This window comes from Pelecanus crispus, chromosome 3 (genome assembly GCF_030463565.1).
Source record: "Pelecanus crispus isolate bPelCri1 chromosome 3, bPelCri1.pri, whole genome shotgun sequence".
Classification (NCBI taxonomy): Eukaryota; Metazoa; Chordata; class Aves; order Pelecaniformes; family Pelecanidae; genus Pelecanus; species Pelecanus crispus.
In genome coordinates, this window is record NC_134645.1 from 81,988,908 (window position 1) to 82,060,996 (window position 72,089).

The window sequence follows — 72,089 nt, forward strand, 5'->3', positions numbered from 1 at the left end:
TGCACTACTGGACACAAGCACTGAGGTAATTGTTGTTCAACAACTTTGCAATGCCCTTTTCTTCTTTAATTAAATTAACCACAAAATGTACAAACACAAATACTGAGAAAAATCTGAGTCGTACAGGAAGGAAGGAAGGAAGGTATGTGCCAGGAAAGGACTTTGTTCCCCACTTCTACCCAGGCAAAGTGGGAGAGGAAAATACAAGTAAAACTGAACCCCTTCTTCCTCAGGGAATCTGACCATCTTTTTTTTTTTTTTATCCCCAGAAGGCTCTGGCCACAGAAGAGAGGAGAAAAAAAAGATAAGAAAGATGTCTGCCAAAAACCTCCTGTTAGGCAGAATATTAAGAATATTTGTGTGTTTGCTTTTAAACTGCTTTTGGAAACAAAAGAATGTAAGTAAGTGAGATTTTATTTTGGAAGAGCCACTTTGAGCTGATGCATTCCTTTGGTCGTAAAGTTACGTGACAATGCGTGGGGCTATAGCTGTTTTCTAAAAACCTGTGGTCTTGTCCACGGCAGGTAGGTGTTTGCTGTGCCACATCTGTTCCGGGTAGAGCTGCAGTGGAAGAATCTCTCTCCTGTCCTCAGAGAGGCAGGGGTAGCAGTTTCTTCCCTGCTTGCTGCTACTCTGGGTTTTTTTTTTTTTCCTTTTCAATTCCCAGTGGGGTGATTTGCACATAGAAGTACACAGCATTTTTTTCAAACCAACGGATCTAGGATTCTGTATGTCAAATGTCCAACTCTGGCAGTACGAAAAACCGCATTTGTTTAAAAGACACTGGTACAGAGAACACAGTTACTGAAACCCCAATCTTAGGTTCTTAGAACAGATGTGCAGAAAAAATATCTACAAAGGATAGCCATGAAACAAAAAATAAAAACATTTAAAGTAAAAATTACAATGAATTTTCCAGTCATTGTAAACATTTTCCTAATTATTGCTTTTAGAATGATTAATTGCATAATAAATTATGAAGTACTATCATTGAAAAAATAATTATGGATAGATGATTGTCTTTTAGTAACTGGCGAGGCAATGCACAGTCCTTTGCCTCTTTTTATGCCCTGAGAAAACAGTAACTTTGGAGTTCCTTCTTTCAGCTGGAAAGCGTAGGGAAACTACTGTAAGCCAAGATTGCTTTGCAGCATTGAAACTATGTACAAGCAACTGCTACAGGCACCCTGACTTGCCAAGTCATAAATAAAAAAAAAAAAAATCACTTTGCCAAAAAGTCTTAAGGGTCCATTGGTTCAACTGTTTCTTGCTTGACCTTTACAGGTAACAGAGGTAGTGGGTGACTGTGAGGCAACTTCATAATTGACATATCTGACGACTCGTAAAGGTTGCATCCTGAGGAGATAAGTCCATTTCCCAGGTTCCTCTGTAGAGATACTTTCAGGTTAGCTCCTTCCATTTCCCTCCTGAGCATGGTCAGTATATCCTTCTCCACGATCGATGTTAAGTCGATATTGTCCTCCACTTCTTCCAACTTGTCGGCATTGTCACTGATGTCGAACTTCTCGATCTCCTCGTTGATTCGATTCAGGTCCTCCATGGAGAGGCCGGAGGCAGGGGCCACGGGGCAGTTGCCCTTCAGGTGGACCTGGAGGCTGCAGAGGTGAATGTAGCTCTTGTGGCAGTGGATGCATTTATGGGGACGTTCCCGGGTGTGGAGGCGCTTGTGCAGCTTCAGGTGCACAAACTGGGTGAATTTGGCCGGGCAGAGCTTGCACTGGTAAGGCTTCTCCCCAGAGTGGAGCCGCAGGTGGGTTTTGAGATTGCTGGTGCTGCTGAACCGCTTGTGACAAACCTGATGTGGGGGGTGGCAGAGAAACAGTGCATGAGTGGGAGGGGATTTTATGGTTTAAATCACAGACACCTAGGAGGAGACAGCAGGATGAAGCAGCAGCTTTTTATATCTTCGCACTTTCTCACAAGGGGAAAAAAATCCCCACCTTTTTTATTTAAATATCGCTGAATAGCATTTTGAGTATGGCCGATGGCAAAAACTGTATCAGGCAGATGTTGCTCTAGCAGACTAAAGGTAACCCTGCTGTCTCACAGACGCTGCTGTACCAGGGCTGGGAACGGCTGTGATATGGACTCCAGCCCTGAGCAGCCAAGGGTTTGTCGCACGGCCCTCCCCGCACGCCGTACGGGGTGTGCATGGGCCCTGCCGTCCCTTCGGCCTCCAAGGGAAATTGTGTCTGCGGTGTGTTACGTACCTGACACTCGTGGGGTTTTTCTCCCGTGTGTACCAGATAGTGCTTCTGGAGGTGAGCCAGCTGCGTGAAGCCTTTATTGCAAGTCTGGCATTTAAATGGTCTCTCTCCGCTGTGTACTCGGAGGTGCACCTAGGGAGAAACAAAGCGATTAACAATTTGCAGTTTCCAGTACTGTAACAAAAGTACTTTCAGATGTTCCCTAAAGTTAGCGGAAGACTCCCATTGCCAAAGTACAATGTTATCTAGTTAATTAGGTGGTGTCAGTTTTAAAACACTATCTTTACAACCATGCTTTCTTGCTGGGGGGTGCCATATTAAGCCCAAACTGTTAAAGAGCCTAACAGGCAAGGGAGGCCTGCCCCTACTTTTCCTAGCTAACCTACAGGGAAAAACCAGAGCCTTCCAAGAAGGCTCATGTCTTACTCCCCACTGCCTACCTTCAGATTGGAGAGCTGGCCAAAGGTCTTGGAGCAAACATTGCATTCGTACTTGATCTTCCCATTCTGCTTCTTCAGTGGGTATGGGAGGGTTTTGTAACCGGTCACATTCCTCTTACTTTTAATGAGATTCATGGCTTCTTCACCGCCGGTGGCAGCCAACACCACTGAGGTAGGTTTAGGTTGCATTATGTGTTCTGAACTGGCTGCTGTACCAGCTGTGGGAGACCCGCTGGTGGGGCTGCATGGCTTGTCCTTCATGCTGGCAGCAGCGCCCGTGATAGAGAAGGCACTGTTAGGTGCTGGTATGAGAAAGTCTCTCGGATGATCGGACTGCAGCAATCGACGGCCTCCTTCACTGGGCAATGAGCTGGGGAGCGTGGTGGGGTTCAACATGTGGTGGGAAAGGCTGCCTCCGTTGAGCAGATTGCCATACAGAGGATACACCCTTGGGAAGAGATTGAAATTGTTGATGCCATTGATATTGTTCAAAGCGCTCAGGTTATTACAGCTCATATTGAATGGAGGTAACAGGAATTTGGGGTAGTGGGGGTTATAGGACGGTAGAAAGGCAGGTGGGAGGTGGCCAGGGGGTGCATATCCAGGATAAGACCCCAGTCCTTCGGAGCCATACGATCCGTTCAAGTAAGGGTACGGCTCTCTGTGCTCTTGGGAAGTAGGTGCCAGAGGCGAAACCGTGACCCCTGGACTGCTGTGAGGGCTTGAACTTTTTAAACTTTGGTCTGGGCTGCTTCTCCCAGAAGGACTTGGCGTAGTAGACGTCTGGATGGGTGAGTGAGTAATGTAGCTGGGTCTGTCCATCCCGTATGCTAAGGAAGCTTTCAGATAGTCTTCTGGAATGTGAGGTCGGATCGGGTAGACAACTCGAGGGAAGAAACACCTCTCCGGGCTATAGTTCTTACGCAAATCATCCAAGTCTTTTTCTGGAGTAACTGGTGAAATGTTGGTCTGGAAGAAGTCTTTTCCTTTTGGAGGATTGGATTCCATTTTCAGGATTTCTTTCACACTGTGCTCCTTCTTTGGGATGCTTTTCTGATAGAGTTCATCTTTATCAGCACTGTGCTGCTTTGGATTAACGTGAGTTTGTGCTGAAATACAAAGACAAGGTAATGATTATTTAGATATGCCACTGTCATTACCTCTTTTCAAAATACAATCTAACTCCTACAAGATGAGTGGGAAGGAAGGGCCACTCTCGGAGATAAGCAATCATTTAACTCTCCAAAAAACTGATTTCTGTGTCAAGAAATGCCTGCTGGTATTAAGTGTTAATATAAAGCACTGTTATCTAAGGGACGCCAGCTAGTACATACAGATCTGGATGGTGATTCATTTGCAGAGTGCTAGTCTCCACTTTGCAAACTAACTCCACCTTTCTTTCCCCTTAAATTTGACTAGCTTTGGTGTTGGAATGTCTATTTAAGCAGTAATTCCAACAAATGTCGTAACAAGCATTTGTTCACAATACAGGTTTAACAGAAGGACTCTGCAGAACGCAAGCTCCCAGAAATGTTCCTCTGTAAAACAAGAAGGCATGACAAATCAGCTTTTGCCAAACCGCAGCAGTCACTTCACCAGCCAGTTCAATTACTTACAGTACCAAAAACCCCATGGCTGGCTAGGATGAAAGCCTTCTTCAAAGAGAAGGTATTCTCCATCAGTAAACAGATCATTACTCATTAAATATACTGCTTAGGAACATCTACAACAAAGCAGACTATTTACTGCAGATTTCTGTGGCATTCGGTCTATGCAAAACTCCTCTGCTTACAGCTGTACTTTATAAAAAAAATGCTGAAGCAAAGCAAAAGAAAAACTAGAGCCAACCAGTCTTGCTAAGTTGAAATGTACTTTAAAAAAAAAAAAAAGGCAAAAGAAATATGCATTTCGAAGGAAATAGAAGCTAGCATCCATTCGGCTCAGTTCAGCACATGCACTGTTTATTTGTATTCAAAGACTCTACCTTGTTACCAGGACATAATATAGTATAAACAGTACACTGGAAGATGTCTTCAGTAGAAAAAGAAGTCTGCTTTTGTCTAATCTCCCAAAGTTAATAGTTATATAATCTCGAAATGATGACTTGTAAGATGTTTTCTTACAGGGGAAAAACTACAAGAAGGTTTCATATTCATGGTTAGTTATGCGCAAGGTTTTCCATCAGGAGGTACCAGTCAACACCGATAGGTATGTGACTTGAAAGTATCGCAGCCCTTTAACCAAATTTCTACTTTTGTGACGTGACTGTTCTTACTTCACTAACTGGGGTGAGGAACAGTTATTTCTGATTTTTGGAGGACCATCTGAACCCAGTGAAGAAGATGGGAACAGGCCACGTTCAACACAGATTCTTTCCTTCACTATTCACTACTCTGACGGAATCTATCATTTGGCAACATCACCCTATAAGGCAACAAAACAGCCATTTATTAAATGTATCCAAGAAAACAGCTGTTTTCAAAGCATGCTCCTACTCACAGCAACCCACTTTTACAGTAGCATCCTTTTTCAAATGGCATTAGACTAGTGGCAAGCAAATTTAGTTTGAGGTATGTGGGCCGCTCGTGGATTTTCAAGTTGCAATGAAATGCAATTGAACACAGTTAAGTTCAATTAAAGTATTTATGATAAAACATAGGGCGTGTTGCACAGCAAGCACATACACACATAAGCGTGCAGACAGCTTCCCAATTACTTCTCTCGATGCTGAAGTTTAATGCAGAGCTGTTTCAAAAATAAATTAATAGTGTGTTGCGTGGTCTGCCATTAAAAATCATCTGTTTTCTTTTGTAATTTTGTCTGTACTCATGGACCAGTAACTCATTTTCTAAATGTCCACCCAGATGTTTGGGTATAACATAGAGGTCCTACTAGGTTCAAGAACCTCCACAATGGCACTGTGGATAATATTATCTGCATCTTCTTATCAGCTGCCTGTCACCACACCAGCGCCTCAGAGCAAACATTCCCGGTGACGCTATCAGCAGCGGGAAGTATCGAGACCGGGAAGTATTGAAAGCTGGGCGGGGGGCGGGAGGAGGAAGCGAGATTTGTGAAGCCTCGCAGCAGAAAACATAAATAAATACCACCTTATCAGGCCCGTATCAGTTTCTCAGTGGGGTCTGTCGAGCAGGAAGTTCAAATTGACACTTTTCTCTTTTAAAGAAAAAAAAAATCCAGGGGAAGGGAAAGAGGAAAGAGAAGTGCTGGCGCTGCTGGAAAAGTAATAGAGAAACTGGGGCCACTTCAGCTGGCAGAATGGCTCCTACTGTCACAACGTTAAACATCAGGGTGGGGACGTACGTGCCTTATGCACCGGAGCAAGCTCGTGAGTGACAGAAAGGAAGCTCACACCAAGAATGTAACTTTCTTTGTGCAACATGCCCATGTCCCCACTTGACAGACTAAAGATAATCATTCTTTCCTTCCCTTCAAAGTTCCGGGTAAAGCCTCCCCTCCTACTAATTTCCATATGTAGACAGAAGTCGCAATATTTAAAGATTATTAACTGTGACAGCTCTCTTTAGTTTGCAAGCTATCTTTGGTCCATAAATCCCCTCTTGGCTTTTTGCCCTATTACCTGAGCACAGGGGACACTTGGGAACACCAGAGAGATCAAAACATAAACAAGTGTGTCAGCACCATGTAAAATAAGAGAAGGGGCCAAGGAGAGGTTCTTATGTTTTATACTGAATGTGGATTTAAACCAGGGCTGAAAGTGATTGAGAGGTTTACAACCTTTCTTGTTGCTCTTAAAGGAGCCATACTTCAAAGTTAGAGAGATCCGTTTCTTATACTTTTTTTTTTAAACTTCTGATTTTATATTTAAGTTCTTACTGATCACAATGTCTCCCTCTCGCTCTTGAAATGCATTTCTCTCTCCCACCCCCATATACATATATATACTAAATATAGGCACATACTCTTCCAAGATCTGTCTAGTTTCTGTGGTCAGAGACACACACAGAAAAGAGGTTCATGACAAAACAAGAACAGTGCAGCTTCATTTGTAAGTTACTGATCTGGGGTGGAGGGAGGAGTGTGAGGGGGTGGGGAGGGGGGAGAAAAAAACCCAGACGTGCCTCTTTAGGAGCTTGATCCACTTCTCACCGAGGTCAACAGATTATTTGCTCAGATCTGAGACTAGTGAGCATGTGCAAGAGGAAAAGGGACAAAACTCCTGTTACTTTTAAGTATTAATAAAACTTGAGCAGAGGGGCTGCCTTAAGTCACTCCAATGTGGGTGTTCCAGCTACAGACTGCTGCATAGCCGTAGGCTTTGCTCTCATTTCTTGAGGTCCCATCTGTAGCCTGAGAAAGACTTCATAAAAACAATGACCTGTTTTTTCTAAAAACTTGAAAAACGGTTGTAGGCAGACAGAAATTTCAATAGTAATTTCAGGAGTGAGATGGTACTGAACACTTTGAGTGGTGGAGCTTAATTATGCCGATTCACATTTTCGATCTAAATTAAGCACCTCTTCTGCTAGTAGAAAGAGAACCTCGAAGTTGTGAAGCAGGCAAAACAAAGAGTGTTTCCACTCAAAATGAGAATGGAGACTAACATTTAGAAGTATATAATTTGATCATCTGTTTTCTAAATGTGTCCATGGCAGGGTGACATGCCCTTGAAAATATTTTGCTCAGAGAAGGTCTCTAAGGGAGCCTCCAAATAATCCTCTAGATTACGTCAACTTTAGCCCCCAAATTCTGGTTTTGTGAAGACAACCTTTCATATAATTTCAAAATCATTTTCCTGAGCTCTTTTGAAGATTCCAGGCGGCATTTTTTTTAAGCAAGTGCAGATGTTTCCTCTCAACCCAAACAGAAAAGCTTCAAAACCAGAAAGTGAAACTGCCCATAAACAAAAGGGAAAGCGAGCAGCAGGGCTTAGCTAACGGCCAGCGTGTCAGGGCCAGCAGGAAGAAAAGAATAAATCACATTTAAGAAACAGCATTAAAAAGTTAATCTTCATAGAATCCGCAATATTTTAAATAATACCTTCTTAAACCTGTTAATGAAACAAGAGGACTACCAAATGTTTCATAAATTCACAAATTGTCTTCTCCCTCAACTCAAAACTTTTTTTCCTGAAGCTTGACCAAAAGATGTCACCTGCCCGTACTTGACTGAGGAGACAAACACGGACACGAGCAGCAGGAAGTTGCATCATATGATTGCAATACACGAACATTATTATCAGGTAGTCATGTCCTGAGTCAATGCAATTGTTTCAGGGCTTTTTTTTTTAAAAAAAAAAAAAAAAAAACGTGTTACACTCTCCACCCTCCATCCCAAAATAACGCTCCTACGATGAGGTAGGAATTAAATGCTAAACTATGTGGGACTCCCAAAGCAAATTTCCTCAGTCTGTTTGCTGGTCCAAAAATAAAATATCACAGACTAAAAGGCAATCTGAAGGCCCAGGTGGATGAGGTTAAGCACATTTAACAAATTACCAAAAATTGACTTTTTGGCCGGTGAAATATAGAAATCTTGTGCCATCGCACTTAAAACCATTTACTGGACAACGGCACCATCTGAAGGTAACGTATCTCAAATCTTGATAAAAAATAACATCAATGGCCTCAAAACAGGCAGGAAGGAGAAGGGGATTGTCTGAAACAAGACTTGAGTTTCCACTGCTGGGATAACGTGGAGTCTTGCCTCTACCACTGTTGTGCAATTCCTTGCAGGCACTTCAACATCCACTCAAAGTTACGTAGCTGCACTCAGAGCTAATCATGGCTGTGAAGGTAGGTGTGCGCTTCAGCGTCTGAAAGACTGGGTCAAAGGCCCCAATTCAAGAAAGCACAGAGGACAGGGTTAAACCCATAACTAAGTACATGCCTAATTGCTGTCTTGAATCTGAATGCCTTCCTTCTACGGCACAAATGAACTAACGCTGGAGAAGTTGCCTTTAATTTGAAAGTTTGCTGTTACAGAGGCAAGTAGATGTTATATGTGGACATGTAAATATATTTATGCTCTAAAGTGGTGGTTCTCTCATTTTTGAGGCCACTAATTACAGGAAATAAAGCCAGAGAAATTCTCTGATACATTTTTCCCCAGAGGCCCATCCCGCTCAGGTGCTTAAGAGGAACTGAGGTGCTAAACTTCAAGACCGTGATCCCCAAACCCCTGAGGCACCTAAAGCAGCTGCCTATATTTTAAGCTGGCAAGACTGAGGCCACACTGGAAGCTCTCCATAGGTGTGTGTCCCAGGTGGCATCTCCTGTGCCAGGCCGGGCAACCAGCCAAGGCATGGCTCTTCCAAAGCCTCCTGCGGGCACCCGCATGCTCTGCACACCCAAGACACGGTGGAGGGAGGGAGCTGGGTGCAACACACAACGGCCATGGGCTGACAGTGCTGCAGCCCTGCGCTCACACAGGCGCCTGTCCCAGCGGGAGGGAGTCCTGACTTCAGCTGTGGCGGGACCTGGACCCCGGCTTTCTTTCCCTCTTCCTCAGAGGGTGCCAAAACCAACAGCAAGGAGCTGGGAGAGGTGGCGATGCTCGCCCACTCCTCTGAGAGAAGCCGTGCCACTTTGAACACCGAATTATTAGCGATCTGTTTGGCTGGAGAGGGCTTTCCTGACTTTTTAGCAGATGAAGGAGGTGACCAGTGGGGGGTCCCCCCCAAGCAAGACTGTGTTAAGATGTTTTGATGAGGCAAAGCCCCACATCTGCAGCAGGCGCAGGATGCTAGCTATCTGGGGACAAGCCTTCTGCACTTTATTCACAGATGAAGGCAGTGTGAGGGCACCTTAGCCAGGCTTGCGCTAGAAAGAGAGGCTGGAGAGGCAGCGGGATGTTTGCTAATTTTAGATTTAACTAGAAGAAGTGGCCTGGGAGGAAGGGGAAGAAGAAAACTGAACAGTGCTGACATTCACTTTAAACTCATCTAGTTCCCGTACTAATGCTGGAAAAACCATCCCTGCTTGCACTGTTGCTACAGGGCCTTCAGCAAGTAAGCATCTTTGGGAAACCTCTGGATTTTTTTCCATACTTTTCAAGAAAGGGCACCAAAACTTCAGAAAACTTTAATCCTTATGGTACCTGTAGGGTTTCTGGCCTAACTGCAGGCCTTAGGCTTGCGTGTGTTTGCCACAAAGATGAGGGGAAAAAATAAAAAAAGTGAGAACTTTTTCTCATTTTTCTGAGCTGCTATTTTTTTCAGGTGGAGGGAGCTAACATAAAATTTCTAAATGGCTGAAACAGAATTATCTTTAAAAAGAAGAAGGGATATTTCAATCTCAGCATCTGGAAAGACTGTGCTTTTGAATGTTAAGGCTGAACTACACAATTGTTGCTCCAGATCCCACCTCCTTTTACTAAAATGGATTATTCTGCACACGTCCAGACACCCCCAGTTTTGACCTGAATAAGAGTAACCAGATAATTAGCTGACACTTTACAAATACATTCCTCGCTACTTCTGCAAGGCAACCTAAGGTGCCAGCAGATACAGGAAACTGAGGCTGTGTTTGCGTATCCTCCTAGCTAGTGGCCAAATGTGTCTGGCTGGATCTTTGCAAACTCCTAATCCACAGGAACCCTTAATGCTGTTGTCTCGTCCCACCTGCAGGTCTCACTGAAAAGCCAACAGTTCATCATATCAGGAAATAAAACTGCACAGCGTGTGGCAAAATGACATATGTGCAAAGATGACTGAGTTTTTTTGACTAGGGAATACAGCAGCGTAGGGCATCCCTTCCCTCTCTTCCCTCTGCCATTAAGAAAAAGCAAATTTTCTTCTACAATTTGTTACATTTAGTAGAGAAAGACCAAAAACTGGTGAAAGGACGACATCCATGGAGGATAGATGTACTTTTGATTAATCTGAATGTGTGACATCATTTTCATGATGCGGGGTTACATTTTAGCCCCAAAGTAACACTGATGTTTTATAGCCCATTATTTGTTGCCAAATAACAGCAAATAGTCCTTTTTATAAGAAAACCTGCTTGCAGTTTTTCCTTCAAATTTCAGTGCAGGCGCTGGCAGAAGGACAAAAGAATGCTCTGCTCTATCTCAGAGCAGCTAGCAGGGGGGAAGGCAGCCTAAGAGTCAAATGAGAAGAAGTCAGCAAGAATCGGTCCCTCTCTTCAAGGGCCTCTGGGTGAGGTGCTGTGCAGTGATTAAGCTATGAATAAAGTGCTGAGGCTGGAAATGGTCAGAAACCACGGAGGAACACATAGACAAACTCCTGGAAATATCTCTTCCCCCCGCTACCAGTGCTATTATTTTTGAACAGAAAATGAAAGCTGCGATATACAGCCAAGAAATGGGGACAAAATACACTGAGCTTAAAGAACAAGTAACCAGATCAGAAGACGACAGGAGGTTTGCTCCCGTAAGATAAGTAAGCATAGATGCAAGGCCCAAAGAGCATTATGCAGTCAACACGTATTTTGTCAGACACCTAGACAGCATCATGGCATATGGCCACTTCCTTGTACAGTGAGGGCAGCCCTTTGGGAGCATGACTGGACAGCCTTTAGTATATGCTATCAAAGCAGACTTTTGCTCAATGCACTACGAGATCTGGACTTGGAAAGTCTGAGAGTGAACCAATATCTATGGTTCTGAAGGCAGAGGATATATTCAGGTGGTTTGTCCAGAATGTCATCAGGTAAGACTCAGATTGTAAACCAGTAACTGTCCAGATTTTTTATAACCTGTTTACATTTGAACGGGCACGGGGAACTCATTCTGTTGTGTTGGTTTTTTTAATTCCCCTTCTCTACTCCGAGCTACCTACTGTGACACAACAGATGATGCAGCTGTGTAATTACACAACTTATTATTAGATCATATAGGCAGAAGAGACATTACTAGCATTCCTTGTTTATACTGTAATCCACTTACTGAGGTTCATCATTGTCAGCTCTCTGGAGGAGGGATAGTGCAGCCTCTCTGCAAAGTCTCGGCAATACCACACAAGCAGCTCTTGGTTGGCAGGGATGGGCTTGATGGTGTAGAAGTAGATGTTCATTCCATTCTGACAAGCAGCCAAGTTCTGTTCCTGAACAGAGTAGCCAGGGTTTACATAACGCATCCAGTTGCTCTTGTCCTCGTTAAATCCGTCAATGAAGTGGTGAAGCTCACCACTTGAATAGATCTGCAATAGAGAGGAAGTGCCTATGAATATATATATGCACAATACGCAACATGTGCGCGCAGAGTCCAGAGGGGAAAAATGATAAGCTTTTTTTTAAAAAAAAAAAAAACGAGGAGATATCACTGAAAGAAGAATTCAAGCTGGGTCCGCCCCTTTCCAACTATGATATCCTCTGTGTTACGAAAAGAGATGCTTATTCAAAGGTAAGTCCACAGTCACCTTTTCCATTTCTGCTTAGCCTCTGTGGCTAAGTATGCGCTAGTATGGACAAATCAGACCCAAAATCTGAAATGCAGAGTACTCTCCCTGCGTGAACAGTCTACCTTAGAGTCCTTTTCCTGGTGCTATGATCAACAAGTGGGTGATGCTAATGACTGCTGGTCTGAGTGCATGCTTGCATTAATGCTTTGAGTCACCTGTGTATAAGACTGACTGGCTGTGCTACGTCAGAGTCTTTCTCGCCTTTCTCTATGGCCTCTGTACTTGCAGTTTCCTACCACCTCCGCCCAAAGGTTTAAACTATGCAAACATCCTCCACCCCCCCAGAGTCCTAAAGCAACACTTGCTCATAGGTGGACTGTAGCCCTTTTGTAGACAGGCTGGGCGAGGCAAAGATGAACTTCACCTGCCGTAACTTAACGAAGACCTGGAGAGGGGCCAGCCGATGAGAAGTCACTTTTCCTATCGAGGGACACGTTCTGGCTTGTCCACAGAGGGGAAAGAAGACATGAATCTAAATGTTGCTCAGCGGCTTGCGGGGAAAGAAGCCCCAATCACTGAGAGAAGTTACTGTTTCTTGAAGTGGTAAGAATAAGAGAATTATTTAAAAAAAAAAAAAAAAAAAAATCAAGAAAAATCCAGGAGACACACTTGTTAAAGACACATCCCTTACTCCCAGTGGGAACCAGCTCTGCACTGGATGAAATGGGGTTCCTGGGTTTCACAAAACAGATGACCGGGCAAAAGCCAGACCTTGAAGCGGGAGCAGCTTGCACCAGCGACGCACCTCGCTGAGCAGGAAATGCCTTTCCGAAGGCGAGACAGAGCTTATCTCAGGGGAAAAACAGTCCATGGCGTGTTCCTGCCTTTGTGTTCACATCACTGTCTTTCGCGCCTACCTGGCCAGGCAGTGCACCCCGCAAGCGCCTGCCGGACAGAGGGAACCTCTCCTCTTCTCCCCAGAGAGCCACCGGCAGAGAAGGGCAAGGCAGTCTGGCCCTTTAACGCGGGCCGTAAACACCAGAATCACTTTCTTTAAGAGTAACTTCCTGTAAACTGAGAAGGGGGAAATATATGTGGCCTCATCAAAGCGGCTTGCGAGAGATTTTGCGGTGTGTTTGTTATGAGAAAATGGAAGGGAGCCGGGTGAGTTGTGCTGCATCAAGAGGAGCCTTCGGGTTTCTCTGCTCACCCTGGCTTGCAAACTTCCAGGAACGCAGGGCTCCAGCACTCGATGCCCACAGCCGCTTCCCAAACCAGCCCTCCACAGGTCCCACAGCAGGGCCAGGGATGCTGCCCGTCACCGTGCTCCGGCTCCGGGGTGAAGGCACCCCACTGGGGTCACCGTGCTCCAGCTCCGGGGCGAAGACACCCCACCGGGCTCCCACCTATTCTGCGGTAGGCGAGACCAGATGTGCTGAGTCACGGCACGGTTCCCAGAAATGACATCAGCCCTGGGCGGCCCCGCTCCCCTCGTGTGGGCAAGGCGCAGGCAGCGTCCCCCCGCGCGCGCAGCAGATGTTCCTGATCCTGCCAGCAAGCCCAGGATGCCTTTAATAACATGTGGGAAGTTATCTCCCACAATTTCCTTTGCATATGCAAGCCTGTTTCAGACCCCTAGGAAGGAATTAATTTTCAGTGCAGCAGCGTGTCTTGAACGAATCAAGAGATTATATCAGGGAATTTAATGATGCTTAGATGGCTCCTAGGATATTATTTCCGAGGATCCCTCCGCAGTAAGGCTTAAAATCACATCATGAGAATGATGTCATCTTTCTCGCTGCAATATATGAATAAGTCCTGCAAGATGGTTAGCAGCCCCTCTTCCCAGTGTTTGCCATCTTATTAGCAGCCCACAGGGCTAGGGCCGGCATACCAGTCTCTTCCTATGCTGGACACAAGCTCCCAAAAAATTTGGCTAAAAGAAACATTCCATAGGCTTATGAATGTGAAAACAGTCGCCTGCTTTGTAAAAACACTCATGCAAATAATTGCCTGTGCAATGCTATATTACATCGCACAAAGACAATCTGAGAAAACCAAAATGATGCAATTAGGTAGGAAGAAAGGGCTGTGGGGAATGCTGGTGCTTGCCCTGGGTTTCACCTGGATATGAGGTTGGGATATTGCTAAGGCAGGCAGGCACCTGGGCACAGAGGCTTGGATATACTCCCAAATCCACCGATTTAGACACAACCTAAATGGCTAGAAGGCAGCAAAACAAATCCATGGAAGGAGATGGGGCTGAAGGAATGTTCTCTAACAATTAATAATGGGTCTGTAAAGGAGACCGAGGATTATGTCAACTGATAAACTGGAAGCATATTCCCCAGCACAGACTTCCCAAGCCAGAACAAATTGGCTGGTGCTCCCTTCCAGCTTATACTACAGAGTACATAGTGGGCATCACCTCTAGTGTCTGCCTGCCATTAATGGATTTTTCTCTTCCCTAAGATCTGTGGGCTGCTCTTTTAACGCCTTCTGAAGTGGACTAGAAAAGCTTATGACTTGAATGATATACGCTGAAGACCACCACCACCGTGTTATAGTAGTTCTATTCAAAACTCAGGTAAAAATGTCACAAAATGTATCGTAATTCCAAAGTAAAAGATGATGCAGTACTTTCACAGCTTCTTCACAGCTGGAAAAATCAAGGATACGTGACATTTGCATAAACAAGAATGACTTTCCACTGTGAAGAAATGCAAAATAACCTGCCCCTACAGCAAGCAGCAGAACTACTTCTTTACACAATCAAGCGCCAATCCATTTAAGCAGTCAGAGCCAGGAAGGGCTGCGCATCTCCCCTGCTCTCTCCACCCACAGAGTCCCTACATCCAAGACAGCCAGGCTTTTACTTGGCTTAGTTCACCCCACTGGCTCTGTTTGTGCCTGGCAGGGTACAGAAGTTGCCCCCTGCATTCACACAGGTCTGAAGCAGGAAGTGACCCAGCTTCTCAGCTGCACTCATTTAGTGATCTGCTTACTGTAACAACATGGTGCTGTTTTTTCCTGCTTACCCGCCAAAAGTATTTTCTGTTCGCATTCTTGGGAACCGTATCGCTGGTATAGATCTCTCCTACCAGGGGTCCAAAGCGCGTTCCTTTTGGGATGTACTCTTTGCTTATAACTCCAGTGACCTACAAGAAGAGCAGCACAGGATCAGTCCATCGCCAGTAGAAATCGAAAAGTCTGCCTTCCTCTTCCCTGTCCCCCGAACTTAACAAGGTAGAGCAACCAATGCAAGAAATTTTTAGTGACAGGTCAGCAAAACAGAAATAAGTTTACAATCGTGTTGGTTATGGTATGACCAGCTTTGTTAGATATCACCATCTTACCGAGACATACAGAAGCCAAAGATGAACACCGCCTGAAAAATGTGTTTTGTTGAAATACATTTACAAGAAGAAACAGTAAGCGAGATGTACAGAGACTGTCAAACGTCTTCACAAGTTATTTCTCCTATCAAAGGCAACTCCAAAAGTCTAGTTCCAGCAAACAAAACTATTCAATAGCTATCAATCACTTCACTGCTACAGAGCTCGCTTTTCTAATAAGTTAGGAACTGGAATGACTGCTCCTCCAGATCAAAATGAAACCTCCCCCCCACCCCCACCTTCTTTGCTCTATACCCGTCCTGATAGCTAAAAGGAGAACAAAAAAGAAAGACGACCTACAATTCTCTCACCAGCATACAGTGGCATACAAAACAGAGTATGAAATGGCTTTAGGACATGTACTCACAGATCACCCTCTTTTATATAAAGGAGGCAGCAGTTCCGGTAACATATGTCAAGTGGGTTTGGTCAAAAAGGCGTTAAGGGTTTTGATGAAAATGCTCCACTATGCTAGGTCTAAGAAATGTACTCTAGTTGTTCAGCTTCCTTCTTGACAGTAATTATACCAAAAAAAGTCACTGACCACAAATCAGGAAGCAATTCATCATTATTCAGAAGAACGTGCCTTGGAGTAACCCTTTGCAAAACACTGCTGAGTTATTGGTTTTGTCTCTCTCTGTTCCTCAACAATCTTCTTAAATTTAATGTATCCAAACAATGTTAGAAAACCAACAATTTTGTAAACCAAAACCCCCAAGCCTTTGCAAGATTGATCCTGCTGCTCAGACAGTGGGGAAAAAAGGAAGGTAAAAAGCCCACTAATTTCGTATTATAACCAAACTTTCACGGCAAAATGTATTAATCGTATCGCTTTCGCACATCTCGCCACTTGCCTTTTTGCTCACCAGGATTTCAGAACAAGACAGGAACAGCAGAAGTGTTCAGAAGAACACTGAGAGTTGGGATCACTGCTGTCTGTACCCCACAAGGAATCAGCGTTCTTACCAAAGCAGATTAGCACTCATCAGACCCTGCAGATAGCTCACTTCAGTGAGCATTTCACTTTCTTCCTAACAGCCCTTCACAGCAAAGGACAGTAAAAACCCTGGACTGTAGACAGCACTTCACAAATTAGCTAAGCCTTGTGATTTTCTCATGCAACATTTTCTTCTGTTCTATCACCCTTGGTGTGAGAGAGGCAGACAGACAAATACTTGCCTGTGTACTGATCAAGATTAAAAATCCCAGTGAACAACTAACGCCTAGCATAATTTCACGTTAAATGTCAAAATAAAGGGGACAAATAACAGCCATGGAATCAAGGAGATAATCCACCCGGAAACAGATTGCTGGGTGTACGTGGTGGCTGTTTGCGCTTGTCTGTGTTTCAACATGTGTTTCAGCACACTACAAAAAAAATTAAACATCAACAGTAGAGGTAGCTAAATGCTCCATTGATCTGTGCATCTGGACTGAAGAGAGAGAAAAGGGACTTCCAGAAATTTTCCTACACCTACCACAAGCTGAAACAAGCTCAGTGGCTCAGTTTTATTTTTGTCTTGCTTGTACATTTCTCACAGAGAGCTGAAAAAGGCAGATGTTCTTCTCATCTTCCCCATATATCTTCATTTACATCCATCTGCCCTCTCAAGAAAAGTTCACAACCAACCTACAGCACACCCTACCAGTTTTACTGCGTGGCAGCTCTAGTTTTTTCATGGTTTTAAAATATCTTGGCCTTAATTAAAATGACTTTAATGAAATTCTCAGAATCTCTAGAAATCACTCCTCGAACTAGTCAACTTGAAACACTCACTGCACTGGTGTCTCTGACACAGCAGATACTTTTTGATATCCACCTTACAGGCAGTGCTTGCTTCTCGCTTGGTGCAGCTGAACACGAAGACGATTTGTCACCCTGTACCCATCAGGTTATTTTGGCAGAGGATGTTCTGCACACCCCTGTGTGCCAACACTGAAGTTTTGCTAAACCAGATTAAAGCTGTCCAGACGACTTTTAACCGAGGGTGGCTTTCTGGTCGGCAACTCTTGGCCTCCGTTGTGCCCCCACGAGCTCAGCTGCTGTGGTCATGGAGAGGTACCCTCTGGAGAGGGGTGCCGGCAGTGCCACGACACGCTGGCTCCAGGCTGCCAGCAGCACCCCTGCTGCAGCCAAAAGGGGCTCCTGCCCTGCTGCAGCTTAGGCGGGGCGGCTTATCAAGAGGCCGCTTAGTACAGAGCTGCTGAGGGCTCGCAGGCAAAACAGCGAAGAACTCCACGTCCAGAGCTGAGGGTGCTGAGGGGAAGCCGTCTCCGAGCTGCCGAAAAGCTGTCGCAGAGCGGCATTTCAGACTTGTGTCCACCAGGTGTCCTTCAGCACATTGCTGCCTCTCGGCGAGGAGACCTTCGAAACAGTCTCATGGCAGGGAACCACAGGGGAGCATGACCTGAGCTCGCTCCCCACAAATAAAAACCTACTGCCCTTGTGCAGCCTTCTGGGTCTAAACCATGCCGTAAGGGAGCAACGCGCTATTTTCAGAGCAATTTCCTCTCTACAGACGCTTACCCCCTCTCCCTTCAAAGCTCCAACTTTCAACACTCTTGCAAGCGGGCCGCTACCACATTTCTCCTCTCAGTAAAACAGCATTTCCAGCACGAAGATGCAGTCAAAAGTTAGCCTGAAGCTGCAAGGCCGGTTCCCGGCGCCGCGGGGCAGCTGCGGCTCCTGCCGAGGCCGGGCTGAGCCGAGCTGAGCCGAGCTGAGCCGAGCCGCTCTCCCCTCCGTCCGAGCGGGACGGGATGCGCCGAGAGGAGCCGGCTGGCGAGCGGGGCCCGGCTGCGACCCGCAGGCGCTGCAGCGGCGGCGCCCGGCCGGGCTGGCGGGGAGAGCCCGGCCGCCTTCGGGCCGGCCCGGCGGGGGCAGCCCGGGGCCGGGGCCGGGGCCGGGGCCGGGAGCAGCCCCGGGCGGCGGCGGCGGCCCTGGAACTGACCAGGGTCCTAATGCGGCGCCGGGGGCCGGGCGGCGGGCAGGGCTGGGGCCCGCCAGGCCCGGTCAGCAGGCCGGGAGGCAGAGCACAGCCCGCCCTGCCCGCAGCCCCCGGGCAAGAGACGGATGGGCTCCGCTTCCAAATTTGCTATTAACAGGCGCTTTGAAAGACCAACCCTCCTGCATCTTTGCAAACAGGGAAGGCCATCGTGTCCTGGAATAACACTGCCTTTTTTTTTTTTTTTCCCCCCCTTAAAAAAAACCCTACTAGTTCTACGGTCACATAAGCCCGCATAACTTTCACCTCTTCGTTCAGACCAGTCTTCTAAAAGAGAAGCCATGAAATAAAATGCTTTCAGACCGCTTCCTCCATGATCACACATTGAAGAAATAAAATAAAAGCAACAGGGGGAGAGCAAGTGTCTGAGGTCAGCGAGGCATACTTCGTAACAGCTCAAAATCACTGCTTTCATCAAAATCACTGATTCAGGGTCTGTCTCTAAGGAACGGCCTTATCAGAGAAAGGCAGTAAGTAATGGGTTTGCTGAGATATGTTTCTCTCTGTCAAGCTCACAGAGGAGGATGAGGCACTAGTAATACTCAAGACAGCAGAATAACTGGCACTTTATATCAAGAAGGGTTGTTCAGGCTTTAAGGACTGAGACCAAAGGGAAAAATTATTGAAAAAAAAAAAAAGTTTTTAAATGTCTGCACGAAAAGGATTGTTCGCACATGGCCTTCCAGAGCGTGATTTTGGCACTGCGTTGAATCATTTTTTGTCAACTGCTAAAACTGGGGGAAAGGATAAATAATTCACACATAGAAAAATAAATGACTTCATGTAAATCTAGCAGCCTAAAATGTTACGGGCAGTAGTAATTCATTTTTCAAAATGTTGACATATACTGTGAACTCATAATGAAAAATGTGTCCTTCAGAAAAATCCCCGATCAAGATCCAAGAATAAACAAGAGTATGACATGCCATGGACTCCCTTGCAAATTAAATAAACCTTTAAAGAGGAGCTACTTGCTTCACAAAGCATGCACGGAAGAGAAACACAAAAAGAAACCCTCCCCAAACAACAGCGGTTGTACTTCCTCCCTCCTAAGCAGGCACGTAGTACTTTTCCTATTCCAAGTGGAGATATAATACTAATCGTGACAGCATAGGATTTCATGATCTAATCATGACAGTATTAGCATTTCACAAGTGATGAATTATACGTGTTTTTGTCAATAAACTGACTCAGCATTTAAAACTCTCAACCAGATGAAGCCACAGCTCTCCCCAAAGTTAACAATGAAGACAGCTCACATCTGAAACCCACTGGCAAACACGCACGCATGCATCCCCCGAAGTCTTACCTCATCCTTTCGCAAATGAAAAAAACCCACCCTATCGAGCTGTCAGGACTCCAGTGGTTTTCCATGAGGCCAAAACCAGAATCAGGCTCCCTCGCTGACCCCAGAAACATTGATGTGCAAGAGCAACACACTCAGTCCTGACCCCACTGAACAAAATCAAACTTGGAAGGCAGACAGAAAAAAATAATGTTTCACGTCAGAAGTTGCTACAACCCAACTGGATTATGCCATTTGCAACTATTTCACCCTGCAGACAAGTAGCAAACAAGTGACCTGTCCGTACATTCACAGGACTGTAGCTTTCACTGAAGGGGGGGGGGAAGGATCAGATCAGCCCTTTCTTTCAGAGCTACCTTAGAAACTGAGCCAGGGTTCCAAAGTTCCTATTGCTCCTTATGGTAGGTGCTATTCAGTGCAAATAAAAGACCGGGGGGAACTCTGGAGAACAAAAGGAGGATGTCCTATATTCAGACTCCCACTAGCAGGGAGCTGCACGGGTCACATTTTACAAGGAAGAACCAAGAATCTTTCAACGACTTCTCTCTCCCCCCAGCACTTATACAGAGATGGCAGCAATCCTCCTACCCCGATTCACTGACCTGAGCTATAGCTTAAGGAAATTACACCCTGGTATTTCTAAGCACAGCACTGGGAATTTTGAAAGCTTCTCGGACGTCTCCTGCCACAGCAGCAGGACTAAACGGGGGCAGAGAGAGCAGGCAGCCTGAGCAATCAGACACCAGCCGGCTGCCGAGGATCTGCCCGAGCTGTCGCGCTGCAAGCTCACCCTTCAACCAAGAAATCCTCCCGTACCACACAGCAGAGTTGCAGCTTTATCTTCCCCCCACCGCCGCCAAAGTAAGACCTATCTAACAATGCAGTAACATAAAGCAAGGTTTCGCACTTTTTTTCTGGAGCATGTCCTTTCTCTGCCAAAGTTCTGCAGGGCAGGGCAGGGCAGATGGGAAGAGAAGAGTGATTTTACAGGAGAATTTGGCTTTAACCTCTTACAAACCTACGAGGCACTGTATTAGGCACTGCCAAGCTAAATTCCATGGTGCCAATACCCTCCAGCTGGGGGTCCGGCCCTATTTCTGTATGCAGGATTAAACAAGTACCTGCTTTGGAAGGAAATATTTGATAGGCATGGATGAGTGTACCTCTTCTTTTCAGCTCTGTGGTCAGTGTGTTTAGCCAAAGTAGAAGCACAGGTAATAGCTGCTATACCACAAGTCTCAGCGCAAGGAGAAATGAAGGGTTATCCCTTGGGTTATTACCCCGCCGAACATCACACCTAGCTATAATAGCTACTCTATATGAAGGAGTAAACACAAAACCAAATTGCTCATCCGGACTCATTTCTTTCCAGCCCTTCTGAAACAACAACAAAGAATGTACCCACTCCAGGGACAAGGATAGGACAGACTCGCACGGCTAGCTAGCAGTGAAGATACTGTCCCAGATAAACAAAAGTTAATTTAAGCTACGGCCACCCTTCTGCCAAGCTTGCTACAGTTCTACCATCATTTCCTTAACCGATATGCCGGAGTTTTTAAGAATTAAGGAAGTCGGGAACACGGCAAGCTCACAAAAAGAATAAAGCAATTCCACAACCAAAGGGAAAACAAAAAGAAATAATTAAACACATTTCCAGGAATTTGTTCTTTTTTTCCCCTCTACTTTTTTTTAAAGCTATTTATTGGACAACTGAGGCACTTTAATCTCTGAGCCAGAGGCAATGAATGGTCCTGGCAAACAGCAGTCTAGAAATTGGCACAGAGAACTACCCTACAGTTTAAATATGCTTATTCAGATGCTGTTCAAATTGTGTGAAAATTTAACTGTTTGCGAATTGGTACAGAACCAGTTTCAGGGATAGGCTGGCTGTGATTTCTAGTGAAAATACTACATGACAGATGACCAACTCGCAGTTTCTTAAAAGACTTATTAGGGTCCCATCTTAAAGCCAGCGGGCAGCAGTTGCTGATGGGTGGGTAGGGGGTGTGGGGGTGTGTGTGTGTGTGTGTGTGTTAAAGAATGGAAGTCAGGGTGAGCACGCACTTTCCAAAGCGCTGTGATTTGGCTTGTCTGACTCCAACCTTCCCCAGAGCATTGCCACTTACCTCTTTGCAGTTAGATGCGTATTTGAAAGTCAAGTTCCTTGGCAAGGAAGCCTCTGCCTGAGTTAGGGTGCCTCCATCGGCACTGGGATCCAGCGGGTGATCATTTACAATGTACGTGCACTTCTCTTCAAAATCGGCTTCCGTCCACAGAGTCATGTCAGCATCCTCCATGTCCATTTTCATTGTCCACTCTCTCCCTTTCACCAGATTCTTCAAACTCACAGCGTCCGAGCTACACTGTGTAGCAGCCTGGAAAATAAGAAAACAGCCTTTAATCCTCATTGTCCTTCAGTGTTGTGGTTTCCGTTGAGACAGCGTGACTAATACAGTAGTCTGTGACACTTTAAAAGCGTATGCAGGATAGCTGGTACAGTTGAGTAATAGTCAAAAAGCAGTGTAAACGAAGCTGCTCTGACTGAAGCAGCACCTTAAAACGCCAGCCTCGGTAATAATGAGGAGGGAACAAAAACAAAGAGGAAAAAATCCCTAGGCTGACAATTGCTTTACCTTTTTCAGACCCTTTCTTTAATGCCCCAGAGAGAGAAAAAATATTCCATGCTGAAGAAAACGTGGGGTCATGGCCGTGAGACCACTTAGTCGCCTGTGGAAAAGCTGCCTCAGAAAAGTGTCACAAACAAGGAGAGGAAGAGGAAAGGAGCTGCTGTCTGCGTCTGAATGAAGCTAAAAATGGAAAGCGCATGTTGGAAGAGCGGAACCCAGCCTTGCCTCTTCCAAATGGGGAAGCCTGAACTTTCCCACCGGCTTTCAACACACAAACAACTTTCAAAACAACCTGCCCCCCCCCCCCCCCCGCCTCCTCCTGACGTCCCCTTATCCTTTGGCATGGAAGGCTGAGAAAGCCGACATCCTGCTAGCATCACTGCAGCAGCAGCCCTTCACAAAGCACTGCAACACGTTCCCGGGTGGCCGAAAAAGGAGCAGGGAAAATATAAATAATTTTAAAAAAAAAAAAAAAAATTTGTTCTATGCCTTTTGATTTTCACGGTACCTCCGAGAATTACTAGCTCAAAACACTGGATAGCAGCCTCGCAGGACAATTCCACGAGTCCTTCAGCCCCTCTGCCTATTCAGGAGAGAAGCGCTGTTATCAAAGCTATCCCCAAACAGGTACTAGGGTCGGGCTCTTTCCCTAAGGTTCGTCAGGGACTACGCCGGTAGCTGGGAATGACGTTCCGGCCCGGCGTAAAATCCCTTCATTCTTCCTTTTCGGATTCGCGGCTGCCGTGAAATTCACACCCCTCCTCCGGGAAAAACGAAACGCCACGACGGAAAGAGCACGGTCTTCCGAGGAAGGGGTTCAAGGGCCGGCTGGCCGCGGGCTCCAGGAGACCCCCGGCGCCCCGCCGGGCACCGCCTCCCCCGCAGCCGCCGGCCCTGCCCGCAGAGGCTGCGGCGGGGGGTCCGGGCACGCAGCCCCCCCGCTCCCCGGCCGGCCGGGGGCCCTCGCCCCGTCCGGAGGGCAGAGGAGGCGAGCGGTGCCGGCATTGCGAGGGGGAGAGGAGACTAAGAGCGAAAGCCGGCGTGAGGGAGGGGGTGACAGTTGCGCGGCGGAGCGAAGGGGTTAACGCTGATCCCAGAACGCGCTCCCGAGCCGGGAGAGGCGACGAGGAAAACTTTCGTTCCGTCCTCCGGGCGCCGGAGAAGGAGCCGGGGAGGTGTGTGTGGGGGGGGGGGGTGAGGGGGGGGAGGGGGGTGAGGGTGAGGGGGGGTGAGGCATCGCGCTCCTTACCGGGGCAGAGTCCGCGCGCGTTTCCACAGCGAAGCCCACCGTCGGCGGCAAACCTGGCTCATCTCTACCGAGTAAACATCGCTCCCTCCTTCCAGCGGCCGGCTCCCCGGGAGACTGACTCGCACCTCCCGCCGCCGCCGCCGCCGCGCCCCTCCCGCTCCTCCCCCGCTGTCAGGCAGGTGCTGCCGCGCGCCCTGCTCTTGCCTCTGGGAGACGCTGGGGGGCCGCCTGCCGCAGCCCCGCGCGCTGCCCGCGCGCCCGCCCGCCGCTCGCGCACCGGCCCCGCCCTCTCCCCCGGCTCCGCTCCCCTCAGCGCGGGAGGTGGGGCCCTCACCTGCGGCCCCCGCGCAACCCACCGGGGGTTTGGGGTGGGGTTTGGGGTTTGGCTTTTTCTTTTAATTATTAGTTTTTTTCTTCTTTCCCCTCCCCTTTTCGACCGAGATGTGACGGCCGGGGGCGGCCGCTGCTGCGTAAGCAGGGAGAGCCGCGGCCTGGGTCCGGCAGATGCGACAGTTTTTACTAGAAATCCGGTTTTCCGTGCTATTTTAAGCTCCAGCGGTCAACGCGCACCCACGTTCGTTCGCCCTCGACCTGACGAGGTAGAACACTAGATAAAAATGACAATTAAAGTCACTCCCAGGTTCCGGAATATTGATTAAAACCCGACTTAAAGCGCTTACTCCCAAACCTTAACAGCTGCGCTACTTTACTTGATACGACCGATTTGGGAGTTGCAGAGTTTTGATTTTAGCCCTTGCCAGACTCCTTCTAATCAGCGCTCGTAAAAGGAATTAGGAGAAACAGCTCAGCTTCTTCCCACAAATACATATTCCCTCTCCCCAAGCAGCAGCAGGGCAGCCCACAGGAGCGGGGCAGGGCAGGCAGCGTTTCCAAACTCGACGCCTCTTCCGCAGCGTGGTAAGCGAAGGAGCGGCGGGCAGCATGCGATGGAGCACGCCGGCGACGGAAGGAGGGCTGATACAGCCCTGAGCGGACCCCGCACCCCGTTTTTTTCCTCCGATCCAAGTCAGCGTGCTGGCTGAAGGAAGGACATCCTGTGATGATGGCATACAATGTCCTGTTTGTTTATTATTAAGAGCATTCCTGCTTCTCATTACAAAACAACCAGATGCCTTACTTCCTTCAGTGGTCCTGTCTCTTCAGCGAGGCGTCCCCGGGCTCAGAGGAATGGTGATGCACAATTCCATTTATAGCCATCTACAGCCCGGCACGAACGCTAGCTGCTTCGCTGCGAGGCAACTCTACTACTTTTCCTCCTTCTCGCACGTCTGCGAGCGTATTTCTCATCACTTTCCCAGCACTTTACGTGGCAGCTAGTTTCACGTTCTTCTTTTAAACACACGCACGCTTACATCTTGGGGTGATCTGGGTGTTACACATTTCTTCACAGGAAAAAGGGAGAAAGAGGAAAAAAAAAAAAAAAGCACTTTTTATGCAATTGGGCGCCTGTCTCTGGCGGGTGTACACACATCCCTTTCCCTTAACCTGCTCCTCCTCCCCCTGATAAAAAGACGTGTGGAAAGGATTACTTGCCGGTTTTGGTCTGCGGTGCTGAGAATAGCGTATCTGCGTAAAGACCTTCTGTGTGCGCTAACACAGGAGGGCTCGTGGCAGCAGACATAAGTAGGGCAACTGCTTGCCAGCCCAGTATCCTGGCTTAACTTCCACCACGGCGTAATTCCACAAGAGAGGTGGCCCGAGCGCTGGGCTGACGGATATAAATGTAATTGGATATACCCGGTAAAACCGAGGCACATCCAAAATGAGGTCTAGGAAGGCTCTGAAGTAGGAAGAACCATTCATTAAAGGAGAGAAATCCGGCCTACTTGATTGGGTTAATTAACTGATGCTGAGTCACACCGCATAGAACAGAAAAACAATGTAGTCATACTGAAGGTGATTATTTTACCGAAAAATAGTCTCACTCTGAGAGGCAGCTGTTTCAGAGCTTTTCACTTCCCTGTTAGCTTGAAAGAAAAAAAAAAAAAAAAGGGGGGGGGCGAAAAAAAAAGGCTTGATGTGTTTCCTTCAGGGGCTGAGCTTCTTAATGTGAAGGAGAGCAGGAGAAAAGCAAATCTGCCTTTCAAAGAACTAAGAATGCTTTTGGGCTGGAGAAAAAGAGGAAGCAGAGATTAGATCAGATCAGATGAAGTGAAATATTCCTCAGGACGACAGGAGGATGCCAATACCCCAGGTCAGTGTGGCTCTCTCCCCGGAGCCTGGGGAGGCGAGTACAGCCTATGGAGCCTACGGACTTCAAGTAACTCCGTGGCACACTCCGAGGCTGTCCTAAAATTAGCTCCAGGTGTCTCAGTGAAGCTGAGCCCAGAACTACCATAGCGCAGGAGAAGGGATTTCACTGGCGTGCAGGTCTAGCCTCATGGTGCCTGATCCAGAATAAAGCTAAGTTTATCAAGAAAGAAGGGACAGAAACAAATTGTTAAGAATGCGTACTAAAGTAAGAATCACAAAGGAAACTCTGCCATTAAAGAAATATATAGACTGACCTTCTGACCTTTCTCCTTAATAGAGAAACATAAAAAGACGCCCCGTTCAACCAGCAGTTCTCTGCTCTTTTATAGAAATCTTTCATACCAGTAGCTGCTATTGTCTGGAATGTGCAATCTCAAAATGCTGTTCATTTCAAAAAGAACATTTTTAGTCATATTTTCATTTTTTCCTTCTTGCTCATAGAAAACCTCAATTACTGTATTAATCAGCATTTCTCAGGCAGCTCTCTCTGCAGCAGCTTTCAGCCTGGCAACAAATCATGAATGGCCCTAACAGCTCTGATCTCAGAAATCCCCATCCATTTCCTTTGATGCTATCACCACTTCAGCTCAACAACAAGCCTGCGCGACTCAGCCTCAGCTGCGGCTGCTGCTGCTGTTCTCCCTGCGCCTGCGAGAGCTGTAATTGTAAGGGAAAGAAGGAGGGAAGGGAGCTGCTTGAACAGATGAAACTTCTTTAGAAAGTTGGAGGGGAGATAAAATGCACACAAGAGATTAAAGCAAAGTCTCATTTTCACATCCTCCCCTTCCCCTTACCCAAACAAGGTCAGTGGCAGATTGACCACATCAAGAGTAACTACCAGACCCACCCCCATTTCCCACTTCCTGCATGTAGGCATCCTTGTGCTGGTAAACATTTGGGGACCAGTTGTGGTCATTACTCGGAGAAGGTACATGATGTAGTTGCACGACTGCACATCTTTCAAAAGCCAACCCAGAAATCAAACTCAAAGAAGAACGTGCTTTCAAGTTCTGCTGAGATACACCCGAGTTTTGGGGCCACGTTTCTGAAAACGTGGTTGCTGTCAGATTGAAGGGAAAGAGAGAGACCCAGCACGCTCTAGTGACTGTGCAACAGGAAAAGTTAAAGCCTTCTTCTCACAGGCTGGCCTGACCTTTACAAAACACAGCCTATAGGCTTCAGATACAATCTCAGAGGCTTTGTATGCCCTGGACTACTTCAGCATGGTATTGCCTATAAGAGGAGAAATTAAAATTGCACTTGAATCTACATGAAGGTTTTTGCAAGGGTATTTGGGGTGGTGTATGTTGTAGCCAGGAGGCTTTTGAATTAACACATACAACTTTCAGGGACTGCCTTTAATTACAGAGCACCCTGGTCATTGCCTTGTAGCACTTCCAAATGCCTTTACGTTTATTTTCGTCTCAGCTGTGCAATACCAAGAGCAGATCTTTTGGCTGCACTCTCAGCTACTGCCTAGTGCAAGCCTTAACATCTCTTTTGATTTCTGTTTTTTTATCCTCGCAAGAAATTTTCCTTAAAAAGAGAAAAAAGGAGTCAAACTAAAATACCATATCCCTTTTTGCTTCCAGCTAGGCCTTATTAAAATACTGCTCAGATGACTTATGAATAAGCCAAAAACAACCCTCCTCCAATGGAAAAAACATTCTTGCAGCACACAGAAGCGAGAACTAAGCTTCAGCCATTTCCTCTTGTTGAGGCTGGAGTTTGAGAAGAAGGAGCAGAGGCTGTCTGGGCCTGCTATCAGGAGGGCAAGAAGTCACTGTAAGAAGTTGGGCTTCTCTTCGCTGCCAATGCAGCTGAGCAGCAAAGACAAAACAGCCTGAAGCCACTCGCTCTTGTTTCCCAGGAAGCAAGCTGGGGTGAAGGTATTGAGAAAGCAGCAGCAGCAGAGGCTTTGTCACTGCACTTCTTTTTTTTTTTTTCATTGCGGGAAAAGGCAGCAAACTTCAGGGTCTGGACTAAACGTAAGGAGCCATCTCCCTTGTCCCTTATGAGAAGGGAAATGCCTCACAGCAAAGACCGCAGATGTTCCCCTCTTGTTACCATCAGCCTTCCCATCACACTTCTGAGCAATGGGGAAATGTCTTGGGAAGGTAGGGATGATAGCCAGGAGCCCATACAATGCTTGTATTGTCTTTGCATGTTTCTACCAACCCAACTTTCTACAGGACAAGAATACCTGAGCGCAAAACCCAACCTTCCACATCCCAGACACAGACTTTTGAATATTCTGTCCATAGCAAGCGAGTCTGAGGAAAAATGAATGAAAACAGGCCAACCCATTCCAGCCACTTCCCAATCTTACTGGTGACAGAGGACTAGAAAAAGGGTGTGCTTTGGGAAATCTTCGTTTAAAATAGGCTGATTTCCAGACTGTTATGGAGGACGGATGGGACGGGATACATATATTAGAAGGCTCAATATTTCAAAGACATCAGCCCCACAAGCAGCTCACAACAATCTGAAATAACAAAGCCACCTCAGAGTTAGTGGCATTAATTCAACTTTCATGTCTCTTCCCAACTTGGCAGTCATGACACTTTTTGCAGTATTCTCTCCTCAACCTGCCTGGTAATTTACAGAGATATGAGCCACTGTGAAACTTCGGACTCTGTTCCTGCACCATTCAGTTCTCATTTCAGCTACTCTCCAGGCTGCCCAACCTGGTGGAGCTGATGAACACAGCAGAAGGAGGGTGGGTGGAACCAGACCACGTTTCTCAGACAAAGAACTGGCCACGGACTGCCTTTCAAAACAGATTAACAAAAATAACAGCTACACACCATGACAAAGAGCATATGGTGGAAACAAAAATATTTACCCACAGATTATCACAGATCCAGCAATGCGACTACCGTGCATCTAGGACCAAAGGATTCGAAATAGTGACTGTATGTTTAGAGCTGATTAGGGAATCTGGCAGGGGTGGGCTGAAGGACGACTTTTTAAGCTTCTAAGAGTACAGTTGTCATTTCTCCACCTTTCCTACCCCACTGTGGTGAAATAACAGTCTTTTCATACCTGTGTGTTGGCTGGGGGAGGGAAGAATTCCTCTGCTATTAAACACAACTTCTCATTAAATAGTTGACACCTTATCCTTCTTTAAATGTTGTAATGTTTACTTTGCAAAACCCAGGGAAGCTTTTAAAATAAAGATAGCTGAGAGATTCTTAAGCCGGGTGTCCTTGCTTATCTGCTCTTTATCAACCCGCTATTGTTTCTGGAGGAGCTCGTTGGGGAAGGTGGAGCAAAGGGGGTTAATGTTCAATAGGTATCTATCAGTTCCCCTGAAGGAATAGCGCTGCTGACAGAAGAGCAACACTGGGCTCTCAGCTACTTCCTGCAGAATGTGACAAATCAGAGAGGAAAAAAAAAAAAATGAGGGCTGCAGCTACTTCTTTTTTCTTCTTCTTTTTTTTTTCCTCCCTCTCCCAAAACAACTAGTTTTAAGAAAGACATTGTCCTTAGGAGAGATAATCCCACAATAGAGAGTCCATTAGAGGTATTAAAGCATTGGCAGCGCCTGATCTACAAGAAGGGCTCTGTCCTGACAATAGACAATTAAAGCTGATAAATCTGCACTACTTGTTGCCGTTCTAATTCCTCGTAATTGTATGCTACTTGTCCCTGCCTCCTGCGTCCAGGGATGAAGCATGCTTCTTTAATCTCCACAGCACCTGACCTAGTTCCTATGTGGTCTTTTCAGGACCTGTTTTCTTCCCATCTGGACTTCTTCCCTCCTACTCTCCTTTCCTGCTTCTCTCCCCGAAGCATTAAGAAGAGGTTACGATAGAGGGCACAGAAAACACCAGAGCACAGCACCCGGATCAATAATTCTGGAGCCCCAGACAATGCACTAATCTGCAATAACAGCTAATCATGGTCAATTTGGCACACCAGTGATTAAACTGTACTTTTCATTAGGCTCAACAAGTAGATCAGACGCACACTGGCAATTCAGATTGCCCTATCAGTAAGAGCTGCCAAACTCGTGTGCACTTCTGTGTTTGTAGCTGCTGCATCACCAGTCTTGCCAGACTAGGCGTTTTGTGGGGAGTCACCTTTTTCTTTTGACGTTTCACGGACTGCGACTCTTAGCTGTGTTTTCTGTAAAAAGCAAGCCCCTGCCTCACTTTACGACAATGAGTTCTCCCATTTAAAGGGCTCAGTGGGTAAAATTGTGATGTGCTGGGCAGGATGCTGAAAAACGATCATTGCAATTACATGTTCCCTCCTGATGCTGACAATATTCTTGGTTTTATTTTACATCTCACAGATATTTGGTGGTTTTCTCAAAAAAAAGGGTTTTTTTTTTTTTTAAGTAAGCTTGGAAGCCTACTGGTGACAAAGCAGAAGCATCGAAATGTGCATCACAAGACTTAAATAAGTAAAATTACCTTGCATCTATTTATTTTTCAAACTGAACTGTTCAGCCAACCTCACAAAACATTTGAAGACTGAAGAATGGTTTGGATTTTCTTTTTTTCACCAGTAGGTGAACAAGCCACTACTGTGTCCACTTCAGAAATCTACAAAGTTATTAGCCCTTACATGCCATTTCGATCGTGACCTTCCCGTCACCCTCATAGAACAATTTCTTCTGACAACAATTTCTTCTGGCTACAGTCGGACCCAGCGGACCCATTTTGCAAACTGCCCTGAAAGCCTCACCCAAGACTTTACCACAATCTTTAAAGCACAGCACCAAATTCCAGGACTCCTAGCGACCGACCCCACACACTCAGGGGTCTCCTTCTGTTTAACTTTAGCTTATCATCCTTGTATTAACTTGAATAAGTGTTAAAACTGCACTCCAAGTTGCTCTTAAAAAAGAAAAAAAAAAAAAAAGGCAAAGGAAAAAAAAAAGAGCGTGGAAGATGTCAAACGAATGCAGGAAATGTCTATTCTACTATTAATATTAATGAATCCCTAATGCATTTGCAGCCCACTTGAGGTAAGTCAGTAGAGTTCTTCTGACAGCTATTCCTCATCAAACTACCACCGCTAAAGATGTTGATGCTTTCCCTTTTGCTTTGTAATCTTTAAACCAAGTGTACATCACACCACAGCCTACCGCAAAATAATGTATTTTATCCTAAGTGAACACAAAGCCCTGGCGACAGAGGTTTAAAACAGCGCACATGTCCGCTCAATTTATCATTTTAAGATAGGAAGCTGCCGCAACAAACAAAACACCTCCTTGAAAGTGGGACAGCAGCAGATTGCGGTGCAGAAAGCTCTGGGATCTTTTGTTTTCCTGGAGAGCAACAACCGGGCTTTGCAGAGAAAGACAACAGCCTCCCCTTGCTGAAATCTCAATCAGTTCATATAGGAAAGCCTGCCAACTGCTAGTTAGATGGTAACAAAATATTGCAGATAATTCACTTTTCACGATAAAGCAGAAGCAGGCAGGCATGCAGCACCCAGCAGGGGCTCGACTGATAAAACGGTGTCAAACTCAAACCATTTGTCAATTGGGAGGGAAGAGGGCAAGCTGAAAGATGGACTCAGGAAGTAGATTTATCTAGCGCGACACATTAACTAGTATAAATACTAAGGGAAAAGTAAACACATTTACCCAGCAGTATCTCCAGCCAGCAAAGAAAAGGCTTCTGAGCCTCAGACCCACGCTGGCCATCTAACCACTCAGCTGTCAGCTACAACAGCAGTAGCATTTTTCTTCTTGTGCAGGATCGCAATGCCATTTAATTCATGGCACTAAAAGGTTTTATTAAAAGCGTACATTATAATTAAGCAAAACAAAAGCGTGACTCCTCTGCTGTCCTAAGTCTCCTCCCTCCACCCAGTAGCCAAAACAATAAAACCACCTTGGCAGCAAACAAGTCAGGTAACATACCCCGGAGAGGAGCACAGATTTGTTATACAATCATTTACTTTGCGTCTGCCTTGCTCAAAACTGCCTTATCAGAAACTTCTGCCCTGGAGGCTCCGGAGGCAACGGAGGGGGCTGGCAATGCAGGTCCGGCACAGCAAGTCGCCGTAATGCGGGGCACACAAACAAACCGGAATAATGCGGGGCAGGAGGGCTCTCTGGATGTGTGCTTTCCCTTGGGAAGTCTAAACAAATAACACCGTTTGCGGGCAGCACTGCTCCGCTGCAATCACCGGGAAGAAGGAAGACGGTTCAAAGGCATTTAGGATACCAACCCCCAGCGACGTACATGCACCTTGTGCCGGCACCCCATAATATCAAAGGACGGCACGTCACATCAGCAAACTATTCCAACGCTCAATCGAAAAACTCAAAAATTAACAGCAGAGTAAGTAAACTGCATCATGCGCGCCCCCCCCCCCCCCAAAAAAAAAGGAAAAGGAGTTAATTCATAAAGCAAAATACAGCACAGTTCTTTGTTCAGCTGTACCTTCATGTGTCCACACAGCACAGGTTCCCCACCTCCAGCTCACGCATCTCAGGATTTTAGTCCATATGGGAAGTCTGTCACTCACCCTCACACCCTTGCACACCCTTGCACACACGCTCGCACACCCGTACACGCACACCACACCCCCGCTCTCGCTCCCCAACACGCACTGCCTGGAACCGCTCTGAGGATTTTAGAATTTCCTCTTGCTAGCAGATTCCTCCCTCCCCTCGCATCCACTCCACCCCGTTCTGTAATTAGGCTTAACAAGAGCAATTAACAAAACAAACTCCTCTCCGCCTGGTGGCCTGATAATTCTGATTGTCATAATGTATTAAGATGTGTAAGCTAGTTTAAAATAAAGGTAAATTACAACATTGCACAAGAGCCATTTTGCACTTATTTTTACTGCTTTTATCATAGGGATAATGAACGTTCAGCCACGCCTTTAATTTAAAACAGAAAAAACAAAACTCATGTCCGAACAGCAGAACTCAAAATTGTCACTTTTGGACCAACAAGAGTATATTGGGTTTTTGATAGTTTATTAGGGGGCAGATCCCTCCTCCTATGCATAGCAAACTCCACAGAAACATATTTTTCTTTTCAGAATTACCGAGTGACCCTAAAAATTCTGAGACATAAAATCAAGTTTGAATGCATCTTCTGGCTTTACAGGCATCCATGAATCACTGGATTGTAATTGTTCCTTTTTCCCTGCCTGGTGTCTAATGGCATGATGTGGGAGGCCAAAGCCTCAAAATTTTTCTGATGTTTTGTCTATCCACTTCCAGTTCACTTTCCTTCAGCAATCAAGTCAAAGACACTGAGTGTCAGAATCATCAAAAAAACAATTGAGAACTAACTGATTTCAGGCGGTCAGTGGAGAAACTTTGATGTTCTTTGATTTCAGTGAGCTATGGGGTCCAACCACACAGAAAATTTACACACAGCCTGAATTCAATTGGAAAACATATCTAGTTCTTGTTCTGATTATGCACTCTGGGAGCATGCAATTAAAACTGTCAACATAAAATTAGTAAACATATCTAAATCATAAGCGTACAGAAAATTCACGAGCAGAAGAGAAGACCAGAAAATAAAAAACAGTTTGGTACGTGACATGGACTCAGGTTCATGTGAACTGAAAAAATATTCTGCTCCCTCAGATATGTATAACCTGATTCACAATACCACCTGCCAACTAACCACAAACAATTAAAAAAAAAAAAAAAGGAAGAAAGAAAGAAAAAAAGCTGGTGTTGCTAGTGTAGTGTTGGAATCCTGCAGTTTCTGATAAGCTAGATATGTTTTCCTAAGTCAATGATTTCATCTCTGCTGGGTGTCAACATTTGCACAAGAATAATTTTGGGGGTCAGAAAGACATTAGCAAATGAGATTTCAAAAGGTTTCATAAGAGTGCAGATTGCTCAAACACAGGGAAAGGAGGGTTTCAGCTTCCAGAAGTTCACTCTTCTGCTTCTTCATTCCTCCTTCCCTGAAGCTGAGTCAAAGTTCTGTAAAAACCTACAGCAAACCGTCAGATTTGCAAGACAACAGCCTCACATAAAAAGCCATGCTTTGCAGTGAGACAAACGCTCCAAAATGACAGTAAAAGAGACTATTATGGTGCAAAATCGGGCACTCTTTCAAACGGTAGGAGATGCCAGGTGTAGAATTGCATACAGAAACTCAGTTCTGCACTCCTGGCACACGATGCACCATCTTTTTTGCCACCAGCTCTCTTCCTCGTTCAGTGTTTAGAAAGAGTGCTGACTAAAAAAGTCATTTTTCCAGATTTTTTGTCTCTTCTTCCTCCTTGAAAGGCCCAGTGCCTTACGTTTACCACAGACTGTTCAAATGCAAGACAAACCAATTTTGTCTTACATTTTTCCACTTTGCTCATCACAACAGCAGCACTTGAATGCCTCACAAATATCAAATAATGACTAATCTGATTTTCACAATATCTCCCCCCTATGCTGATGAAGGTATTATCGCTATTCTCGCTCTGCAGAAGGGGTATGGAGACACAGTGACGTTAACATCAAAAGCGTACATTAATTTTGGGATGCAGAGCAGCCGATATACTCAGCACAGCGTATTCCTTTCTATGTGCAAAGCATTCATCCTCCTGGCATCTGCGATGGCTCTGTGTTTTGCAGGGCTTCGCGTCAGGCACCCAGAAGATGTCAAAATGGATGACCACCTGCAAAAGGCTTTGCTGAGGTGTACTGGCATGAATCTTATTCAGAATCACGGGCAGAAATAATACCTGGTTCCTCAGAGCAGAGCTCACCTGCCCCGAGAAGAGCAACGCTTCTTCCTACCATGGCCGTTTTACTTCCTTACGCTGCAGCGAAAGAGATGGGGGGAAGAGGTGTCTTAAAGATAACATTTTATTACACCACCCCAATTCATCTCCCCTAGCAAGCTTGTCTGATGCCTGAATGAGGCAAGTAACCAGTAGAAAAAACAGTAATTAAATGAGTAATTAAAGACTATATCATAATGCCTAAGAGGGGTTAGGCAAACAACCTAAACTCCGGAGAACTTGAGTTTGCAATTTTAGTGATGTTCTTCAACAGTTTTTTGCACTCAGTTTTGAAACTGCATATAGAAAAAAGCAGCGATCCCATGACCTGGCATCACACCGACGCCCACGCAGATCATCAGCGGAGCGGGGATATTCTGATCTGCCACAGGCAGACCTCGGCGGGGAAGCCAGCAGAGCTGGCTCAGAGGACCTCCGCGGGGAAGCCAGCAGAGCTGGCTCAGAGCAACCGTACGGCTGGTTTTGGCAAGGTCAGCACAAGCACTGGAAGGGACAGGACACTTCCGCTGGTGGGGTTCCCCAGGTGACGTGCTGGAAGCAGAGGAATGACTGCTTTCAGGCATCTCGGTTTCATGCCAGGTTTGGTGTGGAGTTTGTTCCTCCTCTCCTCTCTTCCTGTCTCAGCCCATCCTCCAGACCTCGCCTCAGACTTCTGACTGGTTTTCTTGCCCAGCAAGTCCTCACCTTGTTCCTCCTGACCCCTCTTGTAGTTTCCCTTTCCAGTCACTCCCATTTTCCTCTCCCACGCCCAGGCTCCTTGTGCCAAGTCTTCTCATCAAGCCAGTTTCAGTCCCTCCTCGTTCCTCGCCCGCACCGCGCTTCTTTCCCTTCCTGATCTACGCAGACATGGTACACCCTCCATCCCCAGGCGCCCCTTCCCGCTGACAAGGAGGCCTGGCCTCCGCAGCCTGAACAGCAGCGGGGTGTTGTCAAGCCTCCAGGCATCTCCCGGTGCTCCTCTGCAGGCACGTAGCGGTGAGCTCAGTTCACACGTTGAGCAGACATGGTGTCAAGCCAACTAGAAGTCCTGTGACTATGTTAGTATGGCACTGAGCCCGAGCTAATAAGCCCTGGTGAGAAGCCGGATATATTAGCTTGGGCTTAGCACCATGCTAATGCAGTCAGGCAGCTTTTGGATCAGAGCTGGCTTACATCCCACCCGCTTTTAACACCGAGCTTGCTCGTCTTCATCTACAATAACCCATAAAGATAAATCCCTCGGTCCTGTACCAACCTTACTCTCAGTTTCCCTCCTCCCGGGCACTGCTGATCTCCAGGTGCAGTCTCTCCTCCTTCATAATCCCCTCCAGGTTCAGCGCTTGTCCATAGGCTTTTAAAAACAGCTCCTTTTGATGACTCTCTGGCCTCAGGACAGTGTGCAGTAAGCATGCACCGAACACGCCACTCTTCGGCTCTCAGTTCGGGCGCTCAGCTCTAGACCCAACAGCACTCACTGACTGAAGCGAGCTGTGATGCCCTCCTGCAGCTCCTGGGGGGGCTGCTCTGCCAGCTGGCTAGGTCGGCTTCTAGCTCAAAAGCAAATTCTCCTGGGCATGGGGGTCAGGGATGGAGGTGGGGACAGGACTGGTGTGTGTCCTGGTCTTGCTCTGACAGAGACCTGACGTAAGGGAAGCACACGTGCAGATCCAGGAACCGGGAAGTGCTCCCGGCAGAGGGATGGTATTCGAACATCCCTGACACAAATGGCCACCACCCTCCCCTGCCATGTGTGCTGTCCTTCCCCGGGCCGCTGAAACTGGCATTCGCTCTGCTGCTCCAAAAAATGGGGGCTGTCATGGTGGAGATTGCTTTGCGAAAGAAAAGTCATCACGCTTAATGCTAGTAACACAATTTTTGATGCAGCCAAGTTCTTGGAAATGGCAGAATAGATTTTGGGGGAAAATAACAGCCTGAGGAAAGTAAAGTGTAAGAAACAACTGAGCCACATGTTTAGAATTTGTTAGATTTCTGAGCACCTAAAAGTGCACCTAATGCAAATGGTCTGTCTGTCTTAGCAACAGGTGATGGTACCAGCCCTGCTAATACTAGAGATCAGTTTCCTGAGATTAATTTTAGAGGGATGTTATTGAACATTCTCCTTTGTATGAGAATGAGAATATTACCATCACACAGAAATCACGTACAAAGCATGTGCATACATTTAAACCCTATTTGCTTGGCCTGATATTCCTCTTTCAGTGGCCCAGGCCAATGCACTAGAATTGTATTAATTATACAACATGGCAAGGTTTGATAAAGACAGAGAGGATGCTCCTGTTCCAACAAGTTTACGTGAAATGCTCCTTTGCTCCTTTTCATATAGTAAATCCTAAAGGGCAACGGAGACAACAAAAATGCTGGTGCTACTATTTCTCATCACTGTAAACAAGTGACTATCTAATTGCAGTAGTTTGCTGTAATAAGACCAGATCCTTAAGTGACTAATCTCATCACCAAATAATAATAAAAAAGAAACTTTTTTGAAAGATTAATTTGCCCCAGTCTGACCTGGCATACCCCTCATCTAAAATTATTAGCACTACGTGCACACAAATCAGGCAACAGGGAGCAAGGGAAGCTTGCAATCAGACCTAATGTCTTCCCTTCCTCTCAGCCCCCAGTACAGGACAGCCACTTCCTTTCTACAAACGCTTTGCTCAGATCTGTACACAAGACAGGCCACATCTTCCGGGGAGGCTCAAAGTCTTTGCAGACGCACAGTTGCCTTCAAAGCATCACTGGAAATCTGTGTGGGAAGACTCTAAAATATTAAAACCATCCTATACTCTTTTCTTCTAAGCCAACGGCAAACGCCCTCTAAACTTATCTATCACTTCTCTGTTCAGTTTATTCTGGGCTGCAGAATAAACTTTCTGACTACTGAAAAAGATGCACAAATACATAAGCTGCACCACACATGCAAAGGAAAACAATAGAGAGAATCTGTATGTCCTTTCCAGAAAGACAGCGCTCTTCCAGAAGATGAAAATATGCGTAAGCTGTTCCTCTGCTACCAAAAGCAGGCAAAAAGAAGGCTGGTGTGAAAATGCTGTGCTTCAAAATGTAGCTTATCTGTCCTGAATCCAAACTGACTTACCTTTTGGATCAACACTCCATTACCATCTTGCCTCATTTTCTTCTCCCAAAGGTAACCGCTTGCCCTCTAGCAGATTCACAAGTTATTTAAACCATGATCTTCAGTTTTAAGAAATCCCCAGCTGAAAGTTTGCTACGGCACTCGTAACCACAGCCCAGCAGCGAGCAGCACTGCTCTTCCTCGCACGGCGCTCGGGCGGCCAGCCCCTGCTTGCTGACTACAGACGAGAGATTGTCACGTTTTCTCAGGTTTCCCATTTCTGACCTGAGAGCTACCCTGTGCAGTGGGATGACTTTCAGAAGACACATCCTTTGTACCCTCTCCTTGCTGCCAGACGTCCTCTGCAGCCAGTTCATGGCTTTTGTTTTGTATTTTGCAATTGCTTAACAGTTTTGGTAAAAATTCACAGACTACTACTATTACTGAAAAAAGTAGGTATTATTCTTAAGGAAGGTGGAGAGGCAAAAAGATCTGATCTCAGTTAAATCCTCTGAATTTCTCTCATTTCACATTTCTTTCTGACTGTCAAAGCCAGGCTTCTGCCAATCCTATGTATAGATAACCGGATCCCTTTGAAATATGGTCAAGCTGACAAGGTGTGGGGCAGTACGGTCGAGATGCTATTTCCCTGAAATACCTGGCACATTTGCAGTGTGCTAGGACACCAGAAGAGCGTAAATTGTCACAATGCACTGCGCGGAGAGCAGAATGCCCCAACAGACCTTCGGAGGCTCATGAGCAGTTTCTGAGGATGGATGCTGTAACCCCACAGAAAACAGTGAGGCTGGGTAAATTGGTTTAAGTCTAGCGAGGATTTAAAGACAAACAGGTACCATAAAATTCAGTGTATGTGCTGGTTACTGAAACAGACAAGACACATGGAAATATTTTTTTTCAGAATAATTTACATAAAAATAGATTTGACTTTTGGATGTACAGTAGACCTGATTTTGCAAATCACCATGTCAAAGAAATCTAAACAAAATCCATCTGCATGCTTACAAACATGTAAAAGTGTTTAAGGGACACAGTATGTTAAAAAAAATTCAAAAATAATGGCTAGTCCATGCTTCCAATTATATTCTTTCTTCAATTAGTCTTGAAGAAACTAACACCTCTATTAATCATTTCAATTAACTCCACGCACCACATGACATCCGCACCAGTAGCCCATATGTTGCGTTCCAATCACCCAAATATTAAAGCCTTTTTAATTGATTGATCTAAAGAACATTCAACAGGCTCAAGGTGGCAGCCAGCCAGGAAATCCCAAAAGAAGATGACAAAAAGGTGGGGGTGCTAAACCAGCTTCCCAATTTGTTTTTCCTCTTCCTCCAGGGTTCACTAAGTTAATCCAATCACAGCCCATAAAGCCCCTTTTTAATAAAATAAATAAATAGATAAGAGAACACACATGCTGGCTTTCCCCCGGAGAAGCCCCCTCCGCTAAAGCCGGAGAGCCATCCTGTTTAAGAAAGTGCTCCATACGAGGGTGCATTTTTTATCCGGCAGAAATATTTAGCTTGGCTGCCCGCCAGGGAATGCTGAAAGAATAGACTGAATTAGGGGATTTACCTTCCACGTGTTTGGCACGCGTCATTAGAGGCTCTGAAGAGCTTGACTCTTTCGCTCGCTCACTCTCTGTTTTTTCTCCCCCCCACCAGAGCTTTGATGCAGAGAATGAAGTATGAGCTATAAGAGCAGCTGATGTGTTGCATTTCTGAGTGTTGGCACGGTGGCTTTTGTTCTGTCGAAGAAAGCTGATGCCCAGTTTCTGAAGGTAAATTGATTTTTTTTAATTCTAGCCAGGTATGGGGTGATACGTTTCAAAAGCATTCACTTTAACGCAGAAAAAAGCATGCTGTTTTTCTTTCTTTTCCTAAAGAAAAAAAAGTTTTTGAAGTTTCCCGTAGACAGATTTAAACTTGGAGAAAGTGGCTTAGAATTAAATTCCTTAAGTGAAACTCCAACCACAGAGTATTTTAGGAGCTCATTTGAAAGGTTAGTTTTGTAACAATAACCCATGAATTGCTCTGTCATTTGACTTTTATATGCTGTCATGTGGACTTATTTTAAAAAACACTTCTTTACATAAGTACTTTGGTCCTGCAAATACCTCTTAAGATCCAAAACCAGAACACATTAGTCAAGACAGTTGGTCCATACCTCAAGTACCCATGCACCTTCCTGGAGTTTCTAATTTGTGACGGGAAAGACAACATTGTAAGTTGGCCTCTGCCCCCCTTAACTTACAGGGGGGGGAAAAAAAAAAAACCTGGGAAAAAAACCCCAGTTTCCAGCTGAATAAAAACATGGAGGCCCTCACATCAACAGTAAATGCAAATGTTTGTGTCTGGCACACATGGCAGCCCTGTTTACAGGGCAGAGTTTTGCAGAACAGCTCCCAGTGCCACCAACACCCGTCCACTGAACTGGTGTGAGCACCGGGGAGAGCCCTGCTGCAGCTGCCTCTGCTGTACTGTCTCATCACAGTACCAGATAAATATAGGCCCTATTCACACACGGGTTTTATCGTTATTGATTCAAGCAAATCAGTTTAGAAGCTATGTGTTGACATGCTTACTCAAAGCAAGGTTCAAGCAGAGTTTCTGAACTGCTGCTGGCTGTATCTTTACCCCATCTTCGCTTGCAAATAAATCTGGGTCTGACTTCGGTTCAGCTAAATTCATGTCACCAGATGACGGCATGTGATTCTTCATCTCTCACATAAACTAGTTCATTATGCCTTGCATATCAGGAGATCCTGGGGGCTACAGAAAAGCCACTAAAGGGATGGATACCAGCCCTCAACTGAAAATACAAGATACTCACTCCACCGTCAGAAGGGTGCTGAGGGACCATCTCCTTGCTGAATGTGAAACACCTCAGCTGTAGGGACCTCCTCATAGCTGAAGGGCAGGCCCATAGTTTATCACTTCTCAAATAAATCATTCGTAATTCATAGCCAGGTTGAAAACCACACAAATAATGAGCTCTCAGGATTACTCAGCGGAAAGTGAGAACTGGAGTTTTCCACCCAAACCCGTAAAGGCTGACAAGCTCAGACATGTTTTCGTGAGCTCCTTCCTGGACCTCACATTTTTAATTCAATTTAAAGAAAGCTAGGCAGCCACTTCCCCCCCTGTCTTTTAAGTAAAGATGTTAACATCCATGCTAATAATACAACCACCCCTTCTTTTATCAAAGGCTTCAGCGATCGCAGGGGCTTTCTTTTCATCACAAGGAAGAACTGCTGAAATGAAGCTGCCTGGTTCTGCTGCTCAGTGGGCAGGCTTGGGTCTATACACTGCATGGATACCAGCCGGTGGCTGAAGGGCTGCTTTATGTTTCCAGTAGAGCATCTGTGCTGCTAATCGAATCTCCGAACGCCAGGCTGGGCAGCACTTGACTACTGCACGCCAGTAGCAGAAGAACTGCAGCAAGTTCCCCACCGGTTGTTTCCACTTTATCAGAAAACGGAGTAAGAGTTCTAGACCAACAGTCCCAAATGGGGTAACTCCTCTGAGGAAAGACTGCAGGTTTAATAGAAAATAATTGTCTATTAAGGTGCAGGTGCTGCAGGCTCGCATTCCACGACCAAGCACCATGGGGCAGCGCACGTTGTTCCATGCAAACCTGTAAGCAAAGGTATTCGGTACTCCCTGCGCCCCCGGCACAGGGCTGCCTGCCTGGAAAACACCCACCAACACAAAAGGTGCATCTCTGTTCTCTCCGGCCTCTGTCACCTACGATCACAGGAATAGCCGGGTGTCCGTGCCTGCGACTGCGAGCTGCCTGCCTGCTTTGCCCCGAGTGGTTACAGTGAGGCCAAGCCTATTTCAGTACTGACTGATATTTCGAAACTTAGGCCAGGTAACAGAGAGCATTGGTCTGACAATACCAGTTCAGTGGCAAACTGCTCGGTGTATTTGTCATAACTGCAACAAATTTGCTGTGTTTAAACACAGTCTGCTACACTTATCTTATTTACATATTAAAAATATGACCCTTATAAGTGAAATAAAAGAGCTCTTCCCCCCCCCCCACGTTTCCTCCATGTTTTTAATTAAAATCACAAACCAACACATGTATCCATCCTTTCTGTAATAGCTTGGGATTCCATGCTCAAATACTGTACAGATAAAACAAACCTTTATGTGTTAGCGATTCGCAATGCAGTAAATTCTCCTTTCCAAACCTGCTGCCTTCATTAAAATCTTATTTGCTTGGTAATCTCCTTTGATCGCTAAAGTTATAAGAAGCCCCCTCCTCTTCTTTTGATACTATCAGTGTAGCTTTTGACCAGAGAGCGTGATGAATTAAATGTATGACAGATATGACAGGTGAGGAGTGCTTGGAGAGGGCTTAAACAGCAGGGATAAGACAAAGCCCCCATTTAAGAACAAAACCCCTACCCGATGGCTAGCCCATTAATGACCAACCACTCTATTTGTCCTGGTGGATGAGGAGCAAGCTGATACTACAGACAAAGCTTTGTTAGCCACGGGGCTGGTCTTCAATCAGGCCACACAACCAACTAATTGAAATGCCCACTTTTCCCCCCTCAGGATCTGATATACAAGCTAGGGGTTCTGTAGGTATACTCTTTTTTTTTTTTTCCTCCCCCCCCCCCCCCCATGTATTAATTCAGCCACCACAAGTTTACAGCTGGACTAAGTGGAATTACAGCATATAAACCTGAAAATCTATCTGCAGGGATCCAGCTAAACCCTGGAGAGAGACAAGTCCAGCAATACAAATCCAAGGAATTTTGGAAGTCAATCCATTAGGATTACTAGGCCTTTGGTTTTGGAAGTCACAGACTCAAAATATGGAAGCGATGAATGCTCAATCTTCCTTCATTTTAGCCTCTTTTCAGAGGACTTACTGACCCCATTTTTTTTTTCTGTTAAAACACACTGATAAACGTGGACAGAATTATATTGTTTCTCCACTATATTTGCAATGAAGGAAGATGGGAAAATACCTGCTTTCCTCAACTCATAGTTAACATGCCCTTTAAAATTTCATATGTATTTTCTACACATTTGGAGTTGTCACAAGAAAACTTGTCACCCTTCTCATCAGCTAAAGACCGCTCTCCCCCTCTTTAAAGTTCGTGTTAATTTTCAGCACACTGAGGAGTTTCAGGCTGTAGCTACTTTAAACTACAGGCTGCCTCCCAGAGGTGAAGAAATCTCTGTGCCCCCCTGCAGACCAGGATTATACTCTCAATGGGCAGTCTCTTACTTTAGCCTACCAATCTGTGGTTAGCAGAAAGCCAGCAGTTTCCCGATGTAGGTGCCAAACCAACATTCATTGCTAACCCAACTGTTAAAGAGAAGAAAAATTAGATTATAGGGATGCAGCAATGAATCAGACTTTATCTTTGCTCTGGGTATAATGGCAAACACTAACTGAAGCAAGAAGAGTCTTCACTTTGAGAAGAAAATCAATTTTTATCTCTTTGTTCCTTCCTGTCCTCGCAGCGTGCTGTAGCTGAATCACAGGTGCTGGTATCAGGAAACCTGGGTTCTGTTCTTAGCTTTGCCATGGGCTTCTTACGTGGCTTCTGGCATGCCTTGTACCCTCTCTGTGCCTCAGTTTCCTTATATAAAAATGCAAATATTCCTACCTATTTCAGAAAGAGTGTGGTCTAGTGGTTTAAACCACAGAATCAAGACATCCGAATTCTTAAACTGAATACGGTATCAATTTCTGCTGTGGCTTTGAAGCAACTACCCTTACCTACCCAAGGGGTCAGCTTCCCCTGGAAAATATTGTATGGCCAAAACCCAGGCTTCCGGGCAGAATATGCGTGCTGCTTTTCAAGTGAGTCATATTTCTGGCTGGCTGAGAGCTCAGCCTCACCTTGCAGTGAGACTGCTTACCTGGAGCGCAAGGGAAAAGACAGTCTGAGCTACGGCCAGCAAAGCTTTTTGGGAACTGCTCGCACCAGCGGGCTGTGGTGACCGCCTCGCCGAGCGCTTGTCCCCAGGCCACCCAGCAGAGCTGCCCTGACTCTGGCCCAGCCATTACGGTTCTAATTCAGCATGTGGGGGCGTAAGGCTAAAGTCCCAAATCTTCACCAAGCAGGACAAAGGGCTGAAATGATAGCTTTCCCCTTCCCCAGGGAGCACTCTGTAACTTTTGGTTATTTTGCAGCAGACCAGTTGGTCTCTCACGCTCTCTCCTCCTCCACTTTTCCTCCGCGAAAAACTCCCCAAAGTTTTGAGTCCCTTCCACTCAGAATAAGTAGCAATTTGAAAACTTTCACAAGGCAGAGAAAGCATTTCCTGCCTGGCTCCGTCTCATGGCTCTCTCACTGGACACTTGCAAAGGTTAATTAAATAATGCTTAGATATTCACAAGTGTTAATGTTATGAAGCATAAAAGTGTCATTCAGAGAGAACAACCTTACAGAAATCTAGAGGAAAATATTGTTAACCTCACAGAAATACATGTTTCTTCACTATGGACTCCAGTAAAGCTAGGCAAAGTTGTTACCTGTATCATCACTAACCTCATACTGAAAAAGACAGACTGATTTTTATGAAAAGACCATAGGGACTCAGATCAATAAATTAAGGGGGAAAAAACCCAAAAAGCATGAATCTGCGGTATTTTGGTTCTGAATGCGCAGATCTGAATGGAAACTGCAGTTTTTTTAGACAGCTTTCCAATCGCCCTACTAGATATAATGTTATAGTCTTATTACACATGTTGCCTACTAGATGTGCTCTGACTTTTATAGATGTCAACCCCATTTCTTAATTCAAGACATTTGCCTCTTGTGATCTCTGCGCCTCTGGGTTAGAGTTCCAGCCAAAGAGGTGAGCCAGCTCCTATCTGCAATGCAGCCATAAAATCCTCCGGCGCTACATCCCCGAAAGCTGCTGCTGCCCTGCGAAAAGGCCTGGATTTTGTCTGTCTGCAGCTCAGCGCCCAGAAAGGACATTTTGCAGAAAGGCTCGGTGGACATCCAGGAAAACTGCTTTCAGGACCTTATCTGAAGGACAATACTTAACTTTCACCACCTGGGCCTGGCCCCTGAAAGGAAACAGTCACACTCAATTATTGTCTTTTTCTAGACAATTACTATTTAATCAAACCTCCAGCTGATATTAACTGGTGGAAAAAAGGCTATTTTTAGTCAGGAGAGTGATTCCCCCTCACTCCTTTCATCTATGAGTAATGTATTTCCTTTTGCTCTCAGTACCACAAACCAGTCCACACCAGATGCTCAGTATTAGGTAAAATTAAAAATGTGGGCATCATACCCTTTGAAAGATGCTTTGAACTCAAATTAATATACCTAAACCCACTATTTAAATTAAAGATATCCTGTCTCTCTGCTGTGTAGTTTTCCCTTTTATCAGAAAGGGAGTTTTAGTCCATTTAAAGGTTTTCTTGGTTCAGCTCCACAGACCACACTTTGACTTAACAACACATTGTCATTTCCTTTTAGCCACAAGAATAAAGGAAATGTATAGAAGCAACACTATAATCTTGTCAAGTACCCACTTTTGTTTCCCTGAACAAGCCTGTTGGAGAAAATGTGAAGCCTAAGATTTTTAAGATGTTTAGATCATGGAATACTTTTATTGGAAACAGCCATATGTATTTTTTATGCATCTACTGATGTACCCGCACACATAAAATATATGCCTACTAAATTATTTTATGGACAAGAACAGAGCAGTCTGCAACCTGCAGAGGTTTTGCAGATTTCAGTCCCCTTGCCCTCAGCATTTTACCTTTTCCAGACTTTTTCCCAGAATCCAAGTGGATACTCGAGAAAGCCCCACCAATTCTCTCACCCAGGGAAGTAACAACTGGGGAGCGCTCGCATCTAGACTCACCTGTGAGCAGGGCTCTCTAACTGCTGTCAGAAGTAAAATGTGGGAGCAATGTAAAATACACCAATTTCTCATGCATCTCTGTATATATATAAGAAACGGGCTCCTGCACTACTTGTGCCATTTATTTGCATCTTTAATCTTTTTCAGAACACGACGATTTAAACGCAACTGCTCCGCTTCTGGAGAGCTACAGGACTCGATGCAGTTTGCTGAACATACTCAAGACTTTACATTTTATAAGCAAACACCGGCCACCTTCACGTTCAGTCTATCCCCTCTTGACGTCACCCTTGACGTCACCACTGACAGCACTCAGAGCACAGGTAGAGGTCTAAGAGCCACCTCTTCCCTTTGGCACTGAGCCACGGAGCTGCAAGTGCCACGGCAACGGGGACCTGGCCTTGCTTTGGGTCCCGCGGGACCGTGAGGCATGCCCCGACATATGCAGCAAGCCCCGGGGGCACCCACGCGTGCTCTGGGGGCACCCAAGTGTGTGCGGGATTCTGCCGCCTCTGTGGACCCTGAGTCTCACTTGGTCCCTGGCAGCTTTGCTGAGGTGCTGGTAAGGCATGGGAGGGCAGCCCGGCCCTGGCCGCAGCATGGGGAGAGGGACCTGCCAGGAGAAAAGCCGACCACCTGGCTGGAGAAATTGATGCTTGTTTAGCCTGGAGAAGAGGAGGCTGAGGGGGACACCTTATCGCTCTCTACAACTACCTGAAAGGAGGTTGTAGTGAGGTGGGGGTTGGTCTCTTCTCCCAAGTAACAAGTGATAGGACGAGAGGAAATGGCCTCAAGTTGCACCAGGGGAGGTTTACATTGGATATTAGGAAAAATTTCTTCATGGAAAGAGTGGTCAAGCATTGGAACGGGCTGCCCAGAGAGGTGGTGGAGTCACCATCCCTGGAAGTGTTCAAAAAATGTGTAGACGTGGCACTTTGGGACATGGTTTAGCGGGCATGGTGGTGTTGGGTTGATGGTTGGACTGATGATCCTAGAGATCCTTTCCAATCTTAATGATTCCTAGGTTTTACTTTCATTAAAAATAATCCAGCCACCAAGCCAGGAAATATGACATTATTGCTCTACCCTTAATTGGTGTAGTGGTGGACTTGGTAGTGTTAGGTTAATGGTTGGACTGGATGACCTTAAAGGTGTTTTCCAACCTAAACGATTCTATGATTCTATGACTCTATGCTGAACCTGCTGTACTGAGCATGGGGAGAGGTATTAGTTGGCAGCGCTAACGACGCCAAGAAAACGTATTTCAGGACAAAGCAAAGGGGCAGGTTAAGCATCTGCGAGTTCTCTCGGTGCGGGTTAGACAGTGATAGTAAGGCAGTTTATCCCCAAGAGCTTTCTCCCCGCCGGAGGTGTTGAGTTAACTGGCGGTGACCTCCCACTGACCCACAGGCAGCATCTGCAAGTGGTGCGCGGCGGTGGCAGCCAGGAAGCACTCCTCGCAAACAGCGCCCTTTCAAAACACCACTCCAAAAAGCAACAGCTGAGGTGACCCCGGAGTCAGCCGCCCAGCCCCGTCCAGCATGGAGGACGTCCCCCTTCACCCTCCTGGGGTTTCATCCATCTTCATTTGCTTTTTCTTGCTGCCATTTCCTCTGACTTTTCAAACTTGGGACACTGGTAGCTATTATTCATTCTCTTGTTTCTTACCAGCCGTGCAGCAAAGAGCTGCAGCTTTCTATCAATAAATACCACGTCGGTGCTTATTTAGCCATTATTTTAATTGCTTATTTTTTTCTGCTCAGGTATCTCTTGAGCAAAAGCAGATTTTACTGCACTATTACAATTTAGATTTCTAAGATGGACACATCTCAATGCAATTACTAAACGTCACTCTGGGTAGCCGCAAAATGACTTGCTAATGAAAACTCTGAATAGGAATGAAAATATAACTGAGGTATGAAGAAAGCAACTGCCCAAACCATTTGAGGTTAAACAAGTATGAACAAACATCTTCACTGTGCACCCTTTTTGTCCATAAAAAGGGTGAAGAGGTGAAGCAACAGGATTCATCCCTTCCATCACGAACAACGGTGTAAACACCAGAGGCTCTCCAATTTCCAGCTATAAAATCATTTAGCTCTGGGTAATTCCAACAATTTTAGTCAGCAAATTGCAAAACTGCATAACTTGTACTCAGTTGACATCAATTTGAGTAATCTTGTTCCCACGTCTGGTTAAGAGGAGACTGATAATGTATTTTTTTGGCTTCACAGTGGAGATGGGGAGAGCTAGCCCTTCCTCTCCACTTCTGGGTGGTTTGGAAGGGACGGGGGAGAAAAGGAGGTGTTGGGGGAGGAGAACTGGGGGAGAGAGAGAAAAGCAAGCAGGAGTCCCAGTAGCAGATTTGGGCATGGGATTCTCCATTCTAAGAATGGACCCCAAAACTCCCATGCCTGAACCCTCCTCCCCAAACGTGAGAAGGCAGGCTATCCAGCTTGGGGGGCTGCACAGTGGGGAAGGCATACAGATATGCAGCTGGTGACAAGAATCTCCCCGCTCGACAGAAAAGACAGAAAGAGTCAGAGATTTTGCATAAGAGGAAGAGATCGAATGACTTCCCCAAGGTTTCACTGAAAGCAGACAGCGGGGACAGGAGCTGAACCCACGCGTCCTGAATCACAGCCCTTCATCTCAATCACAAGACCCTCCTTCCTCTTGTATGTTTTGCACTATCTAAGGTAATAAAGAAAAACACTGCCTTGCCCTCCTAAATCAGCAATTGAATACCAAACCTATAAATCACCTAGAAAACTCAGATGTCTTGACGGAACGGCAGTGGGTTCCAAAGAAATGACAAACCTCATTATTGCTCCGGAAGGAGGGCGTCATTTCCCATGCTGGTCACCCGTGTTGAATCAAGATCAATTTAGATGGCAATAGGTTAGAAAATGCAGAGTCTTTCTAAGGAAAGATGCAGAAAAGCATGTCTACGGTAGCATGCTCTACTGCAAAGCCTGCAGAGCCAGCTCCAAGCCTGCTGACTGTGGAAGACGGTAGTGTTGTGAGGGGCATCACTGCATCGAGAGAGCGGTGCAGATACATTAGCAGCTAAGTTAATGAGCCTTACAGCTCAGAAAAGCACACAATTTTAAGTCCAGGGACATACTTACACTGCTTCTAAAGCTACCTCAATCACTGCTCATACTCTTGAAGGCCCCTGAACCTTGTTCCATTATGCAACGCAAGCATGGTATTTCTTGCTTTCTGGCTTTGCCAAGGTTGGGAAAGGATATGGTTGTACTCTATAAGTATGTCATAGGGTAAACAGCAAGGGGCTATTTCTTGAGCTTTTCCAGCTGAAGATTTTCACAGAACAAAACTGACCTGAGCAAGTTTGGGCCAGAAGTTCTTTAGTCCGAGAAAGGCTTTTCTGTCACAGTGGTGGGGCAAAACCCCCTAGCCTTGGTAAGACAGGCCATGTTCATTAGTAAAACGATTTGTTTATAAAGTTGCCTTTCTCATCAGGAGACTGGGATGGGAGACCTCCTCTAGATTAATCTTTTCTAGGAAATCTTCTAAGAAATATCACAGTGGTCTAGACATTCAGATACTTCCAGAAGGATGACCTACTAAAGCATTATGCATACATTTTTCAGAGCAGACCATACATAATAAAACAGAATTTTCCACCTTTGGAGAAAATTCTAGCTGACTGAGCAGTATACATGCATGTGCACGCCCATGAACACACACTATTTTCAGTATCAAGACCACCTTCAAAGCAATTTCTCACTCTTATAATGCATTTATTTTATGTAAAACACATGCGCGTCTTTGGGGTAGGCTTTGTCTTTTAGTCTTATACGGTGAACGTCCCTTTTAATTAAAACGGGAAATACAAAATTTCCTCGTCTAGTTCCAAGCCTGAAGCCCACTAGCACAAGCAGCTGTCTGCAAATTCAGCTGGAATCCTTCAGCATCTCACAATGTCTCCTGGTTGAATTCAGGATCTTTGGACATGAACACATCAGTGCGGCTCCACTGAGCTCTGCCCATTTACACCAGCTGTAAAAAAGCTGAACTAGTAGTGGTGTACCTGGCCTGAGTTCCTTAAACAAGTCCTGAAACTCCATCACAGATTGTTACATTAGTACTATTTAATATCTGCCCAGCTGATGAGAATGCCACCCTTGGTGACACCACCTTTTAAAGTCACTGCTATGTGCCGTGCCTAGTGGGGTGAAGAACTACATGAGAAAAGTAGCACACATTACAAATGGAGATTATCGAACTGCACTAGAAGTTAACTGGGGGACAGACACTGAATGATCCGTATTGCAAAATAATTCAGATGTATCTTTCCAATTAAAATAATTTTTTTTAAAAAAGTCTTCCCTTTTCTTCGCCTACCTAAATGAAGGCAGAAGCAAGCATTTCCTTTCCTGATGATGGAAGTGATACCAAGTATTACGTTAGTATTAAGTGAACTTCCTCCCATCCATTTCTGTTGGGTTAATGTCGTCTAACTCAAATGGGATTAATAAAAGCGGGCTGTTCAGTTCCGACAAACTAAAAGCCTTGCAAGTTTATAGACACAATTGCTTCAGGCTCCCCCTATGGTTGATCAGATAGGATGTCTTTTGAATGGACTCAAAGAAACACATTTTCACACCTGTCAGGCCTAGATTAATATCCCTGCTAATTGCACTTTAGGAACGGCCAATTAGTTCTAGTCATAGAAGCTTTCATGGGTAAGGGTGAGAAGCAGCCTGTTATCACCATCAGGACTCACTGTTCCCCTGAATACATTTGTGTCCCAAACTGCGTGTGCCTCAGTGGTTTGACTGGAAGCCCTGCTGCACGCCACTGCAATGACGCCTTTATCCTAGCCCCGAACCCGCTTTAATGACGATGGAGACAGAAAAGGTGACCATGATCATAAAAGGAAAATAAACTAGTGCTAAGGCTGAGATTACAAAGCCTAACACCCATTTTCAGGCCAGAAGCGATTTGCTGAAATTTCCAAATTATCCCAATTTATTTTTTGTCCAGGATAAAATTTTCTTTTTGCTCTAAAGGGATAGCACTTTGTTCATAACACTGGCTCCCGCAAGGAAAAAAAATGCCCAATAATGTTGCTGAACTTGCAAAAGGGGGATAAGTAAAGTTCTGGCCTTGAAGCAGCAGCCTGAAGAGTGACGACCGCAGCACCAACAACCATCGGTTGGGCGCTTGAAAACAAGTCAGGGACCAAGGGTTAGTCCAGCCATTCGAACGTGACAGGAAGGCTAGTTAATAAACACCAGCTCACCCCCTCAATTACAGCAATAAATTGTTCAATTGGTTAAATGTCCACAGGTTCTGCCCCAAACACCGCTGTGAACTGTTTAATTAGCAAACTCTTGCATCACTGGACAAACAGATCTTGGCGAGCACGGGGGGGGTCGCTCGGCCCCCGGAGAGCAAGGGGTGCTGGTGCCCCGCGCAGCTCGCCTTCGCACCACGCAACCCGCGATGTTTTAACAGCTCTGAAGGTTATTCAGTCATTGCTGCCTGTTTTTCAAAACAGAATTAAGACTGTATGGGCCAAATACGGCTCAATCACCATTCTTTCCCCATCAGTTTTCTGTATTTCAGTAAGACGCCCCACAAATTACAGCTTCTCACCTGCCGCAAGATTAGATAGCCGTGCACACGTTACGGGTTATGCAGCACAAGAGATACCGAGTACCTGGAAACTGCATGCTGTACAAAACAGACCTGCAGATTAAAAGTCAGCAGGCCTATTTCTTGAAAATATTTAACACACTAAATTTAGGATTCTCTCACTAAGAGTTAAGAACATTCGAAGCCTTGTAAAATGATTTATCATCGAGATCACTGTTGACTACGAAGCCAATGTAGAGTATACCCATGAGGCATATGCCACGGTAACATTAAAAAATTCTGATACAAAAAAAGCTTTTGGTAAAAGCTATTTTAGAAAAAAAAAGTTACTTCTGGTGAATAAAGCGACAAGTTTAAGTCGATCACTGAGGATCAATTCAGAGTTAAAGACTCACATAAGTTGCCTTCATTGGACCTTTGATCACTTTGATGAACCACTGATTCTACATACTCTGTTACTAACCAAAACCCACACACTGATGCAAGGGAAAAAATGTGTAGGGTTTTAAATTTTTTATATTAATTAGGTCCATTTACCAGGAATTTCATGTCCAAAAAACAACCAGTCAAAGGAGATAAGTACTATTTGTTATGTTCACATAATGAGGAGAAATTGCATTGATGAACTAAACCAGAGATAAATTTATTACAGTTGGCAGTAAAATACATACAGTGTTTGCCTGTGGAAAGCTGTAAGTGATCGCTCCCTGTCTCTCTAGCAGAAGCATTTCTTTGGAAAAGGGCTTTAGAGAGAAATGTTCACTTAGAACCAAATTTTTTTACAACATTGAGGAAATCCACCATTTTGCACTTCTGCCTGCGAGGTTGAGCCTGGATCCTCAAAGGATATCCAAAGCACGGACAGGCAATTCAGTTTATTGGGGGAGGATGGGGTTGGACTACGTCCCACCCTCCACTTTGCAAAAATGCACAAATCGTGCTGTTGAACCGAACTCAGGATGCTTCTGGCTGAGCTTGCTGGCTCCTGGGAGTCCTCCCCTGAGCACTGTCTTCTCCCAGTGAGCCATCTGGAGAGCCTCAGCACCTAACTCAAGCTTCATGATCCTCCCCGAGGTACCTACCACGAGGGTCCAGATCCACTCTGGGAAACCTGTAGGTCGAGCAGCATGTTACTGCCTCATGTTTAAGGACATAAATGGTCTTATTTGATTTAGCCTGCGTATCCTGCAGACCTAAGCAAAGCAAACTCTGAAATTCAGATTCACGGGAAGACTTCTGTTGACCTCAGTAGTCACTGGCTCACTCTTGTACAGGGTATTTTGAATGCAAATTTTAATCTTTATGTTGCCAGACCCAACAGAGAAAAAAAATGCTGCAAAGAGGCCCTTTACTGCTAACAAATTACATCAGTTACCTCATGTTTGTACCTGGTGCTTAAAGAAAATAGTTCTGTTAAGTCAGTGTCATTAAAGCTGTGCACTCAAAGAGCTTGCTGAATCCAGGGGTTTAGTATCTGTGCCTCAGGAGTGGACAATTTAGAACTACTCTTTTTTTCTTTTTTTTTTTTTTAAGTTTTGTGGTACTAAGCGAATTAACATCTCTGAAAAGTCTTGGGGTCTCAGGACAGGCTTTCAGTTGACATCGATTAGCATAGCCTCACTGAATTAAATAGACTGAAGCAATTCAGGCCATTGAGAATCCACGGGGGCAGGGTGGGGAGAAACTGCAAATTAGGAAAAGAATAGAGAACACAATACCAGCACTGATGTCCTGGCACGCAGGCTTTTATTCTGGAGATAGTTTACAAGCAGTTCGTAACCTTTGGACTCCAGACAGTCTGTAGAACCAACACGAGGAGGTTCAAGATTTGGTCTGAACTTTCCATCCAGCCCCGGCACTGTCAATATTTGGAAGGTGCACTGGAACTCATAAAGTCTCCCTAAAATGGATGTTAGTGAAACAAAACAAAAAAACCCCTGCAATTCGCATTCATAAAGTCATTTTAGACTTTATTACTTTAATCCAAAAAGCTATTAAGGAGATAAATAGTTGTAACTTTGCTACACTTAAAAGAGGAATTTCCCAGCAAAACAGCCACCGCATTTTTGTTTAACAAACATGGAGTCCAAAACCAGCCTCTCCTTCCAGCTTCCTAATTTCAGATTCACTTCAAAAATTTTGATTTATAATCTTAAACTTTCTGCAGTTAACAGAATAATTCATAGAAATGGTCCAAGTGTGATTTTTCTGCCTCAGAAAAAAGTGGAGAATTCACAAAACAAAATCATCTATGTTTCAAGCCTGTGAAAATTCCATTGGTCTGTTTAAAATATCTTCACTTTTATTTCATTCTCCATTATAAATCAATTCAGTTATCATATCAGACCATACCGATGCATGAATAAGTCTGTCAAGAAAAAGTGATTTTAACAAAATAACTTCAGGCTACAAATTAAGGTTTTGTTCTTTGATAGTAATTTTAAAAGACTAAATAAGAAAAGATTTATGGCTATGTATTTTATTTTGTGAATGAAAGATTCTTAAAAAAATCGTTACGTACTTTTATGACATGTTAACTAGAAAGTGACATTTTCTATTAACTTAATTGACAGAGCCTTTGTGCAACCAAAGTTAAATGAAGTATACTGTTAATAAACAGATAAAAGAGTTATCTTTTAAGTCTCTCATCATTTTGTTCGTCACATGTTTAATGCTCTAAGTCACAGGGAACTTCACTGAATTAAATGTACTTACACCAGTGCAAGGATAACCTAAATGACAAGGAAGTTGCCCAACAATGTTTTAACAAAGAATTTTTATCTGGTCAATAAAAATACCTTAAATGCATCAAATTCTAAACTTCTGTCCTGAACAGAAGCTTCTATGGTGAGCAGTAGATGCTTTACAGTTATAAATCCGTTACTTTATTCAAAGCTAACAATCTCATTTGGTTGTAGAGGTAGGTCGCTTAATTCATCAAGGGAGGAAAAGTTAGTCTGAAAAAACAATCACAAAGAGACAATTTCTGAAGTACTTAATATATCTCCTATGAGCCATAGTCAAAAAACTGAAATAGCAGCTTACTCTGCCCATAACTGTGAAAAAACAAAATACATTGGTTTTGCTGAAGATGTGCTTTTGAAGCCTTCCATGCCAAGTTCTGGGTTTCTACCTGTAGGAATGAATAATTTGCTTATGCTCAACAAAAGCCTACTCTTCTTATTTCAAATGCATAGAGGGGATTTGTGTTTGCTGTTTAAAAAAAATAAGACAATTACAACTCATCCAGAACCAGCATTTTTCTAACAGTTCAAGATCTGTTCAGATTAAAGATACTAACTCAACCCATTTATAAGCCAAGATGATTAATCAAGCCGATCACACAATGATCACTGCAAGAACCGTGCTTGGGTGAGAGGTCTCTCCCATGTATAAAACGTAAATTTTTGCCTTGGTAAAAGTTCAGAAAACAAGATTGTTATCCCATATGCCTTATGACAAGCAATTTCCACAAAGTTTTCAAAGCCCCCAGCATATTATATAAGCAAGATCCACAGAGTTTTGACTCACCTGATCTATTAGGTTTTTGCCTTGTACAGAAAGCTCAAAGTTTCAGCACTATCTTGCCCCTTCATGCACCGTACAGAGTATCTCCACACAGTAACCTCCTACGTAAAGCATGATCTTGCCTATTCCTCTCCCCTTTCTCAAAGCGTGAAAGCAAAGTTACGCCAACTATCCTGAGCAGCTTTATACTGCATCAAGCACCTGTTCAGACAACAGTCAGTTAAAAAAGCAAAGTAACAGCTGAGTTGAGGTCAGCCAGCCTACGAACTTCAGGGCATACTCAGAGACCCCGCTACCCTCATCCCTCCCGTCTTTATTTGAAAATAGCAGCTCTAGTAACGTGATGCCTTCCTTCCCTTCCCTGTTGGAGCAGGCAGTGAAAGCCCTCCTGCTGTCTTCTACTCTGAAGAAGAAAGCATTAGTCTCCAACCTGCACTACGCCTGTCTGCAGAAGTAAGACAACTCATCCCACACTGATAGCGTTTGTTTAAGGAGCACAGGCTCAACAGAGCCGGTTAACCATTAGCTAGCACCCACACAGATTGCATTACACTCACTATGCATATTTGTTAACGTATCCTTAAATGAAGTTTAGTTTAAAATGAGCACTTGGGTCAGTCAGTCTTCGCTAAGCGTCGCCGAAGGGTAACACCAACTGCCCCAACACAGAACGTCACGGTGCATGCTGAGCCAGCCTTGGGCACAAGCTCCATGTTTGTAGAAATGATGGTTGTCAAGTACTTCACTTACACAACTCAGACATGTATGGTACCAAAAACTGCTCAGAAGGAATTCATGGGCACTAAAAAGACATACTAGAGGTCTGCAGATTTAACAAACATCCCTAAAACCAGTCCATGCAAAAGAGGTTTCATTCCCATACATTCATCCGTAAGCAGCTCAACTCTAGAGGCCGAAAATGGCAGCTGTCTTCCTAAAGTAGTGCAAAGTTACCACGCTTCATCAAACCTTTTTTTCTAGAGTCTCACAAGTTACTCATGCTGGTCAAAAAGCTACTTAGTGCTGCCATTATTTTGTATTAACCTAAATCTTGACAAAAACTTTAGCTGTAATGATACTCCATCACATCACATAAATTATTTTGTCAAGCCCAAAGCACAAGATTTATTATTATGGGCTTTTATTACAAAACCATCTAGAAGCCACAAGCAAGAGCACCATGCCAGGCATCACGTAAATGCATAGAAAGAAACCTCACCACCTCAAAGAGTTTGCAATCAGATAGAGAAGGGAGACACAACATGAAAGAAGGGAAATGGCATTACCTTCACTTCACAGGACAAATAGAGTACGTACTGAGGCTTAGAAAGACTAAGCCCCTTCTCCTGCAACTTTAGACTTAGCACAGCAGCTATTAATGTTATAGGGCTTCTTCTGCATGCCAGGGCTCACCAGTGCTAGGACTGAAGCACAAGGGATTGTCAATCTCCAGCAATTTAGCCTAAAACAGACATAGGAACTGAACGCACATCTCTCCTATGTCCTACCCATGATTTTAACAACCCCAGCTTTACCCCATTTCTACACCTATACACCCTTCTTCTTGTGACAGTTGGTGCTACCCTGTTCCTGGTTCATATTAATTCAAGATCCAAATCTAGTGCCTAGCTTTCCAATCTTTGTAGCACAAATAAGATTAATTTTTAATTTTAAGGCCCTGATTCAGCAAAACATTCAACTACGTGCTTAATTCTATCCCTATTCAGTAAAGTACTTAAGTATTTGCTTAATTCTCATTTACTCCGCTGAGACTTGAACATGTGCTTAAAGATAAGCCTCTTCTTAAGTACTGTGCTGAACTAGGGCCTAAACTGTGACCTAGGAGCTGGGAAGAAAAGAAAAAAATAGATCAATAATGTCCAGTGTTATTTCCTCACAAATATTAGGCTGCTGAAAGGAAAAGATGAAGAAAAAATAAAAATCACTGATTCAAATAGTACCTAAGAGTTAGTACAGTTGTTTTATAGGAAGAGACAAATTTTATAAAATCCTATTAAGAAACACCTCTTTAAAAATTCCTTCTTTTTGCCAATTTATGCTACAAACACGCATTACAGCAATGCATTGAGCCAACCACTCACTCTCGGTTACATGATGGGAATCTTAAGTTTTTCAACCTAGGTACCTGATGATTAAGAGCAGAATCCAATTTAATGAGTACAGTGGAACAGAATTCAGTTTTGTACTTTCTTAAGACAAAAATAATGGAGAAATTGGGAGGATGCCAGGGAAGGGACCCCATCATAAAAGCAAAAGGAAAAAGAAAGATAGATTCTGGTACTCCACTAGGAAGAAACTGCTAGAGTTGGGTCACCATCAACAGAGATCATGCAGACACTCTGTAATACATTCACTTGCAAAAAAGCCTCATCATGGGTAGATCCTTGGGCTAGCATGGAAATAATACAAGATGAGAATCAAAGAAGCCCTTGGCAGGTAGGGGAAGATGTCTCTACACATCTAAGCTTAGGCTTAGATAGCACAGAAGGCAAAATATTACATTCTTTCAAAAAAGACAAATGTGTTTGCTAGTGGCTTATTTTCTTATGCATTTGCCCGCCCTACCCATATGACCCTCAATCATTCCATAAAGCATGCTTCTCCAGTGGTGAGATCCTAAACTGACCAAACATACCCTTTTCACTGCAGGTTTGGTGTTCAAACTAAAGCCACCTTGCCTGTTTCAAGGATATCGGTATCAATTCAGCTGACATGGCCAGACAATATTGGGAAGCTACAAGTCAGGAAAAATACCTGCAGATGAAACTTACGTTCTATTTCTTCCAGCAATGCATCTCTATCATTTCACTGGCAGAAAGCGTGGTCAAGCCCAAGTACTAAAATTGGATACATACTGCTAAACTGTAAAAAGATGCTTTCACTATGTGTGTGCCCATGCAACTGGAACTGGATGCCACAGATGCCTTCCACTCTCTGAGGAACTGGCCCGCTAGCCTTTTGGCAGGAGAAGGGTCCTTCTCACAAATAAAGACCAAACACTTGCATGTCACTGGCAGGTCTTCTGTTGGCAAGTCTTTCCAATGTCAGCTGCTGCTGCTCTTCCTTCAGGAAAGGCTGTTCCTCTGTATCTGGGGTCACTGTTTTCATCTACCTTTTGACTTCTAGCAAGCAGGAATGCTATTTAATCTTTGCAATTCCTAACTTATACATATGCTTAACTTCATCCTCTGTGAATGGTTCCACTGAAGCCTGAATTACAGTACATAAAGCTAAAACATATGCCGAAGCGCCTGCAGGATTGGGGCCTAAAAACCTGAACATTTACTAGCTATTACCCTTTTGATGGATCCATCCCACTATAATGAAGGATAAAAGTGTTTATAAAAAAAGCTTTGAAGATGAGAGATACTCTGTAAGTACATGTATGGGGTAGGGGAAGTGGAAAGGGCTAAAGACACAGATTGCATTGGCCATCCCGATGTTTGCCATGGAAACCACACATTATTATTGGCAGCTGTAGGCTTAACAAGCCTATGTGGTTGAGGAGGTGCCTCAGATTTTGGACGAGCACAGCCAGATAGCAGAGGGTGCAGTTCCTCAGCTCCCACCTCAGTTCAGTCCTTGAAAGGAAGATGCCCCACGCGGACACACCGTTCCTCGGGAGGCTCAGCTGCAGCAGCACCAACGCTCACCGCCACCACGCAGCCGCCCCCGCCGACACGGCCTTTGTCCCTCTCCTGCCCGTGCAGCAGTGGTCATGGCCAACGGCTAAGACAGAGGATGGCGAAGGGATGAAAAATGTTTAATCTGTATTCCCGTTGTCAGAAGGGTAGGAAAGGTCACCCGGCGCTCCCCTTCAATCACGTGCAGAGCCAGGTACCTGCCATCCCCTTCTGAGCTGCCGGGGCTGTGGAGGTATAAAATATTTTCTAACAAAAAGAAACTGGATCACTTGCCTGGGGGAGCCGTAACGTTTATTCTGACGACAATGAAAGATGGCTTTGATCATCGCAGCGCCCATACGTCTCTGACTGCAGACGGCAAGCCCACCTCAACACAGTCACAACGCATGTACCAGCCTCCTTCCTCCCGCCAGGCTGGATGTCAAGCTAATCAGTTTGATCTGACAGATTTTAATTAAATTAATTAAGGCCTTTCTGAATGGACTTGATTAGTGTTCCATAGAGGAATCCCTCGTGAAAAGAAACCCTGTCAGGAAAGGCACTAATATTCTTCTCTTCTCACAATGAGAAGTTTCTTGGGTTGTTATTGGATTTTTTTATGCTATTAATAAAAGTACTTTATAAACACATAGCGTATGATGGTTTTTGAAGCTTGACACCCAATTATATTAAATTAACAATAGCCTTCTACAAACAAACAGAAGATTTTCATGTCCTCCCTTCAAGCAATTTTGTTACTCTGCAGTTACTGCCAACTCCAGCATTTCAAGTACAACCACTCATTCTGATTTAAACAGAAATACGCAAAATCAAAACACAAAACGATCCTGATCACTTCCAATCAACCTTCTCAGACTGGCTTCTTGTACAAATATTGGAAACTCAGCATGTGTAGAAATGTGGTGTTGCTGACACTGTGAGAGGCCACCAGAGGTTTGTGCAAGAACAGAGACCATTTTTGTTCCACAGGACTTGACTGAGATTGTGTTGGCATCATTTTGAAAGCGTTCAATATCAGCAAAAACCACTCTGGTCCACACAGACGCAACATCACGACCGAGTTAAAAGGTATCATCTTGCTTCCCATGCCACATTTGTGATCTGCAAAAGCGCTGAAGCTGGAAATCCCCTGGTGCTGGTAAATGACAAACAGTGGTCACAGTCGCACCGAACGAGACAGGCAGAGCTAGTGCACACTAAATAGCAGGTCCTACAGCCAGTAATGACCACTGCTGCATCAGGGCTAGTTGAATGGCTGTGTGCTTCAGAAGCCTATTAAAAAGTGACATGAAATCCTAAGTTTACAAACAGAAGAGCTGATTGTACTGTATTTACAGTAAGGGCATCCTTCACTAGATGATAACCATAAAAATGCAGGTAATTCTTATGGCTAGTTTAAATTAAATGTACTTTGAAAACTAAACCCACTTTTAAATCTTTTTTTAATTTTTCCTTGTATAGCAGGCAGAAAGTGGACTTCTCTACCCACTTTTCATATCTCCTGTTTCTCCCCACTTTGTAGGTTTAATTTAATAGTAAACGAAGTTTCCCAAGAGTTGCAAAGGATTTCGGATTCAACCTGAGAGGAAGGAGCAGTGATCTTTTGTGACTGAAAGGCTGCTAAGAGCTCAGGTGCTGAAAAATCACTACTTCATCTACCAACACTTCCTCTTCCTCTGAAGCCAGAGTGGTCATTCAAAACACTTGATCGTGAAGTGTCAAATGACGGTGAGCCCTACGAATTTTTTTCTGACACAGGCTGAACAGGGGAAGGGAACTCTGAGGTGGGAAGATACTGCATTTGGAATGGAAGTCAAAATGAAGGAGAAAAAAAAAAGCAATAGGAAAAGGATAGAAAAAGGAGGCAAAAAGGGTGGAGCCGAGAGAAAAAAAAGTCAGAGAAAAAAGATTAAGACACAAGGTACTCTGAGGGAGAGAGTGAATGAGATAAAACAAGAGGTAAGGCTGATGTCCTCCAAAGAAAGAAAAGAGCCTGAAAAAGAGAAAATATAGTGTTTACAGGCACTTACTTGATTAAGTAAGAAAGAGGAAAGAAGAAAATGAAAAGGTCATTATAATTTTTATTCCATGCCCCCCCTTTTTTTTTTCCATTTTATTTTCAGCATACCTGTTACGCTGTATACATCACAAAAAAATACTGTGTTTTGCTAAGTCAGCACCCATTTACTATGGTGTTTCACTAAACAAAAGCTATTCCAGCTTATCTGCTGGTTAGTCTGAACCCAGCAGACCCAAATGCGCTTTCTGGTGCTGTTTTGATTAGAGTCTCATGGTTTGCTGAAGTTCAAATTCATTTATTCGGGGCTTGAGCCAATAACTAAAGTCTTCTCATTGTACTGAGATTAGATTTACATGTCAATGTACAAATTCCACTCTCAAAAACATACCTAGTTGCAGCATCTGTTGCAGTTTTATTCTCGTGACCACACTCAGAGAAGAAATATAAATTGGCTAGAGTGTAATTCTGCCTAGTAATTTCAACAGAAACATCTATTTTCAGGTTTTCTGGGCTATTTTATAAATGCTTCAAGGAAAGAAGGCAGAAAAACAAAGAGGGATAGATTTGCCTTTGCAGGAAACAAAAAAGGGCTTTGTTTAATAAATTATACAAAGATAGGTTGCAATAAAAAAGACACATCCAGGAAGAAAAAAAAATTCAGTGCGACTGACCTTCAAGTTCCCTCTACTCTTTCATTAACTGTCCACTGAGGTGATCCCTGGCCAAATACGGGCAATTCAGAGCCTGTCATAGAATTACAAGATGAATTAGGGACTGCTGCCACGAATTTACAGCTACCAAGGCCTCTGCTGATTAAATTTTCCCAGACTTGAAAGTAATTTCACTGGAAACACTCTTAATGTGGCCCCAAGATCAGCATCACGACAAATGAGGAAGGGGAATAACACTTTTCCCTTCCAATTATGGGGTGATTTTTCTCCTGTGTGATTTGTAAGCAAATGGACGTAATTTAAGCCAGTGTGACATGAAAGTGCCAGATCTAACCTGGATTGTTTGCATCCTGAAAGATCTCCCAGAAAAATCTCAGTTTTCAATTCCCATCAGGAAGGGTGACTCCTGTTTTTTCTTTTAACTTCTGACTCGCAGAGCTTATTAAATAACTTCAATTATCACACTAAACAATTACTGACTCGCTGCAAAATCAATTGAAAAGCTAATGTAGTTGAAACTGTACACACATACGCTCACTACAGGTGAGTAACTTCACATGCATGAGTAGTGTCACTGCACTCGGTGGCATAACTCATGTGCGTAACTATTTGCAAAACCAGGGCCTCAGATTGTAAACTCACTGAAGCAGAAACCAGATCTTATCCGCCTGTAAAGCACCTGGCAGTGCACCTATCTTTGCCACTACATAAATTAATTATCATTAGCATCTGAATTTTGTCAACTCCAGCCCAGCATCCTCCCCTAACCTCAAACACCAAATTTCTTCCTAGAGCAATGTTTGTGCGCAGAGGATGATAACAATATGTACATGGATATTTAACCATTCTGGAATTTAATGTAGAGCTGTTTCAAAAATTTCAATACAAGATGACTGTGTAAGACATCTGAAAAGCTTCGAAGGTCCGACGTCTGGGTGGGGTAAGGGAAAACTTTAAAGGTAAAAAATATACTGAATTGAAGTCCTGAAACACTTTGACCTTTAAACGGAACCTTCCTCCCCTCCCGAAGTTTAAGATAAGTTCAGCAAACAAAATTTCACCCTGGGCTTGACACATAATCTGCTAAATTACTGAAGAAATAAACAAACACTTTTTCCTTTACAAAATCTCAACATAATTTCAGGGGAAAACCAGACCCCATTTCTTATAACTACTGATGATGGTTTCTACATACAAGCTTACATACAAGGTAAAGCGCTCTTAGATTTTAACAGGAAAGACAAACTTAGAAAGACAGAAACAGTTGTGAAATAGCAGCTCCAAGATAAGGAACTCTGAACAAGATGACTTTTGGTCATCTGAAGAAAAGAATAGTCATCATCTTCAATCATTTCAGACTGATTGCTTCAGTTTGGTAATCTCACATTTCAATAGATTTTTACTGCTGAACCTACAGAAACGGGGAGGGGGGACGGGAGAGGACAGGACTGGAAGTGCCGGTCAGTTCACTCAACCCTTTTGGTGCACCTCAGCTAACATTTTTAAAAAAGTTCTCCAGCTTTTCTTGCAGAACGTTAGCTAATTTCATTTCCCATGGCAAAAAACCCAACCATGAGCAAATAAGTCGAAAGGAAAAAAAGAAAAAAAGAAATCTAGTGGTATACAGTTGTTCTTTTTTCTCAGGAAAAAGCCAAATTTGAAGGGAACGTTTCCATGTTTGATGATTTGCTGTTAAGCAAATCTTGTTCATCAAGAGAGCAGCTGGCTTTGATGCATGTATGGGTATTCAGTGCCGCTCTTTCTGCCTCTGCTTTGTCTTCTGAGGTCTAGCCTTTGCTAGTGGACTATTTAGACAGGCACAAAATACTTCAGTGAACAGTGAAAGCTACTACATGCTCACCAGACCAAAACTAAACTGAAATGGAGAAAAATAAAAAAAAAAAAACCCAATAAAAAATAAGAGAAAGGAGTAAACTTTTCACTCATTCGTTTAGGTAAGACAGAAATCCTAACCTACTAATCGCATGCCAGCAAAGACATTAATTTTAACTGTAGTCACAAAGACTCTGATTAAAAGACTGTCTCACTAAAATGAAAAAAAAAAAAAAAAGGCATTATTTTTTATCCTTGTCTGAGACTTGCTTGGATATATATGCACACAAGAACTCTTTACCTTATGACACCACTGTCTAAAAGCTATTTTTCTTTTATTGTTCCATAAATCACAAAAGCTCCACAAGTCAGTTTCTGGTAACACATCTGTCTTCAAATTCTTGGCTGGTCCATAAAAAAAGAAAACTTGATGAAATTTTATTCGTATTTACCATTTCTGTAGGCAGTGTGATGCCAAGTTCTACAGCGTAGAGCAATACTATTAATTCTTAAGTCAAAGAGAGCAGTATGTGTTTCAAGTCTATGGTAAAAAAGAAGGGAATGTCAGATTAAATCTGTCACAAAAATAATTACAGAAATAACAATGTATGATTAAAATACAAACAATTAAATCTAATCTACTCTGAATCTTCACCTCTGTCCCTGCTTGTGCCGTGTAATAGAAAACGGAATACACTCACAATATGCCACCCCAGAGAGACAAGTCTCTCTTCACACAACATACACCACTTTGCATCTACTAATTATGTACATTTAAAAAAAAAAAAATTAATTTAACTCGGAAGAGTGACAAAAAGTACAACTGATACTTGACTACATAAGCACTTGCTTGAGATGTACATCATCTTGGGGGCTGCGCCCACCTCAAGAAGTAACCCTCGGTGGCAGCTACTCACAGCTCTTTCTTTGCATTGAAAACACAAAAGTGGAAATCTCACCTTGGATATAGGTCAGGACATAAAGCGTAGTCTGCTGGCCAATGCCTAGGGCAGGTGTGAACAAGCAGGCCGCCCGCTTTCACACTGAGACCTGCGCCAGCAGTTCAGAGTCTTTATCAAGTGAGAAAGTAGAGCAGAAGCTAAGAGAGTACATCTTTTAAGCAGGATATTTAGGAGCCTCTACAATCCTTTTACCAGACACACAAATGCAACCTGGCTGCTTGCTTTTTTTTTTCTTCCCCCTCCACTCTAAAAATACTAACCCTTCTCCTGAATTAGTTGGAAGGGACTTGCGAAGGGGTGGAGTAAGGGAAATCAGTGCAGCAAGTCACCTTTCAGCCACCTATGACATCAGCCTGCTGCCCTGATTCCTTCATTAATACCTTTGAGCTGAAAACAATGGGCCTGCCATTAAGCACCACACAGTTCGAGATAAGAAAGCCCTAAGCAGATAATAATCGGTGCATTTAGCTGGATTTCAAACATTCAGCTGCTTAATCATTTCTTCTTCACTGCATGCTACCCAAACACACAGGGAATGCTTTGGATGCCTTGGGCTAAGGAAGAGGGAGCTGGGGTGTGGGGAAGAGGACAGAGAGAGAGCAGAGCCACAGAATGGGGATTGGGGGGGAGAAGGGGATTTCATTGGCAATCCTCTCCCTGGGAAATGAAAACATTTCTTAATTGCCATTAGGGAAATAGGTTAAATACAGGCTTGGTAAGCTGCTAAGGGCTGGCTAACAGATTAGAGTGGATGGCTGTTGAAGCATACTCATTTCCATTATATGACAGAGCAGGGAATTTTTATTTTCTTAATAGTCTTCAAAGACTGTTCCTGTCAGGCACTGGGTGTGTGAGACTGCTAGTTAGATTTTAACTAGTCACCTTCCAGCTGACGAAATGAGGCCCAATTCTCTGGCCCTGAAGTGACTGCTTTACTGCTTCATCCAAGGAAATAAAAACTGTAGGACATGCTGACGAGGAAGGTATTGTAACATCTGCCTGCCTTGCTCACACAAAATGACAGTGAGTAATCGCACAATCAGAGAAACTAAAGACATGATGTGGCATACCTGCCACACCAGGAAAGGAGGCGGGGAAAAAGCATCTCAGGATGCCCAAGCACTGAACAGACTCACGGGCTGAGCTCGGGCTTCTCAGCAGTCCTGCCAGGTCTGAATAACTCCTCACCTCTGAAACCTTGGGGCCCATGTGGGTGGGAGTGTGGACAACTTACGAAACTCAAATGCCACCGCTTGTCTGCTAAGGTCTGCAAAGCCCTCTCCCTCCCCACGTTCACCCAAGGCACCTCCTGCTGGTGGGTGCCCTTCCTCTTCACCTGGAGGTTCCTCAAAAGCCCCACCTCTAGCCTACGAAGAGGACGGTAAAAAAAGTTTCGAGCAAACGGAAACCAAGTTTCCCTCTAAATGGGCACAGTCTTACTCATCCACAAAACTAAAAAGCGGCTGCAAGCAGTACGCACTGCAAAGCTGAGACACCATCCCGTAATCCTTCGTCATGCAAAACTCCCTGGGGCATGAGTGGGAGTTTTATCTGAGTACGGTCTGAGTTTTTTAAGGAAAGCCTTTGTTCTGGGGCTCCCTGAAGCCAATATACTGAACTATGCAAACGATCATGGATTGGCAGGTGAAGTCGACAGGGGGTCATTTGAAGAACAAATTTCTGGCAGCAGTGCTGGTTTAAAGCAGTTGCTGCCACCCCCCTCTTTCTACCGGCAGACACCTTTACCTTCCCCCACCCCGGTCTTCCCCAATGATAAAGACACAAGCATTTGTACGGCTCTGTGCAAAATGGACTGAGGAACTGCTCTGGCTGTAAACTACCCTGGCTGGGCACTCTTCCACAAGCTTGAACTTAGCTCGTAAACAACTCCGAGGCAGGGAACGCTGTGGCCATCATTTAATAAACAAGGAACAGGGACACACAGGCTACAGCCACGGCTGCAGCCATTCCCCCGCGCTGCATACTCGCCCAGAAGGGCCTGGTTCCACCCCACCAGCATCTTCTAGCCTCTACGACAGGGCTGCATCCAAGTCACCTACCAGCAGTGACCCCCGGTCTGTCTTTAACACCTGAACGGTGCTCAGGAATTGTCCAAAAGAGTGTTGGTTGGGTCAGGCCAAAACTGCTAGCAACCAGTCAGCAGTATACATTTCCAGCACCTAGGGCTTCTACTCCCAGTATGCTAGCATCATTAACCCGGAGGCTCAGAGACTGATTGTTAAAGGTATTTTGTCTCCTCGGGGAAGAGAGAGCAGCCTGGAGTGAAATTTCCACCATCTTTTGACATGTCCAGTGTGTATCTATCTGCATCATCGGACATCTTAATGCATTTTGAAGTCTGGTGCTAAGTGTCAGTTTCATCTGCCTAAATGTAATCTCCTCTGTTGCAGATGCCTGAAAGAGATTGGTAACTGTGTTGTAAATGTTGGCTGGTTTTCTCCAGGACAGTAAGGGGACCTCAGAGAGAGCTGACTCAAATTTAGGCATGTGAAGCTGGGTGAAAAATACGCAACCCCAGCTCCCTGCCCAGAATCACGCTACAGACAAAGGAAGAGCATGAAATTCAGTTCTCTCTCCCAAGTCAACATGCTTGCCACAGGATGAGACTTAAAGCACGCTTCACCTGTGTGTACAGACAGATACAGGATCACAGTGGAGCACCAACCACACTGGTAACAAATGCTGTTGAAGGGCGTTTGCTCAGCTGTTCTATCCCAGATTCAGCCAGCATGAGCAGGAAGCCATTCATTTACATCGCACTAGCCGGTGTTTTTCCCCTGGCTAGGAATCCTCTGCACTTCATTTGCATGGAGTGTATTTCCCAGGAACGCAATGGATCTTGATCTGAAGTCAACAAGAAATGGAAAACCCAGCACCTTCCTTGGTTCTTGCTTTCCTTTCATTCGGAAATGTTTGCCTGCTTCCCATACATATAAAGTATCTGTGAATTGACATAAATCCCCGGGCTATGGATAGGTATTCTTCCTGGATAATCCAAGTACTGACACGAATATATAAATATATACATGTACACATACACACACACACACTCCTCCTCACCAGGTCATCTAGGGAACCAAGGTTATAGTATGCTTCTTTTAAAGAGCCTGGGACAGATCCTTTGCATCTGCCCATCATTTCAGGTCAGAAGTTTTTATGCACATTTGTCCTGTGACCATATTTAGCCATAGCAAATTTAAACTAGCCACAGCATTGCCAGAAAGACAACTGAATAATAAAAGTATGTTTTTGCATGGTGGCTGCACGTGATATGCTTAGCAGCTGAATGCAGCCACGCTGGCTGGATGTAAGAAACACTGGTTTAGGTCCATGGAAATCGGTGGCCATGCACGGAGTGAGGCAAGCTGAGAATGCGCCTTTTGCATGAACTTCTGTAATAACACTGAAATCTCTTTTTTTTAAAAAAGAATACAGTGTTCATTTGTGCTGTGTGTCCTCTTTTGGTAGAGAGCGAGCAGCGGGGAAGTAACAGAAGTGTCTACTGTTATCTCAGCCTTCTTGACAATTTTTTTTCTTCCAGCATGGGTACAGTTCAACACCATGCACCCTTTAAACTATTTACATCTGGACATGCAAGAGTAAGCCTTACATGCAAGTGTAAGCCTTTTCAAACACATGACTATGCTATGGTTCAACCCTTTTCAGCAAACAGCATGCATTTATTCTTGTTCAAGACCATCTGAGTACCTCTGAAAGGCACCACATGCTAAGCCAGCACAATCCTGGTTCCCAATTAAGAAAAAAGATGCCATCTTAAATGTAATAGAAGGTCAGATAATGTGTTTTTTCTGTCATTAAGGAAAGGAGAGGTACTGTTTTTAAGTACTAGTAGAGTGGCAAAGCAGCGGACACACTGTGCTTTACATTAAGTACTTTCCTTGACAATATAAGTAGCATACAGATAAATTGGCTCTTTCTGCAAGTTACAACAAGTCCAATTACTCTGAACCCTACCTTTGGTTTAAGGCACTCAAATTCTCATTCCATAAACCTTCCAGCATGCACGTTCCTGTAATAGAACAAATTCCTTTTCCCCGCTCATTGCATAAACATTTAGACTATATTTAAATATAGAAATAATGTATTTATATTAATGAATAGTCTTCAGAGTAGTATCATGACATCAGTTATCCTTTGATGGCATAAAATTACTAAGGTCAGTGCAAGAAGCAACTTTATGGCAAGCATGGGGACTATTGCTGCAAACAGGGCTCCTGATTCCTATACATTAAGTATAAATAACTCCAGATTTTTTTTCAAAGTTATTCTTTACTTTTTTTTTTTTTAACCTCTTGCATATCTAAAGAGAGCATCTCTATTACAATATCGTATTCTACAAGGAGGAAAATTAACCTCATCAGCCATTCTGGAATCCCCCACGTTATGAATTACATCTCAAACCACACTTGGCAAACCAAAAATGCTTTGAGGAATCCCGGACAAGCAGCTGGACAGAAGTCTACTTGTAATTACATAAATAGGTTGTGCTGGGAAGTAAGTTGCTTGTGAATTAACTATTAAGGACAGACCATTTTTCATCAAGATGTTACTTGCATCCAGTAGCTTTACACCAAAGTAAAATGAGGAACAAATGGACCATATTCTACAATGGATGAAACTCATCTTCTCAACTACACTAGAACAGCTCCACTGCAGCCCAGTATAGACAGACTAGCAAGAAACTGAAACTAGATGAAGTCATGGAGAAATAAAGTAGCATTTTAAAGATTAAGTTTTATTTTAAATAAATAATAACAAAGTGAACAATCTGACATGGGGGGGGGTGTCTGCATTACTTAATGCCTTTAAATCAAGATTAGATGGCTTCCTAAAAACAAGCTTTAGCACATTCATTTAGGACATGAGATCTATGCAGGAATTACTGGGTGAATTTCTATAGCTGATGTTCTGCTGAAGATAAAACTATCTGATCATAACAATTTTAGGCTTTAAATTCTATAAACCTGGGAATGTGATCTACCATTACTTGTGAAGTGACAAAAGAGCTCCCTCAACTATTATTAGAAAAGGAAAATTAATTTTAAAGACTATTAACTGAGCTTTTCATTATCCAAGTACAATTTTTTTTGCTGTCACCCTCCTCTCCCCCCTTTTATTCAAAACACAAATACACAAACCTATTTCAAGACAGGACCAAATCAATGTGGGACTGACTTCGTGCATGAAGGGAAAAGAAGCCTGAGTTCCTATAAACCTTTCAAACTTTCATTCCATTTCCCTTCCCAGTTTGCACAGAGGAGTCTATTTTACAACTTTATCCATGTAATGGTCCTGCAGACTGCTTCTTCATGCCAAAATTTCTCTTTGAAGTTTGCTCTCCCATTAGTGTTTCAGTGTAGGTATTCAAACTGATCGCGCAAGCACAGCAGAACTCCAGAACTGTCCACGTTCCATCGAATACAGTTGTTTCATGTTGCCTGTGATTTACAGTCTTAATTAATGCTCAAAAGAAGAAGAGTACATCTTCAGTGGAGCGTCCCCCCTCCACACACACGCATACCCCTCCTCCCCTCTTTTTTTTTTTTTTTTTTTTTTTTGGTACAAAACAGCACTCTCAGGGTTTTGTTGGACATTGTGCAGGATGGCTTTGCCAAGCAGAATGGAACACACTTAATACTTTTCCTTTATAACCTTTGCAATAAATCAGCTACCACTCCACTTGCACGAGAACGGCCATTAGTGTCCTGTCCCCTCCCCCAGCACTTCCCGAATTTTAAACAAAGTAGGAATAAACTGAAGCTGAGCAGAGCCAGCGAGCCCAGTAAATCAGTTTAATGAGAACTGAATCAGTCGTATGAAGTCCACTACTGAACAAATAAGGTGGACAGGAGAGGCTGGGCTTTCCGTGGAGGTACTGGGGATGGCGAAGCGGGAAAGCAGTGCTCACATACTTCATCTTCAGCAGTGACGCATGTCTGTTGTTAACACTCTGTTCTTTAAAATCCCATTTGCTGCAGCTTGCTGCTGCAACTCATTGTTTAGATTTGGCTGTTTCCTCTCCTGTTTGTGGTTTTGTTCTTCCATGTTTTCCCACAGAAGTGAAGTTTTCTGATTACCCGTTTTCACCACTTATGTCGTCTGAGATTCACTCTGACTCTTCATTTATCCTTCTCAGGTCTCCCTATTTCCACATTTACTGTAAGTGAACACATCTACACATATATATACATACTACTGTTCCATTCAAAAGCCGGAAAGCATATAATCTTGTATTTGCGGGAATGCAGAGTATTAAAGAAACCACATCAACTTTTGTACATGACAGCATATAGACTCTGGGCATTCAGCATTAAAAATACCTTCTCAAAAGTGTAAACTCCACCCCACCCCCCCCAAAAAAAAAACCACACACCAAACCAAAACCAAACAAAACCAATGCACATTGGTTCACCAATTTCTTCAGACCAGAGGCAGTAACTTGCACAAGTGGGGCCAAGTATAGATTTTCTTGGTCAAAGGGGACTAAGAGGCCTTTTACCTCCTACACATCAGTCCTCATCTCAGCTTCTCCTTGTCCGCTCAGTCTCATGCACTCAGAAAAAGGAGCTGATGAGGTGTACTGCTGAGCAAAATCAGGAGTTAGTATGTCCCCTTTGCACAGCGCTGTGCTGTTGTCCTGCTCCAGCAACAAAAACTGATGGCCCAGCTATTCAGATCACCTCTGTATGTCTTCCTCAGGACTGCCAAGCCTCCTTCACTTGTAACTCAGTGAGGCAACCTCATCCTATCCCAGGTGCCCTGACCCCAGCTATAACTCTCTTCTACTTGAAACGGTCATCCCTTTTCAAAATTAAGGACAGAAATACAGATCACCTTTACTCTTCTGCCTTCTTACCTCCTCCAGAAAGAGCAACCACAGCCCACTTGTCAGATCCTGCTATCACATGAGTCCCAAAGTTTGGACCAAGATATAAGCCTGTAGTGCTTATTTGTAAATCTGGTCCTGCTTCCAGAACATTACTGTCTTCACTGTGAGCCTAAGAGAAGAGTGGAATTGGATTAATCCCTCCAAAATACTTAAACACTATACAGCCATACTTTTAATCCTAGCAGGGTGGTCAATGAAGCCCACTAGAGCATCCTGTGCTGCTTCTCTGCCAGTGCATTGATTTCTCAGATGCACTATTGCCCATTCTTCTGGATGACCTGAAAAATTTCAGTCTCTATTCAATTTCCAGGCTTGTCAAGAGGAAAACTATTATTACTGGTACTCCTCCACCATCCCTATGGCTTCTAGGAGAAGACAACTAATTAGAGCTGCTAATTAGAGAGACAGATGGAGCCCACTTTGCACCCTCTTGCCCCCTGCTTTCTCCTCCCTCAGTACAAAGGAGAGAAGAGGACACACCTGGAGCTGCCAGCCTGGCCTGGGAGATGGAGAACCTCTGCCACTGCAAGCACAGCAGAGACTATTCTGTACAGTTAAGGACAGCAGGTGCTCCTTAAGAGTTTCTGAGCACAATATTTAAGGATGTTAAGATGATATCTGTCAGGTGAGGTGAGGAAGAGAATGTATTTATTAGAGTTAATTTGGAGACCCTGCTTATCTACCATCAGCCTGTACTTTATGCAACACCAGTGCTGTGAGCTCTTAAGAATTCTACTGTAAGTCTTACAAGACAGGCTTTTTTTAAAGCCTTGTATTAAAAAAAATCATGTGATTTTGTGGGAATCTCAGCCTTCACGAGAGAAAGAAATTAAGTATCTAGTCTTCTTGGTGACAAACAAAAAAGCCTGAAACTGAAATCTAATAGCACCAAACCCAGAAGGCTAATTAAAGAACTCAAAATACTACTTTCATAACCTGTGATTTTTAAGCCAACTTCATGACCTTAGAGCCTGACTTACAGCTCTTGGAAGCTGGGGTTTGGTTATATTACAAGTCATGATCTAAAGACCCCATATTCTCTGCACTGATTTAAATTTTTTTCTTGGCCTTTCTGCAGGTAAAAAATTTTGATACCCTAGCTCATAATAAACTCCTTTCTCCAACCTCTAGACCAATGCTTTGCTCTTTGTTGCATTTAGCAACTCTCTTCTAGTGAAGCCTGTGGTTTTCTGACAAAGCAAGTGCACTTCGAGTCCACTGTTCTCAGTAAAAAAAACCCAAACCCAAATGACAAAAAAATGGATGCAAAGCAAATGATA

General features: G+C 44.4%; 1 protein-coding gene across 1 annotated transcript; it reads right to left on the bottom strand.

Moving 5' to 3' along the window:
* Positions 1 to 1,240: 1,240 nt before the first annotated feature.
* PRDM1 (PR/SET domain 1) lies at positions 1,241 to 31,532 on the bottom strand. Its single transcript, XM_075708136.1, has 7 exons — positions 31,473 to 31,532; positions 21,847 to 22,095; positions 15,053 to 15,172; positions 11,561 to 11,813; positions 2,669 to 3,777; positions 2,232 to 2,360; positions 1,241 to 1,816 (listed from the first exon to the last, which is right to left on the bottom strand). The coding sequence occupies exons 1-7, from the start codon at positions 31,530 to 31,532 to the stop codon at positions 1,241 to 1,243; spliced, it is 2,496 nt and encodes an 831-aa protein (XP_075564251.1).
* Positions 31,533 to 72,089: the final 40,557 nt, after the last annotated feature.

Excerpts from the sequence above, each read along its gene's own strand:
- PRDM1 (XM_075708136.1), bottom strand. The coding sequence starts at position 31,532 with ATGGCCAGCGTGGGTCTGAGGCTCAGAAGCCTTTTCTTTGCTGGCTGG. Across the intron at positions 15,173-21,846 it reads ACGCATCTAACTGCAAAGAG|GTCACTGGAGTTATAAGCAA; the intron begins GTAAGTGGCAAT and ends CTCTTCTTGTAG. Across the intron at positions 1,817-2,231 it reads AAAAACCCCACGAGTGTCAG|GTTTGTCACAAGCGGTTCAG; the intron begins GTACGTAACACA and ends CCCCCACATCAG.